The 71,531-nt window shown below is 47.1% G+C and overlaps 2 protein-coding genes and 1 long non-coding RNA gene across 5 annotated transcripts in view; all 3 read right to left on the bottom strand.

The window, feature by feature from the left end:
- Nucleotides 1-29,991, bottom strand: part of LOC144170702 (putative transporter YutK) — a 58,954-nt gene extending 28,963 nt beyond the window's left edge. Inside the window, exons 1-3 of one of the 3 annotated variants that reach the window (XM_077700650.1) lie at nt 29,685-29,987; nt 25,310-25,452; nt 10,466-10,734 (exon numbers count right to left, since the gene is read on the bottom strand). In XM_077700650.1, coding sequence (XP_077556776.1) covers nt 10,466-10,708 — 243 coding nt within the window. In that variant the 5' untranslated portion in view covers nt 10,709-10,734; nt 25,310-25,452; nt 29,685-29,987. Of the gene's footprint in view, nt 1-10,465; nt 10,735-25,309; nt 25,453-29,684 lie in introns of all 3 variants that reach the window. The other 2 variants (XM_077700651.1, XM_077700649.1) reach the window with 2 other exon arrangements.
- A 4,583-nt stretch (nt 29,992-34,574) lies between these two features.
- On the bottom strand, nt 34,575-68,591 carry LOC144168633 (solute carrier family 28 member 3-like). The gene is made up of 10 exons (XM_077697579.1): nt 68,581-68,591; nt 66,586-66,733; nt 58,020-58,271; nt 56,938-57,099; nt 52,654-52,779; nt 49,877-50,004; nt 47,767-47,935; nt 44,770-44,922; nt 39,592-39,772; nt 34,575-34,582 (listed from the first exon to the last, which is right to left on the bottom strand). The coding sequence occupies exons 1-10, from the start codon at nt 68,589-68,591 to the stop codon at nt 34,575-34,577; spliced, it is 1,338 nt and encodes a 445-aa protein (XP_077553705.1).
- Nucleotides 68,592-70,515: 1,924 nt separating this feature from the next.
- LOC144167786 (uncharacterized) overlaps nt 70,516-71,531 on the bottom strand; it is a 2,885-nt gene continuing 1,869 nt past the window's right edge. Inside the window, exon 2 of the long non-coding RNA XR_013322115.1 lies at nt 70,516-71,531. This exon is cut by the window's right edge and continues 362 nt beyond it. This is a non-coding gene — a long non-coding RNA (uncharacterized LOC144167786).

Genomic DNA, 71,531 nt, shown 5'->3' with positions numbered 1-71,531 from the left:
ATTTGCCAGGAGAGAACTTCTATCATGATTTGCACCTTGTTTTTGTTTCGGCAAAAATTGGGTTTTTGAACACTGTCTAAGCCCATCAGGGAAAGAAAACCGACGCGTTTAACAAAACAGGTATTTCCTGAACAAATGTGACTGTTTCTGGACGAAACATCCCGAACTGAACGAAACATCCCGCGCCAAAGTACAGCAGTATTCACCATCCTTCCTAAATCTAGCATCTAATTTGAACATTCATGTCCGTCGCATAAAAAAAAAGTAAGAACCATAGGTCGGCAAACTCACTCATGAGTGCACTCACACACCCCCCCCCCTCACCACTCACGAGTGAGTGGTGAGTGAGCCTCACCGTCGTTTTGACCTGGTGAGTGCGAGTGCGAGGGAGTGCGAGTTTCACTTGCGGCGAGCCACGCTCAGCACTCGCCAGTGCGAGTGCCACTCGCGGCCGAGTGTAACTCACCACTCGTGAGTGGGCCCCGCTCAGCACTCGCGAGTGCGAAAGCCACTCGCGGTGAACCCCACTCACCACTCGCGAGTGCGAGTTGCACTCGCGGTGAGCCCCACTCGCCACTCGTGAGTGCGAGTTCCACTCGCGGCGAGCCCCGCTCAGCACTCGCGAGTGCGAAAGCCACTCGCGGGGAACCCCACTCACCACTCGCGAGTGCGAGTTGCACTCGCGGTGAGCCCCACTCGCCACTCGTGAGTGCGAGTTCCACTCGCGGCGAGCCCCGCTCAGCACTCGCGAGTGCGAAAGCCACTCGCGGGGAACCCCACTCAACACTCGCGAGTGCGAGTTCCACTCGCGGCGAGCCCCACTCGTCACTCATGAGTGTCGAGTGAACGCGCGCTTCTTGCGCGATGTGCGGGGCTTACCGCGGTGAGCATCACTCGCAGTTGGCATTCGTCGCAAGAGCCGCTTGCTGTGGTAATTGCTGCTGGAGATATCCACTCGTACGCACAGCCACTAGTTAATGGAACGACTGACTTTAGCTTCGGGAATACGTGGCTACTCCCTTTTATAATTAAGGCACCGTGGAATCTCCTAAATCTCCAGAGACCTGTTGATTTAGGAATACGATTTGGATGGACGTCTGACGCCATAATGCACTTATACTCTCACTATCATGACTCATTGTGGCTGTATCGCGCACTCTCGACGAATGATGTTTCTGGCTCGCAGCGTTTTGTGTTGCAATTAGTGTCGGTAACGTCGTCGCACCAAAGCGATTGCACTTCACTACCGCTAAGCGCTGCGATGGAGGCATTAGGAAGCGCCGTAATCTAGTGCCGTAGTACTTGGTTTACATAATTGGCCGGCTTGCTGCAGCTGTCAATAGACCGGTTGTTCTGAAGCGCAAATTGTGAGTGCCCATATTCGTTTGAAAAGGTATCGCAGATTTCCACGGATTCGCGTATCAGGATGGCGAAATGGTTCGGATGGGCGAGTTGCGTGTTGTCGAAGCAATAGCTCATTTTGGAGGCTTTGGCGTATTAAACGTATCAGTGTTCGCCATTACTTGTTACGGCGGCGCTCTGTTATGATGCTCGCTTCCACGTGGACTTCGCGTCACACATCCTTCTATGGCAGTTATGGTGCGTGCCTTGAGGCATGGGATTTGTTGCTGTCCGGGTTTTTGACACACCTGAAAACTCCACCGCTGCTGTTTTATTGCAAACTTCACGAAAACGTTTACGTTTCGTTATGTTGCGTGAATGTTGCATTGACTCATATATGCCGATGTGCGTACCTTTCGCAAGCAAACGAAGTAAGGTCGCTTTGCATCACCTCACAAAGTATTTGTCATAATGACTCGCCGACTGCACCCCTTCGTTGAGGTTCCTGTCTCCCTCTAAAGTGTGTGCAACCGTTCGTGCAGACTCACAATAATCGTACGTTATGTCTGACTCCTCATTCGCCTTACCGAATCGCGGAGTTCGAATCGTTACTGTTGCGTGCATTTTGTGAAATATATACAGTCGAGCCCGCTTATAACGAACACATCGGGAAACTGAAATCTGTTCGTTATATCCGCTTTTCGCTGTATCTGGACACAAACTCTATGTATACAAATAGTAACGGGAAACAAAGATTTGTTCGTTATAGCCGCTATTTCGTTAAAACCGGGTTCGCTATATGTGGGACATACTTATTTCATATCTTCAGATCGCGAAAGGTAAGATACTCGCTGTTTGCGCAGCTCTGTTGTTAGCAACCGTCATTTACCATTATGCTTGTGAATTTTCCCGCCCAAGTTGAAATTGGGACCTGGGCTCCCGCATTTTGCTTTTTTCATTCTGTCCGTTCACGGTCGCCAACGAGCTAGTTATGAAGGCGAAATTGCTTCTGCTGCTTTCTTTTCGTATTTAGCGTTGTGGTCAGCCCAAACACTGCAGTCCCCGTCATGATTGCTGCGCTGATTCGCTGAAAAGGGCTTTGCAGTCTAGTGTTCCTCATATTTTGTGCCCCGTATGTAGATGGTCGTCCGCGTGCCGATGGCGTGCAGACTAGCGGAGGGGTACTGTGACCCCTGTGGGGTGTGACGAATAGTACACGCTCTCGGCAGTCGGATAGCGTAATTTGTGAGTGGGTGAGTGAGTGAATGAGTGCGTGCGTGCGTGAGTGCGTGTGCGTGCGTGCGCTTGTTCAAGTGCGTTGGTGTGTGTGTGTGTGTGTGTGTGTGTGTGTGTGCGTGTGTGTGTGTGTGTGTGTGTGTGTGTGTGTGTGTGTGTGTGTGTGTGTGTGTGTATGTGTGTGTGCATGTGCGTTTGTGTGCCTGCATGTGCGTGCGTGTGTGTCCGATGACTCATTCTCCCCGTTATTTCGTATAAACTTTCCACGTGAACTTGTCTTGGTCCCGTGCAGGCACATGATGGTGTAGTTTAGGATGAAGCTGCGATTTTGCTCTGTGGCAGGTTTGCGCCGTTTAGAAAGGGGGTCGGGAAGGGAGGCGGGCGCCAGGCAACTCGTCTCCATGATTACGCCCGCGCTAAAGTCAGGGGGTGCCGATTCGGCGCGACCACCCGGCGCCGCCTCTTTCCCTCGCCTTGTCTCCGCCGAGCGCTCAAGGCCAAGCGCTCCAGTAGCGTTCCTCCGCCTTGCTTGCAGTTTTCAATCTTTTTGTGGCGGTGTTTTGCTGGACACTCTCGCACTGCGCCCTTTTCAGCTGGGATTACTCTTGAAATAAACTCTTTGGAGGGTTGTCCAAAGCGAATTGACTGCGCAATTTTAGTGGCTCGGATAGCGCGCTTCGAGATAGGAATATGTGCGCGCGCTGGCCAGTATTTTGACAGATGGCAACAGCTTTTCTAAGCTTTTCTTCCGACCTGGACTATTTTTTTTATGTTTGCCACCGCTGTCAAAATTTGCAGTGTTTCTTTTCTTTTGTAGAATCTGAGCGAAATAGCATAGACAATAATAAAAACTTATCATGAATGGCTTCTGGCAAATTTGCGAGAATTTGTTCATTTCGTAAAAGAGTCCAGCGACGATTACCGCTTTGAAAGTGACATATAAAGACATGTGCTTATAATAACCGAATATATACTTAGGAAAAATTGAGACCCCATTCCTGAGAAAGGTACATTTTAGCTCAAATCAGTAAGTATTTCATGCCCGAAAATATTTGTACTGCCGCAGCGAAAACGACGAATGCCACTCATAACAAAATCGACGCATTAGTACTTGTAAAAATCGCAACCTACTTTAACGTTGACACAATCAAAGTACCGAAAAATAAAATCACGGCCTATTGATGACCACGCGAGATAAGACGTGACAGATAGGACGTGACGCATCTTTTGTTGAGCAAATATCTACACAACCCATATCAGCTGCTGAACAGGCTGATAAATAAAGGCTGTCTTGCCCTCTTTGAATGAATGTATTTCATATCTTTATTTGTGACGGCTACACAGTTTCATTGAACGGAGAGCATTTCAGAGAAACGAGGTAAAAACATATACAAAACATGAGCACAGACACATAGTTATACACACGAAAAGTAATCCGGAACGCAAAGTTATTGCCCTCAAAACTCACCACGCTTATTTACTTATTTATTATTTACAGTGTCCCTAAATGCCCCCGTGAAAGCGTATGTTCCTGGTCATCCGACCCTGTCAATCCCAGTCAATTCCTGGTTATCCGACCCGCATGCAGGCTGGCTGCTGCGTCAATTTAAAGCCGCTTATAAAGCGGCGGTTCAGGCGGCCTCAAGCGCAAGCGGCCCGCCGAAGACGCGGCCCGGCGTTTAAGCGGCCCTCTTGAGGGTCGCCTAACCAGAGGGCCACCTAAAACCCGGGTCATGTGTTCGGCGGGCCGCTGGCCGTAAGCTTCGCGCTTCAATTCTCGTAATACAGGCTTGTTTTTTAGTTGGATCAAGTTGGTAGGAGTTAATGATTCTTTTGGGGCATGCCTCATAGCCAATGTGAAGCTTATCTCTTAAAACACCTTTTTTTTTTCGCGCTTCACGTAACATAGTGGTGTCGTGCAAATTTAAAGCGCAGCAAATTTAGACAAAAGACGAATGACACAAGGACATTGTGTCATTGTGTCATTCGTCTTTTGTCTAAATTTGTTGCGCTTTAAATTTGCACTATGGAGTACCAACTAGCTCGAACCCTCACGTTGATAGTGGTGTCGGTGTCAATAGGGCCACATTGAAGGTCTCCGCAAAATGGAACGATTCATGCTGTTTACAATAAAGGCGAAGTTTAAACTCCCGTGCCATAAAAAGGCAATCAGTAGGAATGTCAATTAGTGGTGGTTGTGAGTGAGCGTGAGTGGGTGATGGGAGTGGAGAGTGCGTGTGAATGGAGGAAGGGAGTGGTGATTGCAAGTGAGTGTGAGTGGCCATTGCAATTGGTGAGTGCGAGTGCGAGGGAGTGTAAGCAGCGAATGCGAGTTGTGAGCGTGATCTCGAGTGAGTGCGAGTGGTGACGATGAGTGGTGAGCGTGAGCGCGAGTGAGTGGGAGTGGTGGGGATGAGTGGTGAGCGTGAGCGTCAATGAGTGCGAGTTGTGACGACGAGTGGTGAGCGTGAGCGCAAGTGAGTGCGAGTGGTGAGGACGAGGGGCAAGCGTGAGCGAGAGTGAGTGCGAGTTGTGAGAGCAGTGGTAAGCGTGAGTGGGAGTGAGTGCGAGTAGCGAGGGTGGTGGGGTGAGCGTGAGCGCGAGTGAGTACGAATACTGAGGGTGGTGGGGTGAGCGTGAGCGCGAATGAGTGTGAGTTGTGAGAGCGGAGTGGTGAGCGTGAACGTGAGTGAGTGCGAGTGGTGGAAACGAGTGGAGAGCGTGAGCGCGAGTGAGTGGGAGTAGTAAGGGCGGAGTGGCGAGTGCGAGTGCGAGTGAGTGCGTTAGGATAAATATAGTTTTTTTTTAGTGAGTGTGAGTGAGTGGCATCCAGTTTTGCCGAGCTATGGTAAGAACGCATTGGAGCGTTTTACAGAGTATCTAACGTTGTGTAGTATATTCTCTGTCATCAAGTACAGCCACCTCGGCTGTCGCTTCCATATGTTATAAAACATCCCGGCGTGGTATTATCCTGCTTAGGAATACGGCATGGTAACGCATGCCTCGTTTGGCGTTCGTGCATACTTTTTAAACACGAAAATTGTGCAAATGAGGGCTATCATCAACAACAACAACAAGTATCGTTCTTCCTGTGGCGAGCAAATACAAGCAACACGGCGAAAAGAGCATGGAAGAGGCGGCCGATCCGGCCGGAAGTCCAGGTATGACGTGTTCCGGCCGGTTTTCGCCTCCGCTCTTCGGTCTTCCGGCATCGCGCGCCGCGATGGGGGCGGGGCATCGGGCCACTTTTGTTTGAGTATTGCGCTGCTTCTATTGCATTTATTGCGTAAATATTTCGTACACGGTAACTATTCAATGTGTACTGGCTGCTAGTGAAGTGTACTTTAAATTCTAAAACCACTTCCCATTCCCTTGAATATTTTCACGTAGCGGCCTCTCATGCAAGCCCCTGAGCAAGATGCGATCCCAGACGCTATTTTCCGCTGGCCAATGGGTGCGAGTAAAATTGAGGGAAGAAAGAAAGGATGAAATAAAGATAGAGAGATAGAATGAGAGAGAAAAATAGAGGAAATAAGGGAAGCAGGAAAGAAAGAGAAGAAAGAACAAAAGAAAAACAGTGCGGGCACGAAGGGAGCGAGGGAAGAGCAGCCAATTCGGTCGGAACAACGGCACTACAATGTTTTAAAATTGTAGTTTAGCTCAAAAACTAAAAACGATACACGGAAAGGAGACAGGACAAGCGCTAACTTTACACAGAAACAATGTATATAGAATACGGAATATAGAGCAACGGGTAAATATAGAACAACTTGGGCCAGCGCAGCATGCGCCACAGTGGGGAATCACAAGTGTGCACATGTGTTACCCAAACGAAACGCTCGAAAAAAGATTTCTCGGTGTTAACCAGGGTCACCGACGTGTCACTCCTACAATTATCGCCTTTTTTTCTTGACATAAAATGCTTCTAACAGTTCCCGTGCTGCCATTCTTAACCACCCTCAGAAGTGGCTCACACTTGCAGGGCACCGCAATGCGCGGGCAAATGCGCATGTTTTTTTTTTTATTTTTTATCCACAATCCATGTTTCCGTGCTCGATCGTTGATACATCGGCAGGCTGCCCAACATAAACTTTCCCGCATTTAGATGCAGTTAGTCGTAAAAGTTTTTAAACACCTCGACGAAGGATTTAGTTTTTATCTACGAGACTCCTTTACAGAACCCGTTGCAGTTTTTAGACAGTAACATCCATTTAAGTACCAGCATGTCTGCTGGTGTTATTCCCCACGGGACAGAAAGAGCTCCTCCCTATTGACTCTGCGCACTCCAAGACATTGAAAAGAGCAATTGCTCACTCGTGCCTGGAATCGACTCTAAGTCATGCCGGGACGCTATGCAGACTAGCTTTGAAAAGCAAATCGAAAGGCTCCTTAAAACTCAGTTTTTTTTTTAAACTCAGCCGTTGAGATCCTCCTCAAGAAGGTTAAAAGAAGCACCTCTAGAAGAACGCCTGAGACTCTGCAAAAATTAGTGCCCTTCCACTCTGTGAAGGATGACCTGCAAAGCTTGACGCTGTCCACGGAGTGCACGAAACAAAACACTATTATCGTAATTCGCGATGGAGCATGGAGCATACTTCCGAGCCCATTAGCTAAATGAATCTCTGAAGGATCCAAGCTTTATTCTTGAAGATAAACATGTAATTGCCTGTGGCCCTCCCGCGTCGTAAGCACCTTGGGGAAGTTTCGCTTCTGACGGGAGGGATTCGCAGCTACTTGGCGAAGTGAATTTGAGCGGAAGCGGCAGCGGCGGGTTTCGGTCGTTTTAGGGGGAAGCTGTTTGGCAGCCGTTACCTGGGCTTCACGGGAGCGTCGTCTGTTTGTGTCCGCGTAACCGAGTGAGCAAACGCAGCAGCGATGATAGAAATAAAACGGAGAGGAGCGCCTAGCGAAGGGTGAGGTGGAGTACGACACAAGCGGCTACCGCGACCTCTCTTTCACTGCTTTTCCCTCACACGTCTCATGCGTCGTCACCAAGGAGCGCCCTCCCCTTAACTTTTCCCCAGACGCTGTTCCATTCTCCCATGCATTCTCCGCTAGTCCAAACCATGTGACATTTGCGCGCGAGGTTCAAACACGATATGCAACAACATGCTCGCTGCTCCCTCGTGCGGGGCTTATCCGCACCACGTGATATTTGCGCGGGAGGTTCAAACACGATTTGCAAAACGCTGGCCGGCGGCGGTGGCGCAGTGCGAAGCAGCAGCAGAGTAGCGCACGCCGCCGTGCGTTCGCTGATCACGTGCACACTTCCCGAGACGCAGCAGAAATGCGCCGTGACATAGAACACTGCAGCTCGCGCTGCGCACAAATTTCATATTCGGGAGTGTAGTAATCGTCAGCGCATTTTTTACGCCCATCCGCGCTTCTGTTTATTTTTCGCGATCATCCGGTAACCGCACTACCCCCATCAGCGGCCGACTGTGCAACTTGCCAAAGGGGCATCGGTGGAGGTGAGGGGGAAAATAGCTATGAAAGAGGTGTCAGTGGTGGCGAGGAGAAGCCCCGGAGCGGCGCCGAGTAAATCGATGACACCGGAATGGAAACCCGGGGGGTTAGACATATAGTGCTTTGCAGAAAAATGGAAAAACCCGAAGTGGTGCCGTACAATCGGCAAAACGTTTGTATATATAACGCGCTAGTGGCGTGCTCCGGACTGCGCGGGAGACATCTAGTGATAACACCTGGTTTGAGACCGATAAAATGTGAGCAAGCGCACCCGCATCAGCGCGGTGGCTGTTTCCCTTGTCGCTGTGCCCGTCCCCTTGGCTTCCGCACCTTGTTTCGCCGTGAGAAGCGCTGCCTGCACTGCCAGGCCGGCAAACAAAAGTGGAGATTAGCGATTGTTAGTGCGGCGTTGGCTGCGTTCAATTACGTGCAACGCTTAATTTTTGTGGCGCCCTACACAATTTAGACAGGAACTTTTTTCTTTTTTTTCCGTATGCGAAAAACAAATAATCGTCGAAAACGCATGGCTTCCGATGTACTAGAGTGACTCGATATCGGTCCGTGATCGCTTGCACAGTGCATTAAGTAATGCGGTGTTAGGCCGTCAGCAGTTACGCGCAAAGCCGAGCGCAGAAGCCGGGATAGTGGTGCACGCGTTACTCGTGCAGCGTAATGACAGAACGATGACGCAATCAACAGCTGTGAGATGCAGACGAAAAACTTGCACAGCCCGCGCTAAGGCGGGTAATGTCCGATTTTATTTCCCGGCCCGGCAGCGCAGGCGTGCATTTATTAAGGGCAAAGAAGCTGTGGAAGCCAAGGCGACGGTTACAGCGGGGAGGGACACGGCCATCGTGCTGATACGGGCCCATAGGTCGGCAGGCTCGCTCGCGAGTGCACTCACCCCCCCCCCCTACCCCTCACCACTCATGAGTGAGTGGTGAGTGAGCCTCGCCATCGTTTTGGACTGGCGAGTGTGAGTGCGAGTGAGTGCGAGCGCCACACGCAGTGAGCCCCACTCACTCCTCGCGAGTGCGAGCGCCACTCGCGAGTGCGAGTGCCACTCGCCGTGAGCCCCGCTCACAACTGTTGAGTGCACTCGCACTACACGCCGCGCCATTTGCGGGGCTTACCATGGTGAGCGCCACTATTGCGCTTGTACTCGCCGTTGGCTATTTGTAGCAGAAGCCGGTCGTTGTGATGGTTGTTAGTGGCGGGATTGCTTTTAGCTTTGGAAATATGTCGTCACTTAGCTCGTGGTATGGGGCACCCTAGAATTAATTCTCTGGTGGCGTGTTGAGTTAGGAATATGATTTGGATGGCCTTCTGACGCGGTACGGTTTCATTACTCATGGAGTGGCTGCTCAGCGCACACACTCGCGTGCGAGGGGAGACGACGAGTGGTGAACGCGAGCGCGAGTGAGTGCGAGTGGGTTCGAGGGGCGGAGGGCGCGTAGTGAGCGTGACTGCAAGTGAATGCGAGTGGTGAAGGCGACTGGTGAGCGTGAGTGTGAGTGAATGCGTGAGGAAAAATATATTTTTCTGTGCGAGTGTGAGTAAGTGGCGCCCAGTTTTGCCGAGGCATGTACGGGCGGCGCAAGCTCACCTTATACCTGTCTCACACCAGGCGTTAACACTAGGTGTCTCCCGCGCAGTCCGGAGCACGCCGCTTGAGCGTTATAGACGAGAATTTGCTGACTGTACATCCACAAAGTCGCCCGTCACCTCAAAAAGGTGGCCAACAGGCATGGGATTCCGATACGGTTGTCGGCGCCGCGCAAGCTGGCCTGACTTTGCGCGCGCACTTCTTGCGATGGTCGCAAAAAGCAAGGACGTGACAAGAAGCATCATGCTAGGCCCTTTGTGACTGGCGTCGTTTATGGTATTAATGCAGAAAATTCTGTGTTGGCCGGACCGGCCGATGTATCAACGACCGGGCACGGAAACATAAACTGCCGATAAAAAATAACGAAAATGCGCATTTTCCCGCGCATTCCGGTGCCTGCAAGTGTGAGCCATTTCTGAGTGAGATTAAGATTGACCGCACGGGAACTGTTAGAAACATTTTGTAGCAAGCAAAAATGCGATAATTGTATCAGTGATGCGTCCGTGGCCCTGTTTAGCTCCGAGAATTTTTTTTTTTTTTTCGTGCGTTTCATTTGAGTAAAATACGCGCACCTGTGATTCCCCAATGCGGCGCATGGGACGCATGCCCCAGTTCTATATTTACCGGCTCCGCCGGCGATTAAATTTCAGTTGAAAGTTAGTGCTTGCTTTTCCTCCTTTCTTGTGTTATCGTCTTTGGTTTTTGCGCTAAGCCTATTTAAGAAACACGAACCACCTGGCCTCGCAACAAGTTGTGTTAAATTAAGTGTTTTGGAAGCCACGCCAATTATTGAGAGAGAGTTCACATTCTGCTCACCATTTCGATCGCGTGGGCGTAATGGCCAGTCAGCGCGGGCTCGTCAGATTCAAAAGCTCGATTCACGGCCCCATCGCCGGTGACTGAGGCTTGCGTAGTCGCTGTCAACCCCCGGTCATCCTCGCCGGTGGACTTCGATGACGCCTTGCTCTTGCGTCTCAAATGAGCCGATGGAGTGGCTGGTTCGCCCGTCACGGCTGCGGTTGGCGGTGGAGGATTTCCGTGCTCACTGGTCGCAGCCATGGCGTCGACGATAAGCGGTCACAGGCCTGCAAAAGAACAGCGCAGCCGTTGTTGTCGTTGTTGTTGATGTTATTCCTTTGTTTGTGGCGCATACCCACTTGGGGGATTGGCCAGGATCGGGAGATTTATTGGGACTATTGTGCCAGATTTAGGAAACTAAGATTTAGAGAAAAAAGCCAAAAACTGAAAAGGTAGCTTCTTCTTCTCCATTTGGTAATGGCACGTATCCACTAAGGGGGATTTGGCAAAGCTTTAGGTTTGTCATAATTCAAAAAGGGTTCTTTAGAAGTGGAAATTGATGAGGGGCGGGGCCAGATAAATGACTCCACGGCACGCCGGGCAGCACGTGCTCGAAATGACGAGGATGACGAGGCGACTGTGCACGAGCCTCGCACGCATTTCATCCTCTGCTTCACAAAGAAAGGCAATGCTTGAAACATATTTGCGGCTGATCGACAGCGAAGTACAGTAAAAAGAAAAAAACCACCCAACCAAAAAGCCAACCCGTGGTGGAACATGGAGTTAGAGATTGAACGCAAGAGAGTAAGGGCATATAGGATAAGATACCAAAAAGCTAGAGGAGACATGAGAGAGAAGTATAAGAAGGAATACTACAAAGAGCACGACTGCTGTAACAACATGATAGAGCTAGCAAAAAAGAATAGTTGGAAAACACTAACGTCAAAATTAACAAAAAATCCTTTCAACTTGGCATACAAAATAGCACGAAATCAGTTAAAGACTACAGTAACCTTTAAGAGCATAGTAAAAGAAGGTGGAGAGATAACAAAAACTCCCCAAGAGACAATAGAATACTTACTAGGGAACTGTACCCAGAACAAACACCACTAGTCCAGGAGCACCAGACGGTGAAACGAACAGGGGATAAGATTATCAGTAGTATTCAAACGGAATGTCGAAGGGACGGAGAACATCCTGGAAGTAACGACACCCCATTTATCGAACTAGAAGTAACATTAGTTGTGGATAACCTTAGGAAAGATGTAACACTAGGACCGGACAAGCTTAAAACCACTGTTATCCAAGCAATCTTCAGGAAACACAAACAGTTCTTTTTGAATTTATTTAATGCCTGCTTTATGAACGGTTACTTTCCAGAAATATGGAAGGAATCAAGGGTAATACTTATCCCCAAAACAAGACCAGATGAGACATGCGAGGAAAGTAAATTTCGCCCAATAGTTATTAATTCCATCCTAGGTAAAGTTCTAGAGAAGTTAGTTAAGGACCGACTATATCATCACCTCAATAAAAATAATCTCTTTATAAATATCAGTACGGCTTTACTTATAATACATCAACAATAAAAGCTTTACAAGAAATAAAAAAGAGGGCTAGAAGAGCGAAACTAGACAAAACCAACACCTTAATCACGTCTTTGGACATTAAGAACGCATTCAACTCTATTAACACAGTTATAGTAACAAACACCTAGAAGAATACAAATGTTACAGTAATTTAATTAAACTAACACATAGTCTACTTACAAGGAGGAAGATTGTCTACGAAACTGACAATATTAAGGTCATTAAGCCATTAGAGGTTGGCTCACCACAAGGCTCACCACTTAGCCCACTTTACTGGAATATCACCATAGCTGACTTACTAGATAAAGAACTCCCATATGAAACCCACATCCAAGCTTTGGGAGATGATATAGTAATCATCGTTCAGTTTAAATCAAGAAAAGATGCATAAGAAAAAACTAACAGAGTATAAAAATAACTAATGACTGGGCTGTAAGCAAAGGAATAACAATAAATAATGACAAATCACAAGCAATGATAATAGGAAAACGGTATGGAAACCATCCACCTATACTCCAAATAGGTTCAAGCAGAATAAGAACAGTCAACAAAATGAAGTTACTCGGTGTAATAATAGATAATAAGTGAACATTTTTACCTGATCTAAAATATCTAAAAGAAAAAATAGCTAAGATAACATACAACCTGAACAGGACGCTAAATGACGACAAGAGTGCAAAACGAGAATTAGTGCGAGTTATGTATAAGAGGCATTGAAAGAATGCTTACCTACGCAGCACCGGTGTGGTACACTCGGAAGGCAACTATTTTAAGGAAACTACAGGCGATCCAAAGATTACCGTTACTAATGATAACGAAAGCTTTCAAAACATCAAACCTGACCTTAAACATTATGGCAAAAATCCCGCCATTGTATTTAAGAATCGAAAAAGAAAATGAACAATATGGAGTACTAAAAGAGGGCAAAACATTTTCATGTGACGACAAGCTATACACAAGTAATCAAATCATGAAAAAATATGATCTGTGGACAGATCACACAGCAAACAAAAGCGGTATTATAATCACTCCCACAGAAGATATAGTAGACTACCGTATATATACGGATGGTTCAAAGACGGAAAAAGAAGTAGGAGCAGCGTTTGTAATATTTAACGATAACAACCAAATAGTAAGAACGGAAAAATTTAAGCTCCCAGAATACAGTTCCAACAACGAAGCTGAACTAATAGCCATTAAAAATGTAATAGAATTTATAATAAGAAACAAAGCAAACAATAACCATCAACTATTTACCGATAGTTGGTCGGTACTGCAAGCACTAAAAAACCCACTTAACACATATCCAATAATTCACGAATTAAAACTAGTCCTTAGAGAGAATGCAGCAGTAAGTATAAAACTCAGTTATGTAAAAGCACACAGCTCCTCAATAGGCAATAATTTTGCAGATGAATTGGCGAAAGAAGCCACAAGAAACGAAGAACCAATTTTTGTTCCAATAACAAAATCATTTATTTCGAAGCATTTATATACAAAGTTAAACCAGGAGTGGAATAAGGTGTGGAATAAAGATGGCAAAACAAGTTATACTTATAGTTGGATTAAGAACTTAAATCTTATCCAGACCACTTTCCCACAAGCTTCTACTCTTCCCAAGCCCTGACAGGGCATGGTAGATTCCCGTTTTATTTTTCAAGATTCAGAATAACGCAGGCAGCTACATGCAAGTGTAGCAAAGATATAGAGAACTTTGATCATTATCTAACAGAATGCCCACTTTTAATAAATGAAAAACCTAGGAGAGCACTTAGAGAACAGAAAACCCAAATAATTAAGAAAGAGGTAACAAGATTAATTTTAGAAGAGATGGTTTTAAAAATTAACGAAAAATTAACGAATTCCTAGAAGAAACGCAGTTCTTCTGTCCCAAATTGAAAAACAACGTGCAAAGCATAAAAGAATCATTTGTTGTTGGAACGGGTCTTCCAAGCAGTGCATTCGCTGCAGCGGAGGTTACCGTCGCCAGTAGCTAGGGGAAAATGCTCCATTGGTTCTAACGTGTTGCAAAACGCACAAAGTGGGAGAAAGGCCAGTTCACAACGGCATAATTAAAGATTTAAATTTGGGGCGCGGCAACTAAATCTTATAACAGCGACATTGCAAGTTCACTATTGACTTGTGCGACACCTCCATGAGTACCAGGTGTCCTCGAGCTCTGGATCAAGGCAGTCGAATTGAGCCGTCAATCAATGGAGGCGAAATCTCCGAAACGGCACTGCAGTCGCAAAATTTATTGGCGGGGGGACCTCCATTCCTGAATGTTGTGGTACCGGGTCGCGCGGGACGAAATTCATGGGTCCAGAGTGAAAGAAATCGTCTTTTTTCAATTTTTTTTCCTGACGAACAGCTGGAACTATGTGCGGAACTATGACCATCGCACTCGCATGCGAGCGTCGCCTTAGTTGAGAATAAGTGCGCAATTGCAAAAAAAAAAAAAAAAACAAAAGAGAGAGAGAGAATATACGCCACTGAGAAAAGCGAATAATTTTTTTGGCCAGAGCAAACGAACTAATTATCTATGAATGCATAAAGGAATGTAAATTTAGCATGGTGTTAACGTGAGCATGAAAACAATCACCTCTCGCAAATTATGCAGTTTTGTCGTTCTTAAGCGTAGAGCTAGCACTTCCTTCAACACGTTGAGAGCATAATTAATCAGATAAAGGGTTACAATTAATGGGGATAAAAGCTTTATTAAGCTCATAGCGTTATTTCTCATTAGGAAAGCTAGAGTGAAAATCATGCACCCCTGCGTCTACTGACGACGATAGTTGTACGCGAAGCTTCCTCTCCCCCCCCAGGAGGCCGGCGGTAGTAGGTAACCCTTTTCGCAGGCCAAATAAAGATGTTGTTTCTCTCTCTCGTGATTGACTCTTTTGTTGGCCAATCCCGCGCTGCGAGTATGTTTTACTGTGGAGAATACCCGCAGCAACACTGAGGTGTGCACTCCGTAGGCCTAAAGTTTGGGTTTGCTGTGTACTGCGCGAATCGGTACCTGCTGCTTGGCCTTCGCTTCGACCATGTCAAATGAGGAAATCGGATAGACGCCGGCGTCATAACGCGAGGTACCGGGGTTCGATTCCGGCCACGGGAAGCGTTTTTTTTTATTTTACTTGCTCGACGATTATTCATTATCGTCGGCATAAAAAGTCAGCTTTCCTGCCGGGCGTACTGGTGTAAAATGGCATCAGTCAGGACTCTAAAGCTTCGCTTTAATAAAGACGCGAAAGTACTTCATATGCAAAACATGCTGACCAGGACCCAGGCCTCACTAAGAGCCACTTTATGGGTCGATCTAAGTGAGATAGCTTATACCGATAATTTAGGAGGGATGTCCGCCTAATATAAAGAGGGTGTCCCAGCTATCATGCACCAAGATTTAAAAAAAGAGCAATGGCGTTACTCGAATAAAACCTAGTCCGTAATGTTTGCAGTACTGTGGAGAAGGGGACAGTAATTTTTTCGTTAATGATACTTAACTAATTAATTGTAATTAATTATCTAACTCGAGAAATACTGTCCTAATCACTGAAGTGTCAATGAGGCACCTGTAGGTACCCACGAGGGGCATCTAACTGCGGTATTTTCAGTGACGAACTAATTTCGTACTCATTTATTCGGACTGATAAAGAAAACCCGCGAAATATGAAAAATACCACGTGACGGCGCCCCGCATTAGCGCGCATCGCAAAGCAATGCCCTCAAACAGGCTGCCTCTGAGTTAGCCAGTATGAGATGAACAAAATAAAGAAAGAAAAAATCCCGACCGAGTTTGTGCCTTATCTGCACACGCGCCCCGCGAATCTTGCTGTTGCTGCTCGTTCCATGCATGCCATTATCAAGGTGATGCGCTGTCTCTTCGGAAGGGGGACAGGCGAAGCAGCTTCTTTCAATCAGCTTATTTGGGGACGCTGCCTTACAATGCGCGCGGAAGCGCCGTCACGTGGTATTTTTCATATTTCGCGGGTTTTCTTTATCAGTCAGAATAAATGAGTACGCAATTAGTTCGTCGCTTGAAATACCGCAGTTAGATGCCCCTCGTGGGTACCTACAAGTACCTCATTGACACTTCAGTGATTAGGACACTATTTCTCGAGTTAGATAATTAATTACAATTAATTAGTTAAGTATCATTAAGGAAAAAAATTACTGTCCGCTTCTCCACAGTACTGCAAACATTACGGACTAGGTTTTCTTCCAGTAACGCCATTGCTCTTTTTTTACATCTTGGTGCATGATAGCTGGGACACCCTGTATAATGACTTCGCAGCGCAGCGCATACATTTATAAATTTTACAAGGCGTATTTGCGAATATATGAAGGAAAGCGGTGGCAACTAAGGTAGCTTCAATATCTCAGGAACACCGAACACCAGCAAACACCAAGACCACGGGGTCCTGGTCGTCGTCTGGCGAAGCGCCCTCCCGGAACCCCCCTCTCGGTTTCATGGTCAGCAAATATGACCAATAAGGTTTTTTTTCTGTCTCAAACAACATAAATCACACATTTACGTCATCGTTGTTGTTGTTGTGGTTGTTGTTGAGGTTGTTGCTGCTGCTGCTGTTGCTGCTGTTGCTGCTGTTGTTGCTGTTGTTGCTGTTGTTGCTGTTGTTGCTGTTGTTGTTCGTGCTGCTGCCGCTTGTGCGGCGGTTGTTGTTGGTTGGTTGGTTGGTGCCAAAAGAATCGCTCATACCCCCTCAAGGGGATGGGTCAGGAAAGGGGTGCTAACTGAGAGAGAAAAAAAACTGGACTCGAGATTAAAAGAAATAAAGTGAATGCACGAAGTACTCGGTTAGGAAATAAGTGCATATAAACGGGAATAAAAAATATTAGTAAGTAGACTGCCAGATAATGAGGTGCGACAGTAGTGAGGACACACCAACTATAAAATTAACACTAATGAATAAGGAAAGGATAGACAGAAGGACAGTCGTGAAAAGTACGCAAAGAATTAGAGCAAGAAGATACGGCAGTGAAAGAGAGGCAGTGAGCGGTTGTAGCTATTGTTCCCGTCGTCGCCGTCGTCGTCGTCGTCCTTGCTGTTGGTGCTGCTGCTGTTGCCCTGTTGTTTTTACTGTGACGATGCTGTTGTTGCTGCTGTTGTTGTGGTTGTCGCTGTTGTTGGTGGTGGTTTTTATGTAGTGCCTTGTTCCGAGAGTGCTCAAGACGATCCCTGAGGTAAGCCTGTCAACAGATTCCGGCCCACGCCCAATAAGCGTTAACCTGACCGAACCCCACTCACGCACTACAAGCGTAAATGCAAGCCTGCAAGGGCACCAAGATTTCCGTTCCACGTATACCTTCGGCGAAGCAGAATGGTCCGCACTCACTCCCAGCAGGCGCAAAGTTTAAGCAGAATAAACTGGAATTCGCCACGTAATTGAAGGAAAAGGAAGTAAATATTTGCCGTCACTATCTGGGTTAAGTTTTTCACCTCGCTCGAGCGTAACCAGGGGCTCCGGAAACGGCGATTCGGAGATAGGAGTTTCTAGCTTGCCCGTACGATGCTGCTCAATGAGCCAAAGGAGTGACTCGGTAAGGGGGTTTTGGCTCCCGACACCCACATGATACGATAAGCCTCACAATGTTATCAGCACAAAAACATTTTGCTAGCGTGTGTGCAACCGATCACGTTCAGCACTTGCGCTAGATCTGGCGCCTTGATTTTGGCCCTGAATCCTAATCTTTATATAAATAGGGAACTTACAGAGGAGGCCACCAAGAGCTTATGTGTCAGCGAAATGCACTTTTTTAACACTTTTGCACATGTCGGCTAGACAAACGCTGCGAATTTTTTCTTCGGGTCCTGAGCATATTGTCACAGTTTGTGCTACGAATCGATGCTCCTATCAAAATAATTTTATTTATTTATTTAATTTTTACATACTGCAGCCCCTCTTGGGGCTATAGCAGGAGTGGGTACATCGCACAAAACCATGCATCGAACAAGTTCAACAATGAAACAAAAGCAAAAAGAAAGAAAGAAAACACGGTAACGACGAAACCAGGCGTTCGAAACGCAACATAGAAGGAAGTATGCAGTTTTAGCGGCATGGTAAAGGGTTACAGTAGATCGACCTAATATACACATCTAAGTACAAAAGTGCACTCGTACAAAGGGGGAAAGGAAACAAAGCGGCGCATGTGCGTAGCTTACAATAGTTGTATTTTAGAAGGAAATGCACGCAAGTCTAGAGAGCGCACGTCGCCAGGCAACAAATTCCAACGCTCAATTGTTCGCGGAAAAAAGCTATATTTGAACGTGTCTGTGCGGGGATGATACGGGGAAACGTTAAGGGTGTGATTGCTTCTGCTCTGAGTGGGGTTTGCATATGTGACATATTTGTTAGATGATAGGCGATATGAACAGTGAATGATGCGGTGAAAAAAGGTTAGTGATTCTATTTCACGACGGGCAGTTAAGGTGGTTAGCTCTAGAGATACGAGGGCTGTGGTTGGTGAAAAAGTACAGTCATACCTGCGACAGATGAATCGGATGGCTTTCTTTTGAACGGCTTCAATTTTGTTAATTTCGCCTTTTCGGTAAGGGTTCCACACGGTGCATGCGTAGTCGAGTATCGGTCGGATTAGTGTTTTATACATCAGGAGTTTGGTGTCTTTCGGTGCTTGGCTGAGTGTGCGCCGTAGATAACCCAGTTTCTTAAATATATATTCGATGTGTTTCGACCAGGATAGGTTACTTGTGAAAATAATGCCAAGATACTTATATTCTGAAACTCATTGAAGGTTTATGTCAGCGGACGAGTACGTGAAATTAGACAGGGAAAGTTTGTGAGTAAAAGACCCGGATACTGTTTTGCGGAAAATTACGGTCATCTGCCACGTTTTACACCACGCGCAAAAACCTAGAAAACGACTCGTTTAGTTTTTGGTGACATAGCGGTGAGCTAATGGTGTCATATAGTACGCAATCGTCCGCATAAAAACGGATTTTAGAATTGATGTTACCAGGCAGGTCGTTTATGTAGAGCACAAATAGCAGTGGTCAAAGGACCGAGCCCTGGCAAACTCCAGAAGTTACGTTAGATTTATTGGATACGGAAACGTTAAATTCTACAAATTGCGCGCGATCTGAAAGAAAGTTTTCTATCCACTTGACCAAGACAGGGTTGTTTAATATGGCAGTTAGTTTGCATATCAGCTTAGTGTGAGATACCGTGTCGAATGCTTTGGAAAAATCGATGAAAATGGCGTCGACCTGCTCTCCGGAATCAAGTGAAGAAGAAATGTCGTGAACGAATTCTGTTAATTGCGTAACCGTGCTGAAACCACGCCTTAATCCATGCTGAAACTGAGATAATAAGTTGTGTTGTTCTAAATGCTCCACGATGTGTTTATAAATGATATGCTCCAGTAGCTTACAAGAGTAGGAAGTCAGTGATATTGGTCTATAGTTCGTAATAATATGCTTTTCTCCGGACTTAAATAAGGGAATTACTTTTGCCAGTTTCCATGAGCTAGGCACTATGCCAGTTTCAAGGGATTTCTGAAATATGACAGTAAGATATTTGGAAGCCCAAACGGAATAACGGACCAAGAACGCATTGGGAATGTCGTCCGGACCTTTGCATTTCTTAGTGTTTAAGTTTAATATTAGGTTGAGAACCCCCTCTTCGCTAACAAGAATGTCCGGTATTGATAAGAACGGGCTTGTACTATAAAAAAGAGGAACTTCAAGGTCGTCGCGAGTGAAAACAGACTCAAAGAACCTGTTGAAAGCTTCGGAAATTTCCGCAGGATCATTGGTTGTTTCATTGCCAATGGAAAATGACGCTGATGCGGCATCGCGGGGCAATATTGATGACCAAAACTTGCGTGGGTTATTAGATAATAGGGTCGGAAGTTCTACTCGAAAAAAGTGGTTTTTTGCGGCGTTTATTTTGATCCAGAGTTCTTCCTTTGCCTGAAAAAATCTACCGTCATCATAAGAGGAACGGCGTGACCTCGCCTGCCCCATCCTACGTACCCGACGTGAAAGATGCAAGATGCCACGGTTCATCCAGGGAACGTTAGTATTTTTCTTTTTTGTTTTGATCGGTACAGATTGCAGAATGCAAGTTTTCACCAACCGTTCAAAGAAACCAACTAAAGCATCAACATCGTTGCGTGTGGCGAGTGCTAAAAATGATTCAAATTTATCGGCTAAACAGTCGAGAATGGAAACGTCATCAGCACGGTTAAAATCGTGAAAGGAAGTGACCACGAATTGCCGTTTCGCAATCGAACACTGCATGGAAACTAGCACTGCCTTGTGATCCGAGATACCGTCGATAATTTCGCATTTACACACGTTATGTACCATATTTGAACTTACGAATACCAAGTCAAGGAGTGCATTATGCCGGGTGTAGCCAGTTACGATCTGGGTAAGCCCGAAGGATAACGAAAAATTTATAAGCTCGCCACAAATATTGGAGTCGCGGCCGTTGTGAGTCAAAGAAGGCCAGTCAACTCCAGGGGCGTTAAAATCCCCCATAAGAACAAGATGCTTGGTGCCGAAGTTGTGTGCGTTTGCGAACTCGTTAAGAGTGTGAAACATATCGAGGGCGGAATCCGGGGGGCGGTATATGACACCAAATACAATGTGAAGTTTGTCGATGTGAAGTTTTCACCATATTGATTCAATGCCAGAAGGACTAGGCAGGACTGAGAACCTTAAGTCCGACCGAAAGAGCAAGGCTACGCCGCCGCCTCGGGCCGATTCGTCGATCGACACGAACCACGACGTATCCGGGTGGTGTAAATTCAAAGTCATATATAGCATCGTGGAGCCACGTTTCAGTTATACCAATGATGTGTGGGGAATATGTCGAAACGAGAGAAAGGAAGTCGGGGAATTTGCGTGTTATGCTTCTTGCGTTAAGGTTGGTAATAGTTAGTTTGGGTGCAGAGCTATGGGGTAGTCAACACTGAGTTCCACGGACAAGCGGCGCACTAGAACTGCCGGTATCATTCAGGGGCGGCGATACGCCCTGTGAAGGAACTTTCGGAGAAGTCCCAAGTTTATTTGTAGCATGGCTATGGTAACTAGAGTCCATAACTAGAACATTCGATGCGTCGTTCCAGTTGTAGCGAACGTTGTCGATAAATACATGGTCATACACTATTTTAACTGAGGAGCCATTATTGTGAAAAGTGGAGGTCGCATGCCATAACTTCTTGCGGATAGATCGCACTCTAAAAGAGTAATCTTCCGAAATGCTGAAATCGGAGTCTTTAAGATGTTTGGCGTTCTTCAAGAGAGCCATCTTGTCGCTAAAATTTAGGAGTTTCAATATTGTAACGAGAAGACGAGGAAGTGGACAGTGCAACCTAGTGCGATGGGCATCTTACACCGACGAAGACTGTTGGAGTGGGATTATCGCTCGTGCTGTGATGGCCGAATTGTAAATAGCTTGCATCCCTTTCTGTAAATAGATCACTTCAGCATCGACCATGGTTCATTTCATGCGTCCTACCGCCACGTAACATGTTTTGGTGGAGGTGCGGTTCTGATCCCCTTCGTAGACCTCCAGCTACGCCCGTCTCGGATTCTGGAGTGACCACCTCGTTACAATATGATCGGACGCGCCAGCCTTTCACGCGGTTTGCCTTATCTATGTATGCGCTCTACGCGTGGAATTTCCATTTTCATTTTCTGCGTTACGAGTACAGACACACTAGACAGTATAGATTCGCCATTCTCGCTGGCGTCCTCTGGGAACCCGTGTAAGATAATATTATTTCGCCTGGATTGATTTTCGAGCTCGTCTATTTTGAGGCTGAGCTGTGCAATTGTTTTACTCGCCAAGGCACCTTCAGTGCGTAAGGCTTCGCAGGCAGTTTTCCCCTCGCAGACAGCTGTCACAGACTCGAGTGCCGCCACCCGTGATTCCAACGCATCGAATCTTGCGTTTAATTGTGTTTTTATGTCTGTTATATCGCTAGCGATTTGATTTTGGCTTGTGAGTAGCTGAGAAAGCATTGACAAAACGGTGGTATTTTCGAGCTCGTTTTGTATAGCACGGGCTGACGGAGTAGACAGTGTAGCCGCCTCCGAAGATGTATTTGAACTTGTCCTAGATCGCGTTTCGGGGCCATCTGAGTCTTTGAGAGGTTTATTGTTAGAACCAGGGCCAGGATTTAGTTCGATGTCACCACTAAGAATCAGGCGGCAAACATCATACAGCGCATGCGAATATAGCGACACAACACCAGTTGGGCAGATGGCGTGCGGCGTTTCGTTTTAAACCGCGGTAATTACATCGCTAATCAGTAGTTGCAGATTTAGCTCCCTCAGAACACGAAGTCTGACAGGAGTGCCGGAAAAGTTTCGGGCGTGTCGGTTCATAGCCACACAGAAAACAAGCGCAGTATAAACAGAGGACGAGGCGAGGACAGGACAAGAGGTAAGGGACGAGCGCCAGGACAAGCGCTAAGGGCTTATCCTGTCCTCGCCTCGTCCTCTGCTTGTTACTGCGCTTGTTTTCTGGGTGGAAGTCTGACAGGTGCGCTATTCAACGCACATGCATGACTTTCGCCCTGTGCAGTTTCTCAGAATCCCACCAGCAATGCTCCACTGACATTTCTAACTGTACACAGACATGTGACAGCAAAAGAAACTCCAAACCGCGCCTGGTTTCATCATATTCTTGACTCATACAATTGCAACAGCAAGTCTGGAAGTTAGAAAAAGATCAAGGAAAAAGTCTGTCACAGTTTTCAATCCAGCCTTAGCTGTTTGACAAACGTCGCCGAGCAGGGAAACACACCTCCTTTGCCGCCACATCACGCCAAACGCCACACATACAGCAATATTAGGTGCGAAGCCTCTTAGGGGCTGGGGCTGTTGGCGTCTCCTGTCGTCGTCGTCGTCGTCGTAATCGTCGTTCGTCTTATGTAGGCATGGTACTAAGACACCGGGAAACTCATTTACGCCTCGCGATGGAACGTAGCGCGTGCTAAAAAAACTAGGGACACTCGTTTATGCCTGGCGCTGGAGCGCTTCGTAACTCCTACTGAAAAAACACCGCAACACTCATTTACGCCTCGTGCTAGAGAGCTTCGCGCTTCAAAGACAAGAGACTTTTACAGCAAAGCAGTATACCCCTACCCCCAAGGGTTTCATCTCCGTTGGCAAAAACGCCAAGGCGCCAAGAATACACTAATACACTGCCTGCTTCGCTCCTCCCCAGGTTTCACGTGAGTGGTGATAGCCCGGGATTTTGTATGACGCTTCAAACTTTGCTTTATGGCCAACGTGCTGAATCAAAGAAGACAGCGGCACTTATGGCGGCGATTTTAGCTAGAAACTGCCTCTTCGTCGACGAACACCACAGCCGCAGTTACATAATGAACAATATTGTGTGACGAGTATCACGGCAATGACAGTTATATTGCGTTGTGCCTACTGACCGACTGATACAGCGAGCTACGTAGTGATCGCCTATCAAGCCCAGCTATAAGCTAAATACTATACCATCGCCTCATCTAGAGCCGTTTCGTTAGCCACATGGTCTATGGAGAAAACTGCTGTGAAGAAATGGCTCTGAAGCAATCTTTTAGAACTTCTTAAAGAAAGCGCTGCTGGTTTCCTTCCAGGGAAAACTTATAAACCTACAAATGGTATAACGCTAAATAAATTCGTGAAAAAAGGTAAAAATGTTAAATGTTATTTTAAAATCAGTGTAGCTGTGTTTCGTGCGTGCTTGGTCTACGGAAGAGCGGAACCGCGTCCTACCGTTGGTCTATATCAACTCATAGCGGACATGCTGGTCTTTCTAGTCATTTCGAATGTTCTCTGGGAGAGTTGTGCATTCCTCAATTATGATCAGCTACTAATTGCAAGTGGTCCTATTCAGTGCTCACACTGAGATCGGTGTATAACCAGTCGTATGGGTTTCACATCTTCTCAATGTTCTTGACGGGGATCTCTGTTGTTGAAAATACAACAAAATATCAAGGACAACACTTCTTTTTCGGAATTTCTAACAACACGGACAGCAACCGAACGAAGATTGTTCATTCTACATCGAAGAATTTCTCGCCAAAGAGCAGTAACCCTCGCGAATCGGCAAGTGGGAAAGAACAGGAGCTTTGTCAAGCATCGGCTGTGCTTAATTGAAAAACGGTTCCTGGATGAGTTGGACATTTTTTAACGATAAGATTTCAGAGCTAAGAGGACAACAACAGTGGAGGTGACAGTAAAAAAGCTCGCAATGTCACCTCGCCTGTGTTTCTCGGTTTAGCGCTTAAATCATGTCTGCTGGACTACCGTCAACACAAAAAAAGGCGAGTAGTCTGGCTCTAAACGCTATATCTGTCTAACAACCAAATGCTTTATTGTCGCGAATAGATTATAAAGGCATGAAGAATAGGAAGGCAAAAACAAACAAAAGGCGTGCAAACATCACAGGGCTATAGGAGTCCGATAGATATGTCATTTCCTTTAATAGCAGCGGCTGTGCTATGTGCTAATGGAGCGCTCTAGCATGTGTAACCGCTCGCATGTATGCAGTAGGCTTCCAAAAATTTCAGGAATTCGTTAGTACCATAACCTTCGATTGTTTAAGTTGTGCTTTCACATTTTTTACAGTGAAACGATTCCTAGTGCTTTTGTTAAACCATATATATATATAGATATTGTGAGTGTCCTCGGCCATTCCAGAGGTGTCGGTTAGTGGAGCCACCCTTGGAGCGAGGACTCTCAACTGAATACAATGCTCCTTCTTCATCTGTACCTTATCATAATCCTTAGCTGATACACCAAAATTTCGTCCTCATTTCTGTAGATACTCATCGTCACCTTGTGTGAGCACTGTTCCTCGCTCGAGTCCCCGCGTCCGAAGCCGACACGAGCCACCTTCTATGGACATGCCCTGCCCTTCAAACCTCTCGCCAACAACACCTCCGGGCCACAGGGCTCCATCCTGGGAGATCCTGGCGGTGCTCCCAGCCCACCCCTCTTTCTTAGCAGCTCTGGATAAATAAAGTTTTTACCACCACCACCACCCCCTGATCTACAGCGGTGGATATGGGGCCCTCATTACCGGTCTCTGCTGACGTTTCTGCGTGAAACAAATGTGATGTTGTATATCAAACTGTTATGCCGTAAGGCAAACTCTCGCAAAAAAAAGCTTCGAAACAGACGGTCGCCCTGAACATCGACCTTTCCAGTGAACCTTGTCCTCTTAATATATAAACAAGCTTGTAGAGCGAACAAATGACTACACCAACTCGCTGCGCTTACCTGGTGTAAAAGCAGCCGCCGCGAGAACCGAACGCCCGACGAAGGCCGATCTGTGCGTGACTGGATGAGCCCGTCAGAAGTCCCAGTTCCGCGAACAAAGGCTATCCTACGCGTTCGCGTTGCTCAAACGCTGCGCAGGCCCTCTGGAGCGGAAGATAACGAGAAAAAATACCTCCGCGGTGAATGAATCGTGCAGAGCTTCGTCCCCCTTTCCAAAACAATGAAGGGTTCTTACAGATGACGTTATCATGAAAAATGTCGACATGGCACTTATTTGTCATCGAACTCTGCTGTCGTGAGAGATACAGCCACTTTGTGCTATCTTTAATGGGGCAATATAGACGAAATACATCTTTGTTCAGCACGAAAAAACTAAGCTTGTGCAAATCACTTAGCCTCGTTTTATCCACGAAAGACTTTTCCAACAAAACAAATGCAAGAAATGCAAAAAAAGAATAAATGTTGAGTTACGGTGACGTAATATGGGCAGGAGTGACGTTATATGGGCCGGCACTGAAAACAGTTTTTAGTTTGTTACTTGTTTTTTAGCGTTCAAGTGACCTGGCAAGACAAATTTAGAGGCCTCACTCGAATCGCCTAGTCCTGTTTTTTGGCGGTGGATGAGGTCATCGGCCGCCAATTCTGCGAACAAGGTTCTGTGACGTCATGGAGGAATGACCGGAAAGTTGCTGCGGTGTCACTACGGCTTCAACTTTTTTTTAATATCTAGAATATTTGTTTGAATTCTGCGGTAAAATTGCTATCATTGCAATCAGGACGAAGCAGTGTTTTTTAACAAGGCAAACTTTCGTTTTGTTTTCGTGGCACTTTATAGAAAACTAGACGAGAAGCTGCAGAAATGCAGCTTGGCCATCCGGAGTTTTGTTAAGCCGGAGTTTATTTGATAAGGAGTGCGAGTTCACAACCGGACAGCGCTTGGCATTACAGTCACGCTCGACCGATAACCGTTCAAAAAGCGCCAAATACATTGTTTTCATCGCAAGGAGTGTAGAGAACGATTGCACACGCGAAAGTCAATGGCCCGGAAAACCCTACCACGTCGTCGCCCATTGCTGCTTGCAAGGTAAGCGACTATTTCTTTCTCCCGGGAAAGACAGCCTTCGGCCTTGTGTTATCCTCGCCGTGCCATGAAAGTGTGCTCCCACGCTATTCGTATGGCAATCACGGTGTTCTGATCCGCCCGTTCTGCGTCATTTCTCGCGCGTGCTTTGAAGGGCTACATTGATGTGCTATGCCTGCGGTAAAATATGGTTCGGGGTTACCGTAATGACGACTGGGCATCCTCAAATACAGCAATGCGTTCTTCAGCGTCTGGTGAAGTATCAAGAAGCAATTTAAACTTAAAAAAAATGAATTCCGGAGCATCTCTGCTCAGCGAAAGGGTAAGCAAGAGCTGTAACGCACTTTGGAGCAGCAATCTTCAAGTTGCGTCTGCTTGGACTCCCTTTTTCCGGGATTTGTTGAACCGTAGCAGTTGCCCATGCCGGCTTGTGTGGAGGCAATGAATGAATCTCTAGTTTACGAGCATCCTGTGCGGAGGTTATGGCATCTGCCAATCGCAGAGAATCCTTGGTCCAGGAGATCCTGTCTGCTTCTGGCTGCCTGAGCCCTCTCCATCAGGTTGAGACAGAGTATCCGAGCTGGCTAGACAAGCCATTTGGTACGCTTTACCCGTGCCATCTCTTCCTGGTACATTTCAGGTGTTTCGTGTTGCGTTAGGCAAAGTATAGGGTACTCGTCGCCGTACTTACAAGGTTCTCTTTTGCGTTGACTGCTAAAAAGACGTCTGTATCAACTGCGCAAATCTAGTGGTGCAGAACCTTACATTTTTCACACTACAGCGAGGGGAGCGTCTGAGCTATAGCGGGGGAGTGATGGCTTTTGTTTAGGAATTTACTACAGTAATCAACAATTACCAATAGCAATGAATGATGTGAAACCATAAAGCGAAGACGCAGTGGTCAAACCTCGTGTAATTTGTTTCGATATGCGTGGTTTACAGCCGCTTCACGGGGCCATGGTGCTTCCGCAGGAACCCTTTTGCCTTGAAGCTTGAAGTGAACGAGAAATTTTGAGCGTTGTTATGCCGGCCGGCGAACCAACTGTTCATCATAAATGCGCAGATTCCGCACACTTATAAAGTTGTCTTAGCAGGGGGAACTTTGCGTAATTTGTTTCTTGGGCGGAATATCTAAACTCAAACTAAGTCTCTTTGCCATTACCATCAAGCCCACGTTTCAGTATCGGAGCGGCCACAAAAACATTTACAACCTCGCTGGGGATTCACAGCCAAAAAGATGGGAAATTCACACAATTACACAGCTCTCTTAGTGGCAAAACGTGGTGTAATTTGTCTTAAGTTGCAATTATTAAATTGTGAAAAACCAGGGAACAAGACACGCAGTAAGGTGCTTTCGTGTGATTTTGCCATGAAGGGGGGAGGTAGCGTCAGCGGAGACAGTCCTTACTTACATTATGATTACGAAAATAGTATTACAGTTAGCACAGTTAGTCGACGAGAGGTTCTTAATGGCGAATGTCAACATTTCCTTGTAGAGTGTTGAGCGAGCGCTGGCCCCCGTATTTTAAAATATAATGGAGGCATGATATGACGCTACGAAATTTGCAATGAGGGCGGCTAAATAGCCAGAACACCTGTTCGTTGCGCTAATGACCTACGCTAAGGACGGAGTGATGACGCAAGGGCGCGTATAAATACACACCTTAAAAATAGTTCACCGCAATTCCTAACGGCAGCTCACAGAATGGTCGTTGGACAATGCAAAGACGATTGGCAGGTGTTGGCGTCCTTGTAAGCCCATCGGCTATGCAATGCTGAACGCGTAAAGTAGTTTTCGCATGAAGAGAGTTCAACTCCTTGGTTGGTGTTTCATTCCGCTTCTGACATGGGCGAAGGGTACAATAGTAGGACTGTTTATGTTTAGTCTGTACTGGCGTCCGTGAGTTTGGGCAGGGTACGCCGGGGCAAGTGTATATGGCACCGGCTACGCTGGTGTAGCAAGTACAGGTAAAGGGAGGAAGGAGAGACGGTGTAGCAATTACAAGGAGGTTAAAAGAAGAGTCCGGTTGGTGACGGTACAAGTGGAGAAGAATAAAATCGGAATGAAAGAGAAATAAAGGGTATTTGAAAGACAGGGGGATAAGTAAGGAGGGCAAGAAAGAAGGAAAGAGAAAGTACAAAAGAAAAACCCCGGACAAAAAGAAGTCATAAAACATGGCCGGCAAACAGGCGAAATTAACGTACGAAGGGCGATTCACGCTCGTAATGTTCCTATAACCATTCAGACAAGACTGTGACCTGCAAAAAACGCCGTAACGCTTCTTTCGTAGCCTCTTTGGGATTGCGACGGGCAGTGCCTGCGACACGAAATGGTCTTTGCACACTGTGTCGAGTTTCCGAGCGCTGCTCAGAGGTAAAAAAAAAATGCGCATCGTTGAATCCACCTACGCATCCACAGCAGTGTGTATGCAGATGAAGTATGTATAGGCCATCAACTTTCACAAACAAGTAGCACTGGTGACACGGTTGATGCATGTACATATCGCGAGTGCAACGTTCACCTTGGACACATATTAGGTAAGACAAAAGTGCTTAACCGGGGTAGCAGTGTTTTTTTTTATTATTGAAACCAGAGTGTTTTATTTTGCAAGGATATAAATTGCAGCCCCTTCATCTTGAATTTTAAAAAAACAAAGCATTGAACACAGGTGATATAATTTTAAAGAAATATCAACACGCTGCCCTCGCGAGAGCGCCTGTGAGAAAACCGCCGAACTGTTATCAAACGCGCCCGGTTCACCTGAGATAGAAAAGAACGCGGATAAAAGACGCTTCCTATTACAGGAGTTCGACGGCTGGTGGCCCATTCTCCCGATCACTTGAACCATGCTACAGCTGCCGATAACAGTGGCACAGTTTTGGACTGTTTCAGTCCCTCATAGCAAGCCACTCCCCCCTTCCAATCAAGTTGACTTTGTTGTACTTGACCGTGCGTCTACGTTCTCTTGGTCACCAATAAACTTGTAGTAGTCGTATCATACGGTCCCTTTATCAGACAAGACGAAGGATCATTCACTCCGAGTATCAGCAGTGTTGACGGGTAAGTGGAGACCCATTCATCTAAGAAAATCTGTAGCGCAAAATTACACAAAGGCTACTATATCTTTCGCTACATATTCGCAGAGAACACTGCAAGTGTCTTCACTTAATCAAGTAAATATATGCTTCGAATCTTTTAAGCAACCTCCGGAGGGGTCTCAATTTTTTTATAATTCATTCAGGTACGTTCCCAGCGCGCAGAGAAACTCCGGCATTCTAAACTTGTCAACCAACCTGTTTCTGGCGCTTGATCGACGTCACTGAGAAGGCTGCTGAGGTTCCCTCCGTAGTCCAGGTTCGCTAAGCCGCCATCACACGGGCGTTGTTGTCGCCTCCCGACCAACTTTTTCTTCGCCAGTAACAAAGGCTGTCTTCGGAGAAGCTTCCGTCATCTTTCACACGCGTCAACGCCTCTTTCATCGCGTCGCAGGAAACCCATACCGGCTGCTCACGTTGCCCGCGTTTTTTTTTCGCGCAAACCCGAGCAGCCGACACGCACCGCCGCTGAGACACGCGGAAAATGGGTCGTCCCGACCTGTCCCGGACGCAGAGGGCGCTGCGTACGCGCGTGGTTACAAAAACGATGTAACCGCTGGCGGCGCACGCACATCCAATAAGCAAACCGGTTCCATTCCTAGAAAAACAACACTCGGCGTTGCGAGTACGCGCGTGCCGGGGTCAATTCATCTTCGTCCACTGTTTTGCGTTGGGCGCGGACGCGGCAACACTTACGCGCCGGAAAAACTCCACCTTACGGAGACCGGACGTGCGTACTGTGAAAGACGCCGCCCAGACAGTGGATCACGAGCTCACGGAAACGCTTGACTTCCGTATGAGAAACGTGCCAAAGGGGGCAACAAGTTTCTGTTTGATAACGATTCATCGGTGCGTAAAGGGAGTCAAAACATCTCAGAAATTGCAACTGCTCCCCTCTCCCACCTATGGGATGCGACTTACACCGACAGCTGCTGCGGGTGGCTCTGCGATTGATTGATTGATTGATTGATTGATTGATTGATTGATTGATTGATTGATTGAAGCTTTATTTACGCTTTGTAGAGGAACATGCAAAAACAGTGCTCCACCAATACCCAAGGCTAGTTAAGAGTCAACATATAAAATACATTGGAACTTCGGTCACAGTAAACCGTACCTTGACTGTCCATATGAAGAGGATGGAGTATGATGACTACCCAAGGACAATATTTTGTGTGGTCCGTCCCAAAACTCTCGCTTTCAGAACGTGAAAATAATCAAGAGGGAACTCATCCAGGAGTTATCGAAGTGTGCTTAAGCACTTGCTCGTGTTGTTTGACACGTTGCGCGAAATTGAGGTGACTATGTTGTTTGTGGCGACTGGAACTTTCACTATTTGGTCCACGATACCAAACTGCCCGCGGTGCATTAGCCGCTTTACGGTCACGGACAGGGAAATAGAAGAAATGAGTCCCTCGCTGACTTCATTCCACGCCGGGAGATTCGCGCGCGTACGGCGGGTACCGTAAGCCCGTTGCTGCGAAAGGGGCAAGGAATCCTGCCGTCGGGACGGTAACCTTTCCGTGTGGAGCACGGCAGAAACTTTCTGACGTCTTCGTCGGGGAATTCTGGACGTGCAATACTTGTGCGACGGCGTGCTTGCAACATCGGATTGAAAACCCCCTTGTTCGCGGACGTCACACGAGGTTCCGAATTTGCCTTCGAAAATATTTTCTGAAAAGTACTTCCGCGCGGATGCTCTCACTCTTGTTTCTGATGAGTGATGAGGTGCGTCGGTGCGTTCCTTGTGGTGTTATTCTGCGTCTTTGTCAGATTATTCCTTGGACTTGTCCCTCATCCAACCGACCTTGTTTTTCCTGCGAAAATTCGATATTTCGCGGTTTCGTCTCTCGTGACTGGTCGACGTGCAAGTGATCTCTTTGCTCCAGATGATAGGTATCACACACGTGCACTTTTGCTTACTCTGCATTGTAACTTTCCCTGTAGGGTAGCTGTCTGGATGCATCAACATACCTCCTTTCTCCTTCTTTTGCTCCGTCAGTGTTGGTAATAGCCATGGCACTTCGCGCCTGCCTCAGTTGCTTCTTTCGCAGCCGGCACGGTCGTTGTCGCTCGGCGTTTCCACGCCTTCGTTTATCAGTGAGCGTGCCTGTGGCAAACATCAAACAATCGGTAGATCATCTAGCGTAAGCCCATGACATCCCGAAGTTTACGCGAATTTTGAATGAATAGATTTCTCGGTTAGGTCATGCGTTTTTTCTGCATTTCTTTTTTTCTGCCTTCCACATTTCCCACTCCCGTTTGGGGAGGGTTGCCTGCCCCCCCCCCCTCCCCCTCTGCTTCTGCCGCACCCTTCCCTCTTCCTTGTTCCTGAAATGAACTCCTGTGTATGCCCCTGACTTGTAACAACTCACCTGCCACTGACCAGGCGCGTATTCATACGTGCTGCATTTGTGAAAAGTTGGTTGAGAAAAGATAGCCAAGCGGGATTAGGACATTCAGGAATTCCTTTCTGTCCCGCTTATGTCTCAAAAGTTGCGCCGCTGTACCAGGAGGCAACGAAGCGAGTGACCCGTCCTCAGGAGTCAGCGGAGGTAGCATTCGCAAGCTGTCTGCGACCGCCTGGCCGCATGATTGCCGAAGTGGGGGATTCATAGCCGGAGATGCAGTTAAGGCAGACCTGCATGCTAGTTTACTAGGTTCTGACCTTCGTGCAGGATTTCCCGAGGCAAGAGATGGGCGGTTTAGTGTGATCTTGGTGGTTCAAATGCTTTAATGACGAAGTCCAAGAGAACGCAAATAAACAGGGATAAGGATGAATCAGTAGCACAGAAACTGGGTACATTGCACTAGCGCAAGGACGGAACACAAGAGGCAGAAAACACAGGACGAACGCTATACCTCAACTGAGATTTTTCCAAGATGCACATACACACTGCGTCTTCGGCGCATGCGCCAGAAGGAAGAAAAACAGGAAAGAGAGACACCTTAATCGTGTATAATGTATTCGAGTTATTCTTTGCTTCAGGAACCACACTTCTTTTGTGGACAATGCCACAGAAGGGGTACTGATACACGCGTCGCCTTCTTGGCCAATGCAATATACCTCGTAGATTTCGCGTTCGCGTTTGCTGCTTGACCTACTCAAAACCTGCGTGTTTTCCCATGCTGGAGTGCATTTGCACCTGCGACAATGCTCGACCAAGTGCCCCCTCCATTACAGCCAATACCGCTGAGCGATGCTCTCTAAGTCTGTCGCTCAGGCATCGCCCAGTCTGCCCAATATAACATTCAAATCCCAAATTCCAAAACCCCCTGTAGGGTTCCGCTCTAAAAACGGGTCAATGAATAGCAACACGTACAGATGCTTCGAGATACATCTAAACAATGCCCCCTGCCATGAATATTTTTCTGTTGCAATTGCTCGGAAAGGCATTGTGTGTTTCAAAGGATTCATGGCAGGGAGCATTGTTTAGATGTATCTCGAAGCATCTGTACGTGTTGCTAGTCATTGACCCGTTTTTAGAGCGGAACCCTACAGGGGGTTTTGGAATTTTTGTCGGAGCAGCACATTTGCGGAGAATGGTTTTATGCCTTTTCTGTGGACGTCGAATATCTTTTTAATTGGCTGACTCAGAATGCGAATATGCGTGCGGTCGGAGACTGCATAGATGACCTCGGGTCGATGGACTTCCAGAATTCTGCAGGGGTGTCTATTGAGAATTTTTCCAGAATTGACCAGTTTTTATCCTCCCTCCACTGGTGGCGCATTCTAGTGACGGATACGCTGTTCAGAGGGAAGTAATATGTATAATTCTTGTATAGCACCGAATTTAAGCAACTTCGCTATAGCCTAGTTTGACGAACGTATTGTCTCGTGCCTAGACTCAGCAACTGTTGCCAAGGTTTTTATATATGTCGATCACTACCTCGCTCTTTTAAAAGCGGTACAGCCTCAACAAAGAGCCCCTGTTGTTAAAAGCCTGCTTGACGTTTTTAGAACAAATGCGGAAGGACTTGGGTTGACGAATAAAGTGCCACAAAACGGGTCTTAGCAGTACCTAGATATATGCATATACATGAACCGTGAAAACCTAGGATGTAGGTATAATCCGCAATCTAAAAAGGAGATTTTGACTTATAATTCGGCCCAATCAGAAATTATAAAAAAAAGGAATAGCGAAAACCTGCCTGCGCCTTGCTCTAGATAAGCGTGTGTACACCAGGTTGTCATTATCGTCAAGACACAGGTCAAGCGCTTAAAAAGTGCCAGCTTCCCTCTAGAAATCATTGCCAGTATGGCGGAGAGCCTTGTCACCAAAATAAAAGGCGTCAGAAACATTGCTGAGAGAAATGAGCTGTCTGAAAGAGTTTGACCAGTGGGGTTCCCTTACATTTGTCAGCTCTCACGTCGCCTCAAAAAGGTGGCGTGAAAACGCGGAGTGTCCGTAGTGTTTTCGGCTCCCCACAAATTGGCGCAAACGCGTCAGAAAGTCAACTGCGAAACGGAAAGGCGTGAGTGCTCAAAGAAGCACGCCACGCGCTTTGAACTGGTGGGGCCTATCGCGCTCCGCTGCCCTGGAGTAAATGTTATATTGGGCAGACTGGGCGATGCCTGAGCGACAGACTTAGAGAGCATCGCTCAGCCGAGCATTTTCGCAGGTGCAAATGCACTCCAGCATGGGAAAACACGCAGGTTTTGAGCAGGTCAAGCAGCAAACGCGAACGCGAAATCTACGAGGCATATTGCATTGGCCAAGACGGCGACGGGTGTATCAGTACCCCTTCTGTGGCATTGTCCACAAAAGAAGTGTGGTTCCTGAAGCAAAGAATAACTCGAATACATTATACACGATTAAGGTGTCTTTCTTTTCTGTTTTTCTTCCTTCTGGCGCATGCGCCGAAGACGCAGTGTGTATGTGCATCTTGTAGAAATTTCAGTTGAGGTATAGCGTTCGTCCTGTGGTTTTCTGCCTCTTGTGTTCCGTCCTTGCGCTAGTGCAATGTACCCAATTTCATCAAACCATCTATCCTCACCTTCCCTTCTCAACGACACAGGTAATTATTGCAATGGCGTCATTGATGGCATTGAGTTCAGTTTTTAAACCTGCAGCTCCTTTAAATACACTACAGCTCTGGTGGGGGCCAAGGCAGGAGTGCAACACACTCACAAAACACCCAAAAGAAATGCGGAGAAGTACAGTATATCAGTCAAAATGGCATAATAAATTAAGGGAGTAGAGTCCTGGCAACAAACGTGCATACCTTTGACGTCAATTCTTGTTTATAAATGTTAATGAAATAGGAACATTTTTAAAGTTTGTTGGTGAAAGAGTCAAATTTTGGGGTGGTGCAAAATGTTAGTTGATGATTTCGCCAGCCTAAGTATTTTTTGGCTGATGCTACCTGCGGGGGGATCTATTTTAGAGTACGTAAACCTCATACGGCGAAGGGAAAAACAGGCTAATTAGCAGTAAAGGAGGAAATCGCTTAAACTGGCAGTAAAAAAATGGCCGCGTATCTGCTCCTTTCGTTGCAAATGTCGACGCGAGAAGATAGTCGACTGGCGCCTCTGGCAAGTAAGTGCACCCCTTCTCTTTCCCTCTCACTTCTCATACTGTTCCGTTCCAGTACCGTTTCTTCCAATGTAAGCACGCTAGACGTTTGCTCAAGTACATTTAAATTTCCGCGTTTTACTGCTCTAAGTCGGGTGCCTTGATGCCAGCGTTGCCTACGTCAGAGACACGCATGAATCGGGGCACCCGATAGGTTTCGGAACGCAAAACTTATCAAGTGGAACCTTTTGTTGCTGCTGCCATTTGATTTTTTTTAATTCCGCCAGGTAGCCCGGGCAACAGCAGGCGTCGGTTTTCGCATTTGATGTAGTATTTTATTTCCTATCGCAGACAGCAGGCATCCGTAATTTTTTCATATAAAGGAACACTGCAAATATCACTCATGTATTGATTTTCTGTCTTATATTTGCGTAATGTCTTGTTCGTGTTCAACAATGTTGACAAATATGAACATTAACACCGGACCTAGACGTTTAAATTTGGCTGTGAATATATGACTATTGCGCAGCCAGAGTGGCTTTGGCCGGCTAGCTGAATCGAGTGACAGGCAGACACACAGACAGAACGACAGGCCAAAATTTTCCCGTTCAAGTACACCAATAAAGTCTACCGGCTTTAAAAAAGCGAATACCTTTTTCTTGGTAGGTTGCTTTTATTTGTGTGACGCCCTTTTTGCAATGCTTAGAAGGAAGCAAACAGTTCTCGAGAACCCCGGGAATGCGTGAAGCTTGCTTGCTTTGTTCGGTGGCTCCTGAGGGCCCGGCGAAACTTTGTACACCGAATTATTGCCCACATAACGTTTTTCCAGTTTGCCGAAAACTCTACGTAGGCGTGTTTGATTGCATCTTTAGCCATCTTGTGCCTTAAGACATTGTTTACAAAAAGGGAAACCTTGGTTCCGTGCCCGCTGTTGCTGCGCTTGGAAGCACGCACCCGAATTCTTTTCCTGCATCGTTGGTTGCCGCACGTTTTCAAAACACGTTGTTGTTGATGTTGTTGAGGATTTAATTGGATTGGATATTCAATTTATGTTCAAATTCTCCCGTTGGCGCACACAAATTTTGTGCCTGTTTGGTTCTAGCTGTCAGATTTGAAATTGATTTCTAGTGTCAATCAGCGCAGGAACGACTAAGGCAAATGTAGAGACACGCATGGGACCAGGGCCTTTTCACGCGCTGGTTTACATTACGAATAGGAAGGAACCCGCCCAACTGGCTTTGCACAAAGCCGCTTAGTTGCCTACGATAGTTTCAATATAAGCAAGCAAAGTCAGAAAACTCCGTTTAACGCGGCAAATTGTCGTGCTTTGGTGCAAACAGGATTGCAGTTACGAAAGAAATGTTTGAAACAGGCGCCAGAGGGCGATCATTTATTTATTCGGATTATAAACAAGAACTGCTATCTATCTGTTGTTGTTGAAGTACGCCGTAGAGATTGTCCGTGTCGTCAGTAAACAGCGTTGCGGGTGGCTGAGTTCTGCTACAACCAACATCCAACTTGATGGCGCAAGGTACAGCGTTAGTCCAATAGACTGCCTGCAAAAATACACGGACGAAAACTGAATGGAAATTTGTCCACAAATTTCATAATGCAGTTTAATGCCGTTAACTTCCTGTAATCTGATGAATCCGGGTTATAATACCATGGTCACTGAGATTAAACTACAATTGCGAGAAATCAACAATGTGGAGAGGTTTCGAGCTCATGGCACTTATCTAAGTCTCACGTTTACATTAACTTCACCATAAAAGATGAGATTAAGCTTAGATGTTGGTAGTGAGGTTGAAGTAAGGTCGAAGGTCGCATGGTGCAGTTTACCGGGCAGCGTGTTTTATAACTTGTAGCGACTTTTTCAGCTAATGAGGAAACAAAACACACAATTATTTCAAATCAGTCACACGAAGTTTACAATAATCATCTATAAATTAGCTAAGTTAACTTTGCGCCTTAATAATCACCCTTTAACATGGTCACCCATTAACACGCTCCGCTTCGCCGAGCGCGCGGCCCTGCTTCCATGTGGATAAAGTATAGCAGAAAAATGGGATCGCTGTAAAATTGCACAATGTTTGACACTGCACGATTCAATTGAACGGTAGTCGCGCGACGTTTAAAGCACACTGCGCGAAGCACTAAGATATTTCCTCACATATTTTGGGTAAGCCGTTCAGCTGGTCGCCATAAATGTTCCTGACCCGGGACCACTGTGTGCATTGTAGGCGCTTTGCGTTACATTGCGTCTCTGAATGATATTTACATCCTTCAGGCTTGGCTCATGGATGGCTGAATCATGTGCTTGTTCGAGGTTAAGGTGACGTAGAGTTTTGGGTGGTCCATGATGTGAGGTCAATTGCGTTAAGTTACGTCAAAGATAGGTTGCCTTAAGGACTACAACCTCAGAAGCAAGGTTGAATTTAATGTGAGGTCGACAGAAGTGATAAGGGCTTGAGGTGAGTTTAATGGGGTCATTTGCCTGTCTTTGATTACAATTGCCGGTGCTACTTTTACCACTCGATGGTCATTTCTTTGTGAATTGCTTGATATCTTCATATTTGGCTGCTTGCTGAGTTATTGACTACCGAGTGCATATACCCAATGCAAGAATAAGCGCAGGATTACGGCCGAGCATAATGGCTCCAGACCGTGCCCGCTGCCCCTCAAGCTCTTCGGGCGACAACAGCGCACGCGCCCCTGAAGCACACACACCTCCAGGAAACGTGCTCTTCTATACTACGGACGGCTGTTGCCATAAAGTGAATCTATCGAACTCCTACGGGTGTATACGTAAATTGTAAATCAGCCGCCCACTTGGCACACCAAAAAACGGTGACCATATCCATTCCCTTATCCAGGACGGGCGCAGCTAGGACTTTTCGCAAACTTGCCCGGGAGACCATGCTATCCAAATGGACTACCCAAGAGTTCACGAGCGCTCGTATTCATGGCCTGTACCCGCATCTTCACCGTCCCCTTCCATTAGGCCTCCCACGATCTAATGCAACCATTCTTTGTCGTCTCTGGCTTGGAGTCGCATTCACAAATGCTTACTCCTATTTGATTGAAATGGCAGCCTGTGAGGCGTGCGAAGTCTGTGACACACCAGAGGAGACCATAAGATATGTTTTATTCGAGTGCCCACGTTTTTCATCGGAACGAGGCCAACTCTCTCCAACTCCGAGTACGGAAGCTAGACTCTCAGCACCCGTTCTCTGAGGAGAAAATCCTGGGCCACTGGCCTTCTCCGTCATCTACGTACAAGGCGACAAAAGCGCTCCCATGTTTTCTTAAAACGACGGAATTGCACAGAAGACTGTAGCACAAAATACTGCCCTCTATGAACTCACTGAACTTTTTTGTGTATAGGGTCCTACCGCTGGGCGCACCACTTTACGCCATGTCTGTACCTTTCCCTTTATTTTTATGTTTTCCTCTTTTTCCTCACTCTTCCCCTTTCCCCCGTGTACAATAGCATACTAGGCCGTCGCCTGGTTAACATTCCTGCCTTTCTTTTACCTTTTTTATCTCTCTCTCTATTTTAAATCATCCTCTCGCTGAAAATTGCCAGCTCATCCAGGCGACGGCATTACACTGCCACCGATTGGACGTCATTCGCAACTCTGAGATTACGCACGCTAACTAGCGGCTACCGCGAGCAACCCAGAAATCAAGTCCAGTTTCTCTCCTCTTCTTGATGCACCGCTAGCGCAGTGCTTGCAGGACCCATTCATGGCCGGAACCGTCCAACTGTGAAGTTAAAATTCCCCCGCACAAGGGCTAGGGGAAGAAAAAGTAAACTTTTATGTGTATTTAACGCGTGTCCTTTACTTCAGCGTGGTCGTCCGAGTGTGCGTTTTCAGCAGTTCCCGTAACAACCAGGATTTGTCTCAGAGAGTGTTGCAGATGAATACTTTGAGAATAGAAAATAAAAAGCGGGGGGCACTGTAATTTGATAAAAACATCTTGCTCCGAATGGCTCACTTTCTCTCCTCCCTTCTTTTCTGTACACCTGTGTTCCCCATTCCTCCCCCCCCCCCTACCACCACCACCAGCAGGCGTTCCGGTGTCCACCCTTAGGTGAGACAAACTACGCCTGTCGGTGATCTTTCCTTTCCTTGTTAACAATAAATTCATTCATTCATTCAATGCCTAACACCTACAGGTCGCGGTGGCTCACTGGTCAAGTAGTTGTGCCACTGAACCCGAACACGCCGGCAGATCGCGACCACGGCGGTCGTTTTCTGAAGGAGGAAAAAATAAAAACGCCCGTCAGTCGATCCCCAGTGGGTCTAATTTAATTCGCAGAACCATAGCCCAGGTGTAGCGTCGGCCGTTTCCTTCCCCGTCCCCCAAATTTGTTTAAAACTACCTCCTCCTAACAAGCACTGATCTACTTGGTAATAAACAACAAAATTAAATTATTTAATAACGCAAATGTAGTTTGCGTGTTGCAAAAAAAAAAACGAAAAATTTGCGGAGTCGAGATTGGGGCCACCGGAGCCATTACCACTGCCACTAGGCATAACGCTGCTATCTTGAGGCGGAGACACAGCAGGAATGCGGACCCTTACCGGCCGCGCAGGCGGTCATGAGCGAAGCCGTCCACCCGGCGCACAAAGCCCGGAACACGAGCTTGGTGATGTCGTCCATTCGCGTAGGGCACAGCACGCTCAGGCCACCCAGCGTGGTTCCCAGCGAGCCGAAGTTGGCGAAGCCGCACAAGGCGTACGTTGAGACCAACACCGACCGCGGCTGCATGCGCGAGCCAAAGGGGAGGCTTGATTCGCAGCCGTCTGGTGTACGTGACAGTGGCGTAGCCAGGTTGTGGGGGTTCGGTGTCAGAACACCCCCCGAAATGTATGCATGCAGAAGAATCACATTGTTTCGGCACCCGGCGCTGTCTCTCTTTGTTTCTTTCTTTTTGTTTGGCCGTTGGCGTATAACACCCCCGAAGTATATTTCTGGCTACGCCACTGGTACGTGATACGTATGTATTGTGCCCCGAAGTTGTATCGCCACGGATAAACGCAGTCACAAGATACGAGGAACCCATAGTAGCATTCACCAATTGACACCGGATCCGTTACACGCGTCCTGCATTGTATACACATCCTTGCCCGTCAGCCTGCTGATCGGTGCAAACGTCGAACAATGACACCCCGAATCCTAAACATACTTCGAGGGCCGTTGTTTGTAAAAGTGAAAGTAAGTTCCGGTGAAATTTCGCGTGTACCAATTGCAATGTCCCGGAAGCGAGAGGACAAAAAAGGGGAAAGTTGTCAAAAACGCAAAAAATGAGACAGTTCCTCCGCATCTCGCCCCTTATAGGGTCGTTCATGTTCAGTAGCCTTCATGGTTGTACTGTTCCGACACAAACTACACAAACCCTGCATACGTCAATTCAGCTCCAGCACGGTTGCAACGCTGTGGCAGTTTTTTTTTATTTATCAGTTAATAGTCAGCTGCACCTGGAGCCTTCTCGCTGGACATTGACTGCGGCCCATAATCCCAATGCGATGAGGACGTCACAGCCGAAACGTCCATGATACTCTTCCTGCAGCTCCTTTCCGCCGCGGTCAATCCGTGCCCAGCATTTGTCACCCTCGCCTTAGCGAATCAGCAAATTCGCTTAAGAGCCCGAAGACAAAATAAACTAACCAACCCCTTCCCATAGGAAAACAGGGGTGCGCTTGAAGCTTGTCACCGTTCAGTACAAACCACAAACCACAAAACTCAAAACCCAAACCAATCTTTAACCAAACCTAAACCCATACACAATCGACCCAAACACAACCGTCAACCCAACCCAAATCAAATACCACCCAAGTCCCTGGCCGTGTTTGACGTTATCTTAAAAGAAAACCATAACACACCCACACCAAATAAAAAAAATCTTCCTCATCGCATGAAGAATCCCTTTATCACCTCATCACATACAAATTAAATTCCCTTCCGCTGGTGTGTCTGCTATCACGTCATAGTTCTCGGCTACTTTCAAATCAACCGCTCATCTCCCGGCATGCATCGCGGCCTATCAGAGGAAGCGTCCATGCCAACGGCGCTGCGGTAAACAGAGACACGAGTCCCCAGCACGTCCACTTAGAATTAGCCGCTCGTCTCAGTGCGGCTCCCCACCATGGGGAGCGTTTTTAGCAGAGCCGTTTAAGCTTTTACCTCCGTCGTATAGCGCTACCAGAAAAAAAAATACCAAAACGAAAAGCCGAGTGCGCGTGAGCGTGCGCTCGTAAGGAGCGCCCAGCGTAGTTGTCTTGCGCGTGGGCTTGCGCCATGTGAGGAGCTCGCAAGAAATACCGAGCTCACGTGAGCATGCGCCTCGTGAGAAGCGCTCGGGGTCGGTCAGCTCGAACTTCCAGAACACTCTGCCCAGCGTTTCCTCGCCAGTTCACGTGCGTTCGCGCCTGAAGTGGGAGGCACTGACGGCAAGTTCACGATACAGACGCCGAGTTCGGGAAGCCGCTTGCCGCGGGTTCTAGTGCGTGCTAACGCGGTCCACTCTGGGAGAGATGTGAAAGACAACGGACAAAACGATCCGGACCTGCCAGTCACGGAGAACTTTCAGCAGCAAGTCCGTGTGAGGTGCAACAGCCTGGTCTCCGAAGAAGGGACCGGAGCCGTAAGTTCTGCTGTTTCTCTAGCATTGCGCCACTGAGTGCAAGTTGAACTTTTTTTTTTTCTTGAGGCATTTGTTTATTGAAACGCCGTACCAAGTGTCCACGACACAAATGAGTCAATACAAGCTTCGATGAATAACAGCAGGGGGAAGGGGGGGTGGACGTTGAGGGGAAGGTGAGGTTACTTTGAGGCCGTCTAATGGTGCCTCACCCCGTATCAGCAATTCTCTATTCCACATACTGGGCAATAACCACCCTTTCCACATATTAGAGTGTCGTGGAGAACTCGGCATCCTCGTGCGTAAGCCGATGCTCCCTCCCCTTCCTTCCGAGAAATAAAATCATGTCTCACGTTTCAAGTTAATTTCAGACATGCAACGTCACATGATTGAGGAGGAGGGAAAAAGCCGCAGTGCAGCAGCTTGGCGATGCTCCCTTTCTCTGAGCTACATCGGCAGCAAGAGTCACAGAGAGCAAGTAGCAAGAAACAATGCACCAATCTTTCATGCGCCACGGCATCAATTTTTTCCTCTGTCAGACGCGCGCGACATCACGTAACACGACATCACACATCGCACATTAAAGAAAAGTGGGAACGTAAATTTCGCAGCGCAGTTTTTTGCGCACGTTCTCGTCATGATTTCGTCCTAGCAGCGTGTACATCGAAGCAGTGCTAGCCAAGAAAGCGCGAAAATACTCCGTAGTAGCAACGCTGGAACAGATGGCGCAGCGACTGAACATTCGTAAATATGGACAAAGACAAATGAAGGAAGCTCACACTAACGCGTAAGACTTGAAGGTAGCGAAGCTGTACGCAACCTTCACGACCATCAAGAAGGTGTAAGTCCACGATTGCAGCCGATTTCTTGGCAACCGGCAGTCGTGGTAAATCTCCCTATGTGGGTATGCTTGGCTTGACAAACGGGCGCCGGGGGCGCTGGGCAGTCGCCGCGAGCCACGCACACAGGAATGCTCGGCATTATGAGGTTTATAAAGGGGGGCCCCAACACTGTGGGTTCCCCAAGTGGCTTGGGGCGCCGTACTGGGCATGCGCGAAACCCAAGCCGTCCTTGAGGTTTGGGGTTTGCGTTTAGAGCCTGCGCTGTTTTGCCGAAATAGCGGGCCCCCAAAGCTAGCCCCAAGAGGATCGTGCGTTCCTTGCGTCGCCCTCTCAGCCAGCGAGACTGCGCGTGACCACGGCTGAAGCGAAACCTGCGGCTCGTTTCCCGATCCACGCGACGTAGAGTTCTATACTAATATTTAGTAGAGGGAAATCTGACGCCACCGTCTAGGGGAGCCGCGCTTCAGCGAGCGTTCCGTCATGTACGGGCAGGCACGTTCCACTTGTCTTTGGCATGGTTGAAAGACAGGCTGAAAAGTTAGCTCTGGCTGCAAAAAAGCAGCAACATTATTTAAAAGATTAATCAAATTTGTTTTGCTACTAAAAATTGAACCTCCAAAAAGACCTATTTGTCGGGGATAATTTACAAGCTTTATTCAAAATGAAGAAGAAAATGTTCCCCTTTTTTGTTGATTTTGGCTTCTAGACAAAAACGAAACCATATGGCTAGCTAAGCCAAGTAGGCGAGCAACGTCGCTAGCTGGAATGGCACAGCCAAGGGCGGCCCGTGATGGCAGAGCCAGTTTTCCCTGTAGTCAATGTTAGTATGAAATTATATGCCACCCTATCAACTACGAAGATCGCTGAGCTAAATTAGTAGATTTCACACGTTGTTCGCAAGAAATTAATGAAGGAGAAAATCTCGAAGCGTTTTCTGCCCTTGGAATCGGCCCGCGATCACGCCGGCCGCGCCTTACTGCTTGGCCAACGAAGCGGCTCGAACCGGCGCAGACAACGGTGGCAACAGCTTGTCGCTACTCTTCCAGATAAATCTGATCGCGAAAAAGAAGTTTCACAAGCCGAAAAGTACATGTTCTGCGGTGAAAGCGGCTATAAGATATCTGCCGCGGTACTAAGCCTCCGCTGTCGGGCGGCGGAGATTCGACGGTCCTACCCGGCACCGCGGTGCGGCGAGCGCCCGAAAGATGGCGCTACCTGGCGGAAGACTGATAACAAGCCACAGCAGATGTCCTGGTCACCGATCGCTCAAATGGCAATTATCGTGAAAATCGAGTTCTCCATTCGAGAAAGGGGATAAACGTGTAGTGGTGTTCGGAATTGTCCTTCGCAGTTTTATAGATAGCGTCGATCAAATGTCCGCCCCAACGCTAAGCCTAAAGTTTCCAACCCCCAAGCCGACCCGAGCAACGCAAGCCGGTTGCGGCCTGTTGGGGACGCCCTCCTCCTAAAACTTTCCGCGCGCGAGAGTGTTGCGTGTGGGTTCCCCTAACTTCTTTGGGGCCCCCAACGCCGGGTTCCCCTATTAAAAAACGGCCTATTCTCTTGGTTTTTTAACTGCCGGGCGGTCGCCGCGAGGAACGCGCTCACGTGCGCTCGGCGTTCGCTTGGTATTTGTGACTGCGGTCACCATACACTAACGATTTGTTCAAGAGCTTCGCTGTTAAAAAAGACTGTCGTAGTGGCGGGGCGCTGGCTAAGCGTCTGCCAAAACACAAGTACAGGAGACATGTCCGGTGCATTGAATTGGACATGCCAGCGACCATTGCTAGGGTGCTGAACGTGAAGGATGCATGCTGGAATAATATTTAATGCAAGATTTAAGGAGAGTATCGATTCAAAATTTTGATCTTTCCCTTACGTAATTTTTATCGGCTTTTTTTTTTTTCAGAATACCTGAATTACCTGCACTGTTCGAAGTGTTAATCACACTTCGAACCCTCTTGATCCACCACGGCAGCGCAATCACTAAGGCGTTATGCTGCTGAGCCCAAGAAACGGGTTCGATCTTGGCCGCGGTGACTGCTTTTCAGATGCAGGCGAAAAGCTGAAACGCCCGGGTTGGAAGATTCAGGTGCACGTTAAAGATCCGCATGCGGTCAAAATTAATCCGCACTCCTTGATTACGGCCCGCCCCATAGCCCAGGTGGAGCTTCGGCGCGTTAAACCTGAACAATATCAAGGAATAACTGTATAAATTTTGTACGTTTCATTTGCGCAGCTTTGCGTACTACGTACTGCACGAGCGTTCTACGCACCTCCATCGTAGGGGCGATCTTGGTGAGGCGCCAGAAGGCGAAAAACTCGTTGGAAAACATTTTGATACCGAAGAGTTGACCGACGGTGACGCAGTCTTGCCACGCCACGCCAATTATCAGCGCCAGGGGTGTGAAAGCGACGCCCAGGATATCCTGCTCCACGGAACGCAACGGAGAAATGAGTGAACACATCACAAAACATGGAAACGACCTTGCCAAGGCCCCTTTTCACTCGGCGAGTCACAAGGGAACTCACCGAGGCACAGTTCCGCTTACTTTCGCTTATGGTTACGCCTAGTGCGCTAGCAAACGTTGCAGAAATCCAATTTACTGCGCTCATGATTTCCATCTCTTATATTGCAGTGCATAAGGGACATTTCGGTGAGAAATTAGCGCGCTATGTACAAACTTTTCAACGTGCTTCTCGGCATCGTAATGCATGCCATGTATTATTACGTTTCAAGAAGTGTCATTTTGTGCCTCACTTTTTTTATGCTGCAACTGCGGAAAAGTAACACTCACTCGTTGCTCGAAAACTTTCAGTTATCCCGGCTAGTGAACTAATATTGCTTATGCGCAGTTTCACATATTCGCTGTTTCCTTCTGGCATGTTAGCAGTACTTTTACCAGTGCAGTGTACTTGCAAACAGAATGGGCTAACCGAAGGTTCAATGTTCATTTTATATGCAAACTTGGCTTGAATAAATTAAGAGACAAACGCTGCTTGCTGGCCTCCACTAAGCCATTGCATCGGTTCCGATCCCCCAACAAGCTACGCAAGCGACGCTGTGATGGCAACAGCTAGGCTTATCAATAATAAATAAGTGCGGAGACACCAATCCGGCCATTTAAGACGGGTTAAAGAACGCCGGTCGCAAGAGTATGGCATTCCTTGTATCCAAGCAAGGGAAAAATCTGCAGAAATTCAGAGCATTGTCTACTAATGAGTAGCATTCTCATTCCTCTTGACTTGAGTGTCAGTTCTTTACAGCGAAATTTTTTGGTTTTTCTAAATTCTCCCGTACGAACTATCTTCATTTCAGCTATATACCGATTACAGGTGGAACTTCAGCGAAGTTTTCATTATTGTGGAAATTGAAGGCGTTTACACGGTCCGCCATTTTTTCTACTTTTTTTATTTTTTATTGTTTAGTATATCGAAATTTTGTTCTACCAATTATATCCATTTACGCTATAATAACGATTACACGTGGAACTTCCGCAATATCTGCATTTTTATGGAAATGCCGAGCGTTAAACGGTCCTCGCTGGGGGGTACTCGGCATAGAATGTGCACATTAAAAGTGAGGTAGTTTTAGAAACAACTTGCTGCAAAACGCAACAACGAATCTTTGTTTCTTTATTATTAAGCTTTTCTGGTGGCGGGAGCAACAAACATAAACATGCGCCTCACACTCTGACATAATTGCATTCACACGCAGGTGAAGCCTTCACTAGGATGGAAATAAATGTCTGCCGACTTTCTTCTGACTCCCGCGTTTCCCTTCAAAAATACTGCCCCCTCACCCTCATCTGGTGAAAGCATTTTGGTGAGGGGATTAGTGAAAGCACCAATCAGGACGGCGGATACGGATCTGAGCGGTCACGCAGGCCAGGCGGCCGGCCGTGGGGTGTCCATTGCGTGCCTTTGCGGCCGGTCAAAGCTTGCTATCAGTCGAGGCAGGAATCGCGAAGCACAAAGCTCATTTGGGCAGCTCGATTGCTCGCGAGGAAGGCGTACATTCGCGTGTCCTGTTCGTAAGCTCGAAATACCGCGCCCCATTGCTCCGATCCAATTAGGTCAAAGTTCTGCCCCGTCCCGCTCTCGCCATCCCTCGCGTGTCTCTGGGATTACGTAAACCGATTTCTCCTTCCCCCTGGTGACCTCCCTCATAAAATATACAACACGGATACGAGAACATGGATTAACGCCCGGGACAGCCGATTCTCGTATGTTTCGCGCTTAGTCCTCGTGTACAACGCACCTTCGTGAACTTAACAATTGACGAACTTCTGACGCGTATCGTACTTGAAAATATATATATAATGGAGCAATTTTTCACGTCCTGCCGGCTGATGTCGAAATAAGAAAAATCGGAGGCAAAGAATGGACTCGGGCAGCGCAGGGCAGGAGCGGGTGTGGAGGTCAATGTTGTTGTTGTTGATGATGATGCTGATTATGTTGTTGTTGTTGTTGTTGTTGATGATGATGATGATGATGATGATGATGATGACCACGACGACGATGATGATCTCAAAACACACACCCATTAAACATTGCCTGGAAGACGTTATTGAAATTTTTAGAATTATTGCCACGTTTTGAAAGCTAGCGGAAAGGACGCAGTCCCTTTAAACGTTGCAATATTTGCATGTATGTTTTATTTTACAGTTGCGTAGATTATATTGCATGCAGTGTATTGCTTATGGGTGCCACTGTAATTGTACGAATCGATTCCAAGGTCCGAAGGGTTCAGACAGCTGCTGTAGGACTGCTTCCCTGAGCCTACGAGGAGAAGCTGACGGAAAAAGGCCCAAGGAAAAAGGCTTTTGAAGCAAAAAACCACCTGTCCCATATATTACTTTTGTAGAAATGTGTTTCAGGTAAACGTTCTCTATTATAAATGAATTATAAATACTCTGCAATCTTGATTCTGTTTATTCCACTGAAGCCACACATAAACATAGCTGATGTATGTTCGAACGGAGATGCAAGACCGAAACTGGGGTGAGAAAGATCGTAGGTGATTCTTTTTCTCAATTACTTAGCTCGTAATAAAGGCATAAGTAGCGCCGTGGGCTCTGGCCCATTAATCATTTTTTGACATGTTTGTGTTCATACAAACTGTTTGCAAGAAGGCACGGGTGTTCCAGCCTCTACCGTAGTCCTTGCGCAGCCCAATAAAGGTCAACCCTACGTCATTACGCTACCCATTGTGGAGAAAATATCAGTTCACCGTGCCCCCAACAATGCACTTGCGCCTTGCCGGCGCCTACCTCAAAGGTGAAGGCCGGAGCGTCGGTGTTGGTGAGGAACCAGGCAACTATCTGATTCATGATGGCCAGGAAGGCGAGGAAAGCGATGCTGCTGGCCGCGACGCCACCCATCATCAACAATGTCGCCACTCCTCCGCGAGAGACGGCTTCCAGCGCGTTCTTTTCCGGCCTGCAGGACGTGCGCGCACGCGCTATAAAAGAGCACAAAGATTTCACTTAAAGCAAGTCTAAAGTCGGCACAACCGTGCAGTTTCGTGCAGGTACAACGAACGAGACAACACTGCCGCATCTTTTTAGTGCGAAAGCACTACGACTGATTTCGCGGATGCAAAATCTGATGCACTTGGTCAAGCCATCCGTAGTTTCCGGTTTGTAACCGGCTTGTGGAAAGGTTGATGCGCAGCAGAAAGAGGGTCGACGCAGGTATGCAACCGCCCGACGTTAGCCCGAGCGTTACGGTTTGAAATCCAGCCTCTTTAACCGATACCTGCCGCCATTCACTGTGAGTACGACGTTATTTAGCAATTCGTTAGTCTCAAAGTTACGTGAAGCCCAAACATTGGACGGTGGGCCTCATCCCGCTATAAGGTCTGACGTCGACAACCAGTGCCCACTGGAAACCTTTCTTTTTCTTGCCTTTAACGTTCGCTGATTTTTATGGGTAAAATTGTTGTGCGTGGCGCACCTCGAACTTGGGAAACTTCGCACTCTCACCATAGTTGAGTAGCTGTCGTACGAGGCCCCCGAGATTACGGAGGCAAGAAACGGCTTCGAAATGATGACACGGCATTCATACTGCCATAACGTTACCCTTTCTCGTTATTATACAAACAGGTGTTTAATGTTCTGACGAGTCTTATGCTCCCGCCGTTCTCGTTTCGTTCATTCTGCACCCTCCGACTTTTATCCTGCACTGTTGCCTTGAAGGCATGCAAGCCCGCCTTAACGCTAACGATTGAAAATAGAAACAGCTGTAAACATTCGTGTGTCGCTCTTGTGTCGTGCTTTTAAATAACAACAAAACAGCTGGACATTTCCAGTACGAAATTGTGTTTGTTATGGAACAAGCACAGTAAAGCACGTCGTGACGCTGCGGCTAAACTTTTGATTTTGCTCTTCCTTCTAGCCGCCAATATCATTTCTAAAATAATGCTATCGACGTACCGTCGTAAAAACTGCTGCTGCATTTTTTTTTCTGCGCGCACATGAACGCCACCCGCTTTCGTTATCTGCTACAGCGATTCCCATTTTCGCGTCGTAAGTACTCAGAAATGCATTAGAATCGTCATGCTTGAATACAGCTATTTAGGCACTGTTCCAGTCATATATTTCTAAACAAATACAGCACAGCTTTCGTCGCACGGCAAGCTCGTTTAGGCCACCACCAGGCGCCTAATACCAACACGTCGCTCAATTGCAATGTTACACTGTTACTACATTTCAAGTGAATAGTTACACCGCATTCACGAAAAAAAAAAAAAAACTGGCGAGGCTCGCACTAAGTCGCGCAAGGCTTGAACCCAAGCGAAGGCGCAGGATTTCTTTCTACGGGAACACTGAAGGACACATCACCATGCATTTGTACAGTTTGAAATTGTTTATTTACATGCTCCGTCGTCGCTTTGCCATGTGCTAGCAGTAGTCATCGTCATATGCATCTCTATCGTCGTGTTCCTCACGCCAAGCATTACATGCGCGGTAGCGCTTAACGACAGCTAGGGGCCAGCGGCGGCGCGTGCGCTGCACGACGCATGCGCGGCGTTCCTGGAATCGTGTCGAGGTTCCGTGGAGCAGGTATTGCGCAAGTTGTTGGTTGCTAGGCAACGCAAGGCACTCCTTAATAGCTTTCGCCAGTTTTTTGTTGTTGCTGTTGTTGCTGCTGCTAAAGCCACTGCGCGAGCCGGGGACGCTGGGCAGTAGCCGCGAGGCACGCGCTCACGAGCGCTCGAAATTTTCTTGGTATTTTTAACGCGCCACGCGCCACATATAACGGCAAGCTATAACAACTCTGCTGTTAAAAAAACGAGAGCTTTCAACACTCGTCTACCATTACTGAGGGATCACTGCTCAACGCAGGCAACAAGCTCATCTGTAGCTAGATGCAACTGACCCTCTATGGGGCGAGGCGCCGCCTATGCTGTATTCTGGCTGTTCCGTCTCCGGGTACAGGATCTTCGAGCAAGCCACTGCAGCCGGGGCACTCATGAGCGACGCCAAAAGCAGGTGACCGGCCTCCAGCTGCAAGCCGTCGGGGTCTTGTTTTAATGTTTGATACATCATACGGCTATAGTGTTAGGTAAGCTCGCCTAAAGGGGACGTGATGACAAAATACAAGTCTGGTTCATTAAGAAGACTGCTGCGCCACCATAACAATGTTACCAATATCTTTTTTTTTTTCAGTTTTGGAACAACAAATAGAGATATTAAAGAAAATACATGAAGCAGTGATGGTTCCCCAACCACTTCCGTCGAGTTCGCGGTGACGTCACGGAATCTTGTTTGTGCGACTGGCGGCAGAGGCCTCATCCGCCGCCAAGGTACACGACCCTGCAACACTTTCGATACGAGCTTTCGCTCTTTCCTTCGCGTCTGGAACCACTGCGAAAGCTATAGTTATCGCCAGCACGGAGCGGCATTGCGTGATTTGCCCGTCGCACCAGATGCGCCTTCCATTTCTGCTTTGTTTTTGCGGCTTTTTTTTTAAAGGGGCACTGACACAAAAATTTAGCATCTTGTTTTTTTCGTTGCGATAAGTAGCTAGTGACCTACTTATAACCTGTAGAGACCTCATTTGCTTCAGAGTGCGACGGTTGTTTAATTAGAGGGATTTTAAATGCGGCCAATCGCAGTTTCGGTTTCAGCGAGTGCCGTGAAACGGTGGATTTTGTGGATTTTGTGTGAACAAAGCTGACCACGTGACCGTCGGAGGGATATCACAGAGCAGAGCCGCCGTAGAACTGTCGAATCCGCATCGACGGCAGTTTCTGCGAATGCCCCCACGTACTGATCTCGTGAGGCGCCTAATTAAAAAGCGACCGTGGATGTGACGCAGGCGCTGCGAGTGCAAATGCTACTGCGGCTAAAGAACGACGCGCGACGCTCGAGACGGTGGGTGGCAAGACGCGCGCTGGGAGCAGCCGGCCGGTCTGCCTACAGGTCCGCCTACAGATGTGTTCGCTCAGCACTGCGGCGGATATTCGAATGCCGCTCTCGTAAGCGGTGCAGATGACAATTTTTAATGCAACCCGCCATCGCATCATTTACTCCATTCTCATGTAAGCCACTATGGTCGGGACTTGGGGACAATTTCGTGCAGCGGTAACAAGCTATCACTCGAGCTACCTGCGCCGGCCTGGGCCACTTCGCGGCCGTGGCCGCCGCCTGCACAGCGACCGTGCGGCTAGCTCAGTGGGCTTTTCGTGCCTCCGGCGCGTTTTCGCATCCAATGGTAGCAAACAGTAATAGAAACAGAGTGCCTGGAATCGCTGTAGAACTTTGGTCGCGGCCAGCTGCCCGATTAGCTTACGAAATCACGGCGCCTCCGCCGCCAACGATCGGGTCGTTCGTTCTCGAGAGCAGAAGCTCCGCCCTCCGGCCCTCCGATTGGAGCGGCGAGCCGGGCGAGCCCGCGTAAAACGCCGGTAGTGCGGAAGCGGCAAACACAAACTCGTGACGTGTTTGGATGTTGTTCATTTACAATTGCGCGTGGTCCTCTGCTGGCTGCTCGGTTACGTTTCGCACACTTCAAAATTGATTTTAAATATGTTCTAGGCTGTATTCGCCGCTGATATTTTGCAGATGATGTATATGTGTTCCCACCAATCTATCTCCGACGTTATCTCGCCTTCAAAATTTTGTGTCAGTGCCCCTTTAAGTTGCTATCGAAAAGCGTTCATTGCTGCAACTGAAGCAAAATCGGCCAACAGCCGCTACATGGCCTTGGTGACGTAATTCGAGCCGTCGAAGAACGTCAAGACCGGGAACGCGACAGAAATCTTTTGAGCAAGTTTACAAGTTATGTGATGGGCGTAGAGCAGTAATTTTTGGCTGAGGTACTTTGCGACCCCCTAAACTGGGTGCGTTGAGTGACTAAGTTCTGCAAGCAGTTAATAATTTTTAAAAAGTTGAAAAAAGTGTTGCAGGGTCCCTTTAACGATTTTAGGGAAGGCTCTAGTTTCGTATGATCGTACCACTTGAATGTTATGGTGCATTTGACAGACTGACGATTGATAAGTTTTTAATGCTGCCCCTATTACGTCCCTGCACGTCGTGTCAGTCACTGAAGCATGAAATTTGAAACTTTCCCAATATTTCTTGCTTTTTGTCGGTTATAAGGCATCTTTCGTGGCTGGAATGAAACTGAGTGATCCAGATGTTCAAAATTAGGCCAGGTTGTAATTCGTCTTCATGGCTTCTCTATAATGTTGCAACAATGAAGCTCACCAATGTTCATGATCCCGATTGCGCGCCAGTCTCACATACGTTCGTCAAAAGCGAAGTGCTTGTGATTTAGTAGGAGCTTTATCCATCTCACACGAAAGAACACTATGACGAGTAAACATCACGCAACCTTCGCCTTTTCAAACGAGCTCTGTAAGGCTCACAACTACTTCCACCATGGAAAGGACAAGGTAAATGCCGGATAGCGAGATAATAGTTTTGTAATGTGAAAAACTAGCTGCGAGATTAACATTAAACTACCTTACAAACACGCAATGTTGGAAGCTCCGTTATATCAAGGGACTTTTTTTTCCTTCCGGAATTTATTTTGTGTGGAAATTTCCCCAACAATGATAACATGTTTACGCGGCCGTTGAATACTTCTTGGCACAAGCTATACCGCGGCTATTTCTACGAAAACGCCATGTTATGTCAGGTTATACTCACGCCAAAGTTTATGTACGCTGCCATTATTGTTCCAGCAATGGTGGCAAAGCCGCTGGACATGATGCAGTGTAACTCAGCCTTGGTGAGCGCCGGAAGGTACGGGCTTATCATCAGAGGCGCCTCTACCTGGGAGGCGACACAAAAGGGAGCGACTAAAAATAGATACTGCGTGAAAAGAAGGCGACTAACTGTTGGTATCGTTTTTTTTTTTTTTTTTTTTGCAGGTTCCTCAGCAAAACAGACTATATAGGAGCGTCTTGGGAACAGCGTAAATGAAAAAGAAAAGAAATAAAAGTGATAGGGCCAATGCCGGCGTCTCAAGGCCGTATGCTTGCCTCCCCCCCCTCCCCCCCCCCCCCCCCGCAGTTGCATTGCTGAGCGTGAGGCCGCCGGTGGGGGTCATGCTGGGGCAGCCGTTTTAGACTGAAGCACATTACACCTTGTACAAACCCAGGAAATGCTTGGTATACTCGGGTGCAACTCAACAACGACAACGGTCTGTTCAGAAGGACAATGGTCTACAGGTCTGCTCATAACAACCAGTAGCGTATTTTCTTTTGTACTTCTGTGTCTGTACTACGAACCTATGTGATCTATGTTACTGGTTCTGCCGCTTTGTTATTTGCTACTTGTATTTTTTTTATCCCCCCAAAAACCCACTCCCCTCTTCAGTGATTGTGCGATTGAAGGTTCTTGAAATAAATAAATAAATAAATAAATAAATAAATAAATAAATAAATAAATAAATAAATAAATAAATAAATAAATAAATAAATAAATAAATAAATAAATAAATAAATAAATAAATAAATAAATAAATAAATAAATAAATAAATAAATAAATAAATAAATAAATAAATAAATAAATAAATAAATAAATAAATAAATAAATAAATAAATAAATAAATAAAAATGGCTGTGGCTTAGCTCCGCTAAACTTGCATTGGCAAAGCAAAAGCTTGGCTTAGTCTTGTTGAGTCTTGGTTTCGCTTGGTTAACCTTTGATTTGGCTGTATCCGACCACGTCTAAAAGCCGTCCGAGTTGGAAACTGTGGTGATGGGGAAATGGGGGAAGGCAAATCTGTTAGGTTAGCTAGAAGGAGAGCAAGTTAGTAGAATAAAGCAGGCAAGCCGGTTGCTGATAACTGACTCCCGATTCAAAGGGAGAGCCACTAATCATTCTCATCACCATCATGACATGTAAAACTAGGCTCTGAGTACATACGGGTGGCTGTTTTTCGTTTTTCGTGGTATTTTAGAGGCCCTCGCAGTGATACAGCCTGTCCCTCACTTTGCAGATGGGCCCCACGTTGCTGTTAATACAAGCTATGTAGCCGAATCGCTCTTATTTAGCTTACTAAAAGCTACCGCACATGTCTACCTCGGCGACACAAGCCATGGCAGTTGGGTCGGGTCCGTGTTTCGCTTGCTGCTTGAGCTGTCAGATTCGGGCGCACTTCACCATATGCCTCAAACCATCCCTAATTTACAATATTTTTTTAGCTCGAGTACGCGCGAGTCAAGCGTACGTTTATCAAACTTTTTTGCTTCAACGGCTTCCAAAGCGGCCGTCCGCCAGCGCTCTGTACGCGCCATGGCGGGGAAACAGGAAGAACTGATCGCTTCCTTCGGTTTGCCGCTCGCCGCCGCTTCACCAGCGACGAACTTTCCTGACCCAGCTAGATAGGCGGCGGACTAGGCGTCGGACGACGTGTCTTCCGCCGCCGGAGGTTGTTCGTCGTCTTTTCGTCGCATATTCGCCCCATGTATTCTGACCTTTAAGCTCAATGTCCCTTCAAAACGCACGCGCGCATTGACATCCGGGTCCGGCGCTTTGGGGGGGTGATACACTTCATGTGAGCGGCTTGTGTTGTTTCCCGGCGCCGGTGAAAGTGCCACCAATAACGCTTCGGCCCCTGACAGAGCCGATTCGCGGCGCCGAAGGAACCGTCACCGACCGTTCCTCGGTCTCCGACAGAAGCAAAATTGAGAGGGAGCGCTTGGAGATGGTATCTAAACAGCGCACTCGCCACCGATGCGACTCCGTGGGCGACGAACAGCGTGGTGAGCACTACTACCGCAGGCGACAATCAGGAAATCATCTTGTGGCCTTGCGAGAGCCGCGCATATCGTTTTTCGGTGCAGAAAAATACTTAAGAAAGCATTTTGTGGGGGTCTAATTCGGCACGGGGTGCAATTGAAGCTCGACTTCAAGTCGATTTCCATCAATGAGTTGGATTCATCAATTTTTCTCACGCAGCGGACAGACACAGGCCCCCGTGTGAGCGAGCGGATTTCAGTGCACGTTAACAGACCGCCTAAATGAATCCGTTACTCTCCCCTCCACCACGCCTCACAGCCCACGAGTAACTTTGGAGCGCAAAAAGCCAACAATATTTTTTATAAGCAACGTACTTTCTCTCACGCACCCGGCGTATGGAGACGTGAAACAAAAAGACATTCTGGGAACCTTCGCGATTGCGTACAGCTACAGTGCTTCGTTTTATTAGAACACGGATGGAATAAAGTCACGCTGGCCAGTGGCTCGCGTTCCGGTACTTTTCCTTGGTGTTGAGTTCGGGGTCCCTATTTTAGCACGGTGGAAACCAGATAGCACACAGTCATTGATTTTCAAGTCCACTCAAAGCAAGCAGCATTCTTTTAATAACAATATATCGTTTTTATGCTGTTTATGCTGTTTGTATTTTAACCGAGGTGATCTTTCTTTTTGAAGAGTTCCTTAAGCATTGTGACTCATTTTGTGCAAATCTGATTTATTTGCTTCGCCTAGCATATGCAGAAACTATAACGTAAAAAAACCCCTTTTATTCAGTTCATTGGAATCACACATAAAATTTAAAATTAAGCCACAGATTCCGCTCTTTATGGTTTATGTGGATGGTTATTAGCGAGCTGCAGTCCAACGCGAGGCGGCAGCGCTGGCCGACAAAGGGAGCGTCACTGGGTCCCTGACGAATATCCATCCATGATTACTCTTGCGGTGAACAAATGGTGACACAGGAAGTAACTTTCGGTGTCCCGGTCTGTAAAGCGCAAGTCTAATAATGAATTGTTTCAAACTACGCCGGCTCGCTGTGGAGATCCATTGACTTCACGGGTGCCCATGTGTTCGCCACTGTCCCGCTGTCATTACTGTTAGATACTGGAAAAACAGGTTATGGGGCATAATTTTGGGCATAAAAAGCCGAACGAAAAGTCGGAGACACAAGCACGCGCGAGCTCTGTTGAGTTGGAGTGGATATAAACAAGTTTAACGTTTTTTGGAGTGGAAATAAATTGGAAAAAGAAATTTAATTGGGAGCGTTACAGAAGCCAGCATTTAAAGGCCGAGTCCCATTGGTGGCGTGCACGTCCATCCAATCCCCGTAAGAATGTACGGTACCGTTGATCCTCCTTATAACAAGCACTGATATAAAGAATTATCGGCTATAACAACTAAAAAATGAGCTTTGGATGGTCACGCTTCCTTTCAGTGACACATTCTTTTTACAACAAAACCGAAACCGCGATAGCCGGCGATATCGGCTATAAAGAATAAATATTTGGTTGGCGCGAGGCTGAGGAGCTACTTGAAAATACTCCCGACGTCCAAAAATGCAGAACAAGAAATGCCCTTTCGTACTTGAACAGTGCGGAAAACTTCATGCTTTTCAGTGCTGTGCAAAGCCACCAGGCGAAGGTGACATCTTCCTTCAAATAAAAAAGAACGCAGGCCGCTTTTGTAAAATCAACTTTTTTCTGTTGTAATTTCACGTTGTCATGCTCCGGTCCATTTAGTTTGAAAAGCCCCAAAGAGACAGGCAAGGATTACGTCGTTCATAGTGAATCATGAAGTCTAGAATAATGCGATTTTGTACCCAGGATTTTTGCGCGAGCCAGATTACTGATTTCTTGAAACAGATTTTTACCGTCACTGTTACAACGAATATCGGATATAACGAATCAATTTACTGTCCTTAAACTACTTCTTTATAATGGGATTCGACTGTACTCGATTTTAGTCGGCGTTGTTGATTGCTGAAAAGTAGGCCCTAGGCATGGCAATCGTGGTATCACCTCGTCAACAGCGTTCCTGTCCGTGTGGGTGGTTTGGGGCTCGTCGTTTTATGCTGCGTCCTACCAACTAGCCATGCACGAAGTTCTGCCACAGAACTGTTCCTGGTGAGCAACCGCTAGTTGTGGGCCAGGTAACGCCGCATGCAGGGGCAATTAGAAAGCGGAAGAGGTAAAAAATAAAAATAAGGGAATTAAGCCTCGTCCGACCATTCCCACGAAGCAGTTGGCCACGCAGCTGATGGACTCGATGGGCGTGGCACCGGTCACCAGGCGCAGCATGGCGGCGATCCGAACGATGGCGCTTTGCAACAGCCCGTGGAAGTAGAAGACGTTCACGAAGAAGCTCACGTAGAACATCACCGACATGCTCTGCACAGCCGACGGCACGAGAGTTCACTGAGGGACCGCGGTGCGTCTGCGCTGTTAGCATACAAGACGCAGGGGCTTATTCTTAATGAAGTACCATGTTTCAGGGATTTATTCATGGATGACATAAATTAAAGAAGTGGAAAAATCTCCTTCAAGAACCTCTACGTTCATGATTAATGGTGCTCCGTGTTTACAAGAGACGAACAAGAACGACGGGAACCACATACACGAGGAATGCTACTTTTAATGGCGAACATTGAGGACAAACACGCCCTTTACACATGATACAAAGTTCAGCCGCGCTACGATGGGGCGCGTTGGCACTGATTCATGTCGTATTAAGATATGTGTTTACCAGGACGTACAAGAACAACGAGAGGTATACACAAGGCGAGCGCAGCTCTGTTATTGTAAGTACAAAATAAATACGCTTCGAAAATACCCCCCCCCCCCCCCGCCGCCGCTGTCTCAACGTTGCGCACGCCTTTGACGAATGAAAAGGCATACACTTTCTTGTACTGCCGGTTCTCGGCATGGGTAAAAACATTTCTCACCGGAGCATCTCAAACTCAAACACGTAAACAAGTAATGTACTTTATTCCAGGTCAGAGCCGAATGTGAGTTATTCTCCAAGAGAAATAGTTAATCTCCCAAGCAAATAACTGATTTATATATGTTTAATTACTATCTCGATGTATGGACGACCTATTCTTTCACCTTAGGGCACACCACTCCGCCTCACCTCCCCATCCCCTTCCTTCTTTTATAAACGTGACAAACGTCTATTGCGGAAAATGGGCATTGTATCTGTAGATAGGCTGTTGAACATTTTTTAGTCCAAAAGTGAAAAAGCTTGAGCGGGCAACAATTAAAGCTGCTGTAACCAGCCAGAGAAGATAACATGGCCTGGTAGGACGTACACGCACGCCGAAAATGAATGCCGGCTCGATGCCGGTGACATTCTGTCCGGCCTCGCCAATGTAGTCAGAGAGGTTCAGGCCTGCCGAGAGGTAGCCGAACATGAACTGCGAAGCCTCGCTCGGAATCTCCAGGAAGGAGGCCACCTTGCGGCTCACGCAGTTCAGCATAACGTGTCCCAGATTCCAGCGAAGCACCAGCGCGGCCGTTGCCAGAAGGAAGGCAACCAAGTTGGCCACCACCTTCCAAGGGATCTGTCGGGTGACATGGATGCAACGGCAAGAGCCAGGGCGGCGTGACCGAATTTTTGGGCATTTTGAATATCACGAGGAGAAAGACTGAAATTTCTATGATACAAAGTTGTTTTAACAATGAAGCTTTTTCTCGGTCGAGGCTTTTATGGGATAATAATAATAATAATAATAATAATAATGAGATGTGGTAACGCGGTCACAAGAAGGTGGAGAGGGTATAGCCTAGCACGGAGGAGAGCAAGCTCCAAGAACACATGCAGCAAATAACAGAATACCTGAAAGAGACGGTTATGTAAAAAATCGTTTTTTAAACTACTAAAACTTGTGGCAATGTTCATATTTGTCAAAATTTTCAGCAAAAATAAAACCTTAGCATATTTGAAGGAATAAATCAATACCTACTTGATATTGTCATTGTTCTTTCAGTTAAAAATATCTGGATGCTTGGTTTCTGCGATAGCAACCGATAGAAATACGCTGTGGCAGTGTTCTAAGTTCAAAAGTAACAGAAGGCTCTAATAGATGTCGCGGGCAGTGGAACACGGCAAAAAATGAATTGGCAGGAACGTGAACCGATCTGGTCTTGATAAGTGCTATAAAGCTTAGCCTTGCGATTAATAAAGGCTTAGTAGCTCCGCTGTTAACATCAGCGTCCGCGACGGTAAGTCAGTGAATCTGGGCTAATTTTTTCAAATGTCACATTTTTTAACAGCAGAGCTGTCTAAGCATGAGTTTTCAAAGCAACACCAAGAAAAAAATGGCAGCGTCTGCACTCCGTGGGTGATGGCGAGGGTGCGGAGTACGGGGACTCGAAATCACATCCAAGTTGCGCCCTGAGTGACATACGATTTGCGCCCCGACCATCATTCGATTCGCGCCGTGAGTTGCACCTCGATTATTCCCTAAATGAAACTGCAACTCACGGCTCAAATCGATCTTCGCTTGATTTTCGCTCGATGGTGGTATGCGCACAGATGGACGCGGACGGACATTGGGAGGTCCTAAGGTACTACGCTCCGTTACAGGCGAGGGAGTAAGCCGTTTGACTCTCGGGTACTAACACACGGTCGTAGCCAAATGGGTAAGACGACTGACATTAACTCTGTCTGGTCTACCAGACACAGGCTCGAATCCTGCTGGTGCCTGTGTGATTTTTTGCGATTGTAACTGCTATGTGCACGGACGGAGACGGACATTGTGGGGTCCTAGGTACTCCGCACCTAAAATGGTTGCGGCTTACCTCAGCCAAATCTGGATATGCAAAGTGAAAGCTCGGTTTAGCCTTGTTAAGCCTTGGTTATACTTGGTTAACCTTTCATTTAGCTGTAATACCTATACTATTCATCCAAAGCCTTCCTTCACCTGCGGTTGTGGTCCCCCTTCCGGCGTTTTCCGAGCCGACCACTCGTAACAAAAAAGTTCGTAAAAGGGTAGTAACGGCTGTATTTACTAACTCCTTACGCAGTTTACTACCCCCCAGAACGGTACGTAGGTCATGTCACTAAGTGTGGAAGCGTTACTAGTCTAGACCGTGCACTTAGTAACTGCTGCTGGTTCGATACTAACATCCACTGAAGAAAAAATTCTATGAATTTTTTAGCATAATCACTACAGCTCTTTTTCCACACCCTCACGATTAAAACGTTTTTGCAAATCCACATGCTTCCTTGTATGTGCTCACATTGAAATGCATAATTCTAAAATTATTGCTACAATATTTGATTTTTACGACAAGCCTATACCGATTCTCTCAGGGGACTTTCCGCTGCTAGCTATAAAAGCAAGAAGAGCAGATGTATTTCTAAGGTAACCAAGTAATACGCGCTCTCCTCGCGCATCCCGTTGGTTTTCGTGCTCAATTCAGTTGTTGATTGTCCACGTGTGATATGTGCGTGATGAATGTGTAGGTCACGCTGCGCACTCAGCAGATCCACATTGTTACGCGTATCTTTTTACTAGGTCATGCATGACCAGTTCGTAAAAGCAACTCAGTACCTAGTCATTACTGGGACAAGTAACTGGTTAGTGTTCTGTTAGTAAGTGCGCCGCCCTTTTCTTTAAGAGTGAACGCCTCCCTGGGCCTTATGCGCGGGGTGGTCAGGTGGCCGACGGCGGTTCAAAGCCTCCAGCTCCCGAAGGCCCGGCCTCGCTCTCATCCATCACCAAGCACGCATGCCCGCGGAGGGTATTGTGGTCAGGAGTGAACCAGCTAGAGAGCGCATGCGCCAAGCCATAAGCGGCGGTGGCGGCGGTTAGTGAAAGAAAAAAATCACGCCATATCCACGGAATGAATGATGATAAGTGGGGCGAAGCTCGAGAGGGGGAGATCATCGGTAACCGTAACTCTCCCGTGAAAGTTCGCCCATTACATCATTAAGAAAGACGTAAGACTGTGTGCGTACATTGTACAAATCAACTTTTATTTTCGGAGTCAATGCTCCCAGGCCCAGACCTGGTGAAAGACCCCGCGCCATCGAGGACTACCCCGCACCTCCACCACAATTTGTCACGTAGGATGGGACACAACGGTAAAGAAAGAACTTTTATTTAGGGCGAACTTGTGCCCGAACAAGACGAGAGGAAACGAGCAAAGGTCCTTGCGTCTCGTTCGGTCTCCGAGAACGACTGCCTGCGTTCGTGGCGTGATCTCTTGCGTGATCTCCCCCTCGCAGTGCACGTGCGCTCGCGCCTCCGTTGGCGAACACAGACAAGCTCGCGCTATCGGTGCCGAGTTTGCGCTGCCGGTTGCAGCCGGTTCTTGCGCGTGCAACGCGGCCCACTTTGCGACATCTCCGAAAGAATGCGGCGGTCACGTACCACGAGACACAAGAGATGGACAGACCCATGACTTTAGGAGCTTCGCCCCTAAAATGGAGAGACGAGCTAGTTGGTGAACATCAATGAGGGAAACTTAAGTGCGAACGGACACAGGGACGAGAAAGAAAAATGACACCAGCGCTTATTCGCTGGTGTCGTTTCCCTTTCTCGTCCCTGTGTCTGCTTGCGCTTAAGTTTCACTAATAGTGAAAGCAGTTGGAAGTTGGCGTCTGTAGTGGTGTGTGTGTCTACTTCGTCTTCGTCTGCTTAGCGTCCCTTTTATTCTTTCTTATAAGGTTTTGTGGCATCTTGTCCTCCCACGTTATTGGTTAATTCGAACTGTATGGAATAAATTGGCTTTCTGCTGGCATTATTCGCAGCCGGCATCATAGTTTTCTGGAATCATAAGTGGGAGTATGGGCTTACGTATGTAGGCGTTCGTCTGTATTTGAAGTGCGGAGCACTTTATGGGCTCGCCTTGTCGCCGTAGCTCGCTAACCGTCGATGTCAAGCGACTGCCGGAATCAGGCGGCGCAGCGAGATAACTGACCCAAGTAGAGCCTGGTGTACCGTCGTCAGGGGGTCGTGTTGATGCTTGAAAACCACGCTGTTTAAATATTCATAACCGTTCGAACCTCGTGAACCACTTGCGCTTGTCATACATCTCTCCGTTGTTTAGCGCAGAGAAAACTGCACGTACATTTCAGGCAAAATATGTGTATACAACCGGAAGCCCCACGTTCATTTACTTAGGAACGCTCGTTGGGTTGATTTTTACGATAGTATGCGAAAAAAGCGGCCGCGCAAGAAAGAAATGGCGCGTTCGAAATGATGCAGAATGGCTCCAGACGGAAGATAAAAAAATGGCGCCTTCAAAATGACGCAAAAAGCTCCAGCCGCGCAAGAAAGAAATGTCACTTTCGAAATGACGCAGAAAGGCTCCAGCAACACAACAAAAAAATGGCGCGTTCGAAATGACGCAACACCGCTCCAGAATACGAAACTAAACCAAACACACAAAGAACAGAACTCCCGCTGGTGCAGTTTCAGGCAAAGAACACTGCGAAGGCAGGAAATTTAAATTGCATATTCGCAAAGAGAGGAGTGAGATCTGGAGGGCGGCGAAGAGCGTGATGGGTAGTAGCAGTGAGCGGATAACGGCGCCACCACCCATCATGGTGAATCCCTGCTAAGCACTTCCGACAACATTTACATTTGGTGGAACGGCTTTAATTTTTCTAGGATTTCTCGCTTCTTCAGCATGTAGGCTGGGGTGTGGTGTAGGCATGGATATTCTGTGAAGTCTACACGATGTTAATTTGTATGTGCCCTGACAGTAAGCTGGGCGTGCGTATGAATGTTCGGGCTCTCTGCGGTGTATGGTAGTCCTCGCAAGAGAATCGGCCTCCTAGTTATCCTCTAGCCCCTGATGGGTGGGAGTCCAGATAAGTGTGTATTCGTGTTTTAGAATATTGATATGAGTTATTCAGCATGATGGAGCCGTAGATGAAGTTTCTTACGGCCCTAGTCGAGTCAATGATAATTTGGGACCCTTCTTTTTGAATTCAGTTCATCTGACTTCTACTATGACGGCAGTGGTATCTGCTTCTTGAAAATTCTGTTTTTTTTTTTTTGTAATGATAAAATCAAGCATCTATCCGTTGGTAGCTACGGCTGATACATTGCCTTGCTTGTTTACGGCCGCATCGGTGCAAAATACGTTTAGGTTGTTTTGGTATGTTTTCGAATGTATCGAGTTCTTGCCAATCTTCTGCCCTTATTGTGAGTAGGGTTCATTTTTGGGGGAATCAGAGAGTTCTGAATACAGCTTCTATGAGCGAGTGTTAATCATCCTATTAATTAAAGTTATATGAACCTCCTGTCCAGATCTTCTGAGAATTCCTCGGCCCGGTTTGGTTTTGAGGAGGCGTTCTTTCTAGGCGTCAAATAGCGTGCTTTTGATTTCCCTGAATGGGTCGTGTATGCCGAGCTTCACGAATTTTTTTGTTGGAGGCATAAATTTTTAGGCTTATAGCGGGCTTGTGAGCTGTTCTTATTATTGCATCGTCCCTTTCCTCTTGTGTCTAATCCAGTAGGTGGAAGGGGAGGCTATATGCAATGCGGCCTATTATGAGGGCTTGAACAATGTGGAGGGTGCCCTCCTCTCTTATGCCACCCGCCGCGGTGGCTCAGTGGCTAAGGCGTTGCGCTGCTGAGCACGAGGTCGCGGGTTCGATTCCCGGCCGCGGCGGCCGCTTTTCTGATGGAGGCGAAAAGCAGAAACGCCCGTGTGTACGAGATTTCGGCGCACGTTAAAGATCCCCAGGTGGTCAAAATTAATCCGGAGCCCTCCACTACGGCGCGCCTCATCGCCTGCGTTGCGTCGGCGCGTTAAACCCTACGATCCATCCATCCATCCTCTCTTATGCCCTTCCTAGCTCTTGTAATTCTTATTACTATTCTGGCCAACTGTTCAGCTGTCATGCGCAAGCTTGCTCAGAATATTTGTGGCTTTATTCTTGTTCAATACCCAGGCCTAGTATTCTTATTGTGGGACGGAAAGGTATGTTCTGTCCATCTAGTATCATGCTGACAGGACTAATGTTGTTTCCCGTCGGTATTAACCGGATGAGTTCAGACTTTCAGGGGCAGATTTCAAGCCATGTTTTTTTCGATTGGCTCTTGAAGGTAGTTGATAACACCTTGTAGCACATCTAATTTAGATTGTAACGTTCCGCTTTTGGTCCACACGGTAATGTCGTCGGCGTATATGACTTTTCCAGTTTCTCCATGTTCTTCCAGATTCTTAGCGATTTTGATCAGTGTTAAGCTCAATAGAAGAGGCGAGATAATTGATCCCTGGGGTGTGCCCCGGTTTGGTGCCCTAAAGGGGTCGGATCGAGTGTAGCCTATGCCTATTGTTACTGTTCCGTCTGATAGGGAGTTTCTAATGTAATTGTACGTGCTTTCCTGCATTGTATCTCTTCGCCTGCCTTGAGGATAGAGCTCCGTCCCGTTGTATTTGTTCCTCCTGGTTGTCGTCGTTTTTTCGCGCTTCCTTTCACCATGAACCCTTACCAACTCGCACAGCTTTCCTTGTTACTTGAGGATAGAGTCGTGCGATACATTGTCGAAGGCGCCTTTGAGGTCCAATGCGAGAATTATTTGATCTTGGCCGTTATCTTTGTCTATTATATCATGTTTTAACAGCATAAATGTCAGCATGGGAGGACAGTCTTTACCTTAAACCGATCATACAGTCCGGAAAAAGTTGATGTTCTTCTATGTACTTTTGAAGTCTTGTCGTAATGGTTCGTTCGTTGATTTTACCTACACACGAGGTGAAAGAAATAGAGAAGCGCATCTGTCTCTTCGTTCTTCGTTTCTCTTGGTGCATATTTCTCTTGAAGAAATATACACCAACTCGCCCAACAGCATGTTTTACTGGAGAAACAGAGCTTAGATGTTTTTATTTCAAGGGGTTCCTCCGGCTTTGGTATAGTTCTTAACGTGGGGTGTTTCATCTAAGGGGGTAGTCGGTCTTCGAGCCATAATTCGCTTATGTATTTCGTATTTTGTCAGGGCCCCCATCTGAGCATCGTTTAAGTTTCTTAGCATATTGTTTGTTATTTCATCTGCATCGGCTGCGCTTTTCTTATTGCTGGTCAATATAGCCTGGTGTAGCTCTTCCTTGTATATTTGTCTACAACGGAAGTCATTGGGGCTACGTTACTAGTTCCTGCGTACCGGTGAGATGTTTCGGTCCTGTTCAAATGTTTCTTTGAGAGCCAACATGAGTTCGTCATTAGTACTGTAGTGGCGTGCACCTCATCTTCTAGCCGTGCCCCTATCATCATCTGCATTATCCCACCATCACCATCAGCGGGGCTTGCCCGGCCGCGTGAGCAGTGACAGTCACCAGGAACAACAACAACAACAACAACGCGACACACAGATCGAACACGACCGAGCGCCTGGGCGGCCGCATGTCTGCACCGCTGCCACTCCTGGCCGGGCCTACGCTCTCTCCAATAAAATGTAGGAAGCGTCATCAACCACAACGACCGAGTCTGCTTCCTACAGTACCTTTGAAGTTTTGAGCTCCTTTGTTGAATTGGTGACTCAACTCTCCCTTTGTTGTTTCGGGGTTGAGCATGCCCTTGGTATTAACTCATGTTTTGGAGGAGTGGAGGGTCTCCTTAAGCCATTCGCAAAAATCTCTCCAGTTTTTGTTTGTGAGCTTGCTGGCATAATTTCTGGCCAGTTTCTAAAACTTCCGAATGCGAAGCTTCAGCTTCTTATTGTGTCTTCTCATCTTGCATCTTTTGAACAGTTTCTGTTTCTTGTCCCACAGACTGATCAGGTAGCTGTCAACGCACAATTATTAGCTCTCTTGTCCGTACTCGTTCGTTGGGTGAGGACGCGCTAAAAGAGGATTTGACCTTCCGCGGCTGTGCCGTCGGAAGACGGCACTGAACGGGGTGACGACGATTACTACTGCATAGAATGCCGTACATACTTCAATGATCTTTGCTTTACATTCCCGTCCAAAACGGCTTTGCTCTGCTACGACCGGGCAGCTCCCTCTCCCCTGGGATCCGATGTGAATGTGGGGAGTTAGGTCGACCCCCGGCTCTGCTGTTTCTCCAGCCTTGGTCCGCTAGTGCAAGCTGCGCATTTTTTTACGAAACACAACGGGAAAAATTATATTTCAAGATCTATTTTGGGATGTTTAAGAATGCGTGAGCGGCTCGTGAATTTCCCTCGCGACCTTGAGGCTCGGCCTACTTCGCGTGCCTTGCTCCGGTATCCGGTATCCTGTTTTGCCGCGCTGCACTGGCTGCACGCTCCGTTCTACAGCGTGTGCAAGCGCTGGCGGAAGTGCCGGGACCCGTCGAGACGGTGCAGGGGCAAATGGTGCGCCGTGTTTGACATGACGTCACCCCGGGATCGTCGCTATGGTTGCGATGGCAGCTGCCTCCTTCCTCGAACTCCGTCTTCCTGTGCTCTTCTATCACTTGCACTATTGACAGATCGACGCGGCTCGGCGTGGCGACGCAAACATTTTGCTACATTGCCTTCTCTATTGCTCATTCAATAGTACCAGGGGTCCTGTGGGTATGGCCGAAGCCACCTCGTTGGGACAGGCAAGACGCTGTAGCCACTCAGCAACACCGAAAGGAAGGCAGAGTGGACAGGGAAACGTGGGGCGGTTGAAGTGTATGTAGTTAAGACCCGGAAGTGTTTGTAGTGGTGTTTGAGGGTCTTGTAGGAATGTGCCTCGTCGGCCATGGGCGGAGAAGGCCAGGAGATAGCAGCAACCGGCTAGGAATCCCGCATGGTATCTGATGAGCCAGCTTATTGCCAGTGACGCCCTATGAGTTGTCCTCCATACCACGCAGTGACCAAGGTAGGGGGGAGAGCGTCGGAGAGATAGTCATGGACCCCGTCGGGAAATCGGGTGTATAAAAATACCCACGCTCACAGAAACGCATACCTTGTCCCTGTCGTACGAGGCGATGTAGCCGCAAAAGATGAGGATGAAGAGGCCACCCAGTGACTGCAATCTGCGTAGACTGCGCAGGCTGTCGAGCACCAGTACACACAGGCTGATCGCGACCGCGGCCCCGTATCCCACCACAACCCTGCGTTGCCAGGCGCGTTAAAATTCTAGTTACTTTCTTGTATATATATTGAATTACTCTAAGTGCCAAACAGAGAATCATACAGGGAAAGGGGGGGGGAGTTATTTCACACCCAACAAAAAATTGCATACAAGTCACAATTGTAAAAAGACAGCAAAATTATAAGCCAGTACAACATCAATAATAAAAATTCCTGGGAAGAACTAGTCTACAACTGATGTTCCCCTCTAGAAACGTTAACATTCTGCAACGGGGACAGTTTGGTTAGGTTTCCCGTGCTTGTGGGTAACAAATTCCACTGGCCAATATAAGGGTAAGGGTGAATTTTAGTACTTGTTAGTTCTCAGGAAAATGGGCCTGTCTTTCGATGCGCGTTGAGTAATAAATAGCAGGAAGAATTAACATGGCTGAATTCGGGAATGATACACTGTAGAAAAAACGCGCGAAAAAACGATAAGAGGCCGCATTTCTTTTTCCCACTGCCGGAGGGGGAAGTTTAGGGCACGCTGTTTCCGAAACATTGTTATAGTGCATGAATAAGGCTACAGTAGATACTATGCCGCTTTGTTCCACACATACTTAAGCATGGCTTTATAATATTACTGGCACAGTTGCCCTGTAATGGGAGTGCATTCTAACGAATAAATTCTTGAATAAACATGTGTGCTGTTCAGTTCCACAGTTTGCCAGTGTAAACGTCACTTAAGAATGCCTGGTTTATTAAAAGCTTCACAGGTCATGTGTTGTATATGAGTGTTCCCAGTTTTGAATTAAGAACACCGGGATACTTGATCGAGTGGCCTGCCTCGATCAGCTTATCGCTAATGGTGTGCTGATTAAAAAATTAAATTATCGGATGAGGAAAGCGTTACATGCGTTGTTTTATCTGCGTCAGTCTCCACTTGCTAGGTATGACACCACTCCGATGACATCGACAGATCAGTCTCGAGCATAGTTATACCGGTAGATAATATTTCCCTGTGTGTAGCGGTGTCATTCGCGGAGAGGTGGACGTTTGAAGCTCTATTATGAGCAATGAGGGTCTCGGACTTATTTCTGTGGTGCAGAGAACTTTCACCTATGTAATTTAGGCGTATCAAAAAAGAATGAGGGCCTCGGAGGCCCTTATCTCTGTGGTACTGAGGTGTACTTTGCAGGCATGCGATTAGATACAAGATTGTTGAATTTGACTGACTAAACGGATTTTGGGACATTCTTTAATCCGGTCTGTCATACTGTAGAAATTCGGCAGTTGATGAAAGTCGGCATGGTTTAGCGTGGACACCTATGTTCCCGCGATCGTTCTTTTTCGCCAGTTCTCCTCTGATTTTGTGGAGTGGCCGCTGCCTTCAGAAAAGGTATAAATATTAATTAATGAATATTCATTTGTTGATTACAATACCCAAACTACCATGCCGGATGCTTATAAGAATCGTAACAATACTCCCAAAGTATGATTCTCCTCGCAGGAAGACATTCCAAACAGGGCAGCTTTTATACAACTCGTGAGCTTAGCCACTAAAGCTTTCTTTAACTATTTGCAGGGCGAGGCATAGAATCTATCCCCAGGCCGCGCTTATGCACTGAACCTAGGGGTTATATGAGCAGAAAAACTTAAGAGGAGAACATTTAAACTTCCCGCGCCAGCTTCTGGAGGCCGCTATGGACGAACTAAGCGACTTACGGCAGTAGGGCGCGAGCTTCAGTCGCATAAGCCGTAACGTGCATAGCGCGCTGTTCGTCACGGCGCGCAATCCACCACGTTACGGCACTGTTGGCAGCCAGGAATGCATAAGTGAAGAGTGTGAGTACCACCAGGAGCCGAACGCCGCTGCACCAGTCCGGACAGGAGTGCCATGTTCGTGCTATGGCCGCCGCCAGGTACGCGTGGTAAAGCACCGCCAATAGGATCTGCGACAACCGGAGCTGAAGCTCAGCCCAGTGCAACTCACTCACACGAAACTATCCCGTCGCCGCTGAAGAAGAAGAAGTAGTCTAGCGCAACTCACTCACACGAAATGAGTTCGTCGTTTTTGAAGAAGAAGAAAATAACTATATTTTCACAGGGATCCCCTAGTCCGGAGCTCCCGAGACAGCCCACAGAGCCTTCTCTGCGCGTTCAATGAGTGTCCTTTGCCCTTCCGCGCTAGAGTATTCTTTCTTCTTTCCCATGAAGTGGAGTAGGATTCGGTATGGGGGGAAGGTTAGGGTCCTGTGTGTATGTTCAGACAGTATGATAGATGCTAGGGTAGTCCCCGAAGTTAGGACATTTTGGGGTACCCGGTAATCGTTGGAATCGGTGTGTGAGGTGTACAGTAGGTAGCATGTTTGTCTGAATTTGCCTTAGTACAGCGGATTCCCGGCGAGTGAGTGTTCTGTGTGATGTTAGGTACTTTTGTCTGTTTTGACGGGCTGCCCGTAGGAGATCTCTGGTGTCAACTGATTCTTGAGGTCCTGGTTGCGTCCTACGTTCCTTTTAATGTGGAAGTGCATGCTCAGCAGCCCGGTGGTTTAACGCTCGGGCGAGTGCGCGTGCGCTCTCATTTCCTGGCAAGCCTCCGTGCCTAGCCGCTGAACGTACCGGGAAAACCCACATCTCCACAACATAGTGTTCAGTTCCCCACGGGGAGAGCTTCACAATATTCCTCCCAGACTGCGCACTGGGTCAAGAAAAATGAAGGATGCTCACACTAACGCCGAATACTTGAAGGTAGTGAAGCTGCTAGCAACCTTCATGACCATCACGGTGGTTTAAGTCCCCGATTTGACATTACGATTTGCTAAACAGCGTCACTGTTAAAAACATCACATCATTGTGAAACAGTGCTCTCTCCCTATCTGTGCGCCCTTAGCGATAAAAGCGGTTTTAATCACGGAAACCACACATTTCGCCGCAGGCTGTGAGGGGGACTTGAGGCATGGAAAGAAATTAAGAGGCTCGTTACACGAAATAAACAACCTGAGTTTGCGAGACCGTATACTTTCTCGCGTTTCCAGCGTCTTGTTTACCCTTATTCAATTATTGTTTATCTTATTGTTTATATTATTGCTATTATAAGTATTTCACTTCTTTTTATTCCGTTTAAGACCGACACTATTCAAGTGGTTCAAGTGAGAAACGCCCGAAATCGCTGTTTATTTTGAATGCGTTCGTTAGGATCCGCCTTCCGGACACATGCTCGCTAATAAATTTGGAAGTCCTAACAGAGCGGAGAACCAGTTGAACTATACGGCACACGGTAGTCGAGCTGCGCATCTACGCCTGCGCATGCACGCGTAGATACGCATGTTGTGCAACTAGTTGTGCGCATGCGCCGGTGCGCCCACCGTACCGGCTTTCCGATTTGCACATCTATCTATCGGTTTAAAACAGTGGCATAGAGAAAGAAATACTGGTAAGAGTGGACACTCCCATAGAGCCCTGCGGCCGAATGAATGTACTGTAGTGTAGCGCACCGAGCGGACGGAGAGCCAAACTACTAACCATACTTTCGTACGTTCACTTTCGGTTTCGGTTTCGCAGACACCGATTTTGGCGGGTAGTTTGAAGGACTGGAAAGCGCTGCTCACAGCGACGGGCATCGGTACGGTATGCGGACGCTTTCATGCAATAATTAGTGTTTATTTGAATATATCATTATCAGGCTTAGTGCCCGTATGCTTTTACAAAAAAAAAACCTTTTTCTCAAAAAGTGAAATTGCAATTTACAGTACCACTCACACTTGGTTAAGAATTCTGTCGCGTGTTCACATGTTGCCGAGCCACATAAAAGAGACACACCATAAATGAAGAAATATTTATTGCATGGCACTAAACGGAACAAGTTCAAATTGTCATCATTCTTTGCAACACACATATAATAAACAGTGAGTAATACACAACAGAGACAATACACAGTAGTGAGAGGAAAATACGTTTCCAGGAATAAAAAAAAATGCACAAGTAAAGGTATCACAACCACACAAAGTTTTTCTCCACGGTAATTGAAAATGCAGAAAACCCAGAAACTCAGCCATCCACAGGTTTACTTGTATCTACGACACCCTCAGACTCTGTGCGCTGTTGCAGTCATACAAAAATATCAACCATAACATAATCTAGACACTCGGATACTTGCAACTGTTTACAACAACTATCTCCGCAGATAATTTTCTTAGTCTGGCAATTTCTCCAGTTAGGATGTGAAAGAAGGGAAAAACTTTGGCTTTGATGGCCTAGCTTATTTGACGAACGCTAATGAGATCTATTGGCTCAGGGCAACTTCAAATCAGTAGCAGTAATTGAACAGAAATCCCATTTATGTGGAGATGCACACGCAAAAGGTTAAGAGGAAAAAAATCAACTTCCTATTGGTTCCTTGCAAGGGTGCATTTTCCCAAGAAGCCGGGTTACCTTCCAAAAGCGTTGCCTTCCCAGTAAAGGCAAAGGGCCAGGCGGGGATATTTTAGGTACGTGCACGTAGTCAACCGACAGGTTCCAGGCTCGATTAAGGCACACAAATTCATGCCTTCCGCTGTCAATACGAACAGTCTAATATAAGAAACAGGGAAGCAGTATATGCTTCTCGTGTATGAGACAATGGTGGCACATTACAGAATCCCATAAGCATTTGACAACGTAGGTCCCAACATGGTTCTCTTCATCTAGGCCAGTCCGACAACAGGCAGCACGTATGGTGACAAACGACATTTAGCATGACCTCTTACCCTGGCAGTCTTCATAATGTAAAAGGGTTTTTGTGAATGTACTGTTTTCACAATATTACAACTAGCAGCAACAATAACTTGCGAGACTGTA

Source organism: Haemaphysalis longicornis, unplaced genomic scaffold, assembly GCF_048455015.1.
Source record: "Haemaphysalis longicornis isolate Haplotype H1 unplaced genomic scaffold, Haemaphysalis longicornis Haplotype H1 scaffold_2, whole genome shotgun sequence".
Lineage (NCBI taxonomy): Eukaryota > Metazoa > Arthropoda > Arachnida > Ixodida > Ixodidae > Haemaphysalis > Haemaphysalis longicornis.
The sequence above is the reverse complement of the archived record's forward strand: the minus strand, read 5'-3'. Positions and strand labels throughout refer to the sequence as shown.

Coding starts and splice junctions, on each gene's coding strand:
- LOC144168633 (XM_077697579.1), bottom strand. Junction 57,100..58,019: donor CATTCATTTTCGGCGTGCGT/GTACGTCCTACC, acceptor TCGGCTGTGCAG/AGCATGTCGGTGATGTTCTA. Junction 39,773..44,769: donor AGATCGCCCCTACGATGGAG/GTGCGTAGAACG, acceptor TCGCGCATGCAG/CCGCGGTCGGTGTTGGTCTC.